We start from the raw sequence: 72089 nt of genomic DNA on the forward strand, positions 1-72089 counted from the left end.
TCCCAAGGCCCAGTTGTCTGAGATGGGATTATCCCGGAGCCCCCTTATCTTACAGCCATTCTAACTACTCCCTAAATCACAAAGGCCTTTCTTTTGTTTAGTTAAGTGACTGAGATATTTAAATATACTCCTTGCCCCTAGGCTTTCAGGAGGCATTTTGATGCAGTGGCTTTGTCTATCTTGGCTTTAACCCTTTCATCAGCAGTGCAACTGAGTAACTTCAGGGGTAACCACAATGGCTAAGTTTAGCCTAGGGAGACTATTCTCCCACTACCAGCACAGAGAAAGACAGATTCCTTTGGGAAGGCAATTCAAAGGAGTTTAATTAATTTTCTGCTCAGACTTGCCCTCTAGAGGAGTCTTTCCCCACTGACTATACAGGGAGCCTAAGAAACCTGGCCAACTGATCTCCTTGGCTCTAGTCTCTGAGGAATTAAGAGAACAAGGATATTATGCAGTAATGAGCAGTGCTATTCCTATGATTTGATCTAAGTTGTCAGCTGTTTTGCTCTTCATGCCTGACAATACAGATTACAATTTCACTCTCCAAATAACACATTATCCTACACTAAGCAAAGACAAATCTCTGTAAAGAAAGTAACTGCTGCTGCTTAAAACATTAACTTACCAGTAAGATGCAGGTGTTGGCACTGAGCCTTTTGCCAAACAGAGAGCTTTCCTGGGTCCTTCACCTCACAGTAACAGTAACATAACAGTACTTCTTCTACCTTGTTGCCCATAACATGACAAATTAGAACAGATAGAAAGAGGATTTTAGACTTGGCAGCACAAAAAAAAAAAAATGTTTTTAGCATTAACCCCTCAAAAAGCAGCCAATTTTCTCCAAGGAGATGTGAAAAAACTTGGTGGAGCTAGCACATCTGTGTTTCATTTAGTTCCAAGAGAGAAATATACAGTAAAGTTAGGACATCTCCCACGTTTGTAGTTCTTTGGAAACCTGACAAAATAAATTAACCTGTGCTATACAGTACATCTCTGTCAGTAGCTTACAGCATATTGTGATCAGTTTTCTTTTAACACACTAGACACAAGAACTCCTGTTTTCTGGACACATTAGTGTCTCATTAAAAGCTAAATTTGAAAAATTTTATCCTAAGAATCCAGTTACTTGCATTATCTAAACAAAGAAACACAAATTGTTCAAATGGATAGTTTTTGGATGCATTCTGAGCAGCACAAGCTAGACTTCCTCATGTGCAGTTAGGTTCTGCATCTACTTATTCATATCTGAGTTGTTAACATACCTGCAAGGGAGGAGAAAATGAATCTATGAAGAGCATGATCTACTTATTCCTACTCCCTTCTGTTGCTGGCTGTTTATAGAGATGAGGTGTTGAGTAACATTAGCACAGGTCTGCTTTGACACTGCAGGAAAAATACAGTTTGGGGGGGGTTATCCTATAAAGTCCCCATTTTTTGCCATTGATTATACCAATGTAAAATGGAAGCAAATGCTTCTGTATCAGCACAGCAGTAATGCTTTGTGCAGGTGTAAGCAGCTGTGAAAGGTGCACAAAATTGGGAATGAGTTCAAGGAAACTGGATGAATCGTAGAGGGGATCTAAACCAGTTGAGTAAAGGAAGATCAAAAGCTAAGGTCTTTTCTGTACCTCAAAGTTTCATTTGTCTAAATTTCATTTTTAAAAAAGAGAAATTTGAACTTGTGCTAGATGATGCAAGGTGTGAGCCAGATGCAAATAGCAAGTAACTTTTTCTAATTGTCAAGGGATTTTCTTACCTTGTCAGATCATCAAAGATAATGTGGGTTGTGTCTGGGAGCCTACCAGAAACCTTGGGATGTCACCAGACATCAGGAAGGTATCCCAGGGGTGGGGCCCACAGAGTGCAATTCATGCACACAGTGGGCAAAATATAAGCCTTCAAAAGAGACCAGGCATAAGTGAAAATAAATAAAACTTTTTTATTTAATGGAAAATTCACTAAATTTGTGTCTATTCTTTCCCTCATCTTAGAAATCATCCGTTCTTCGTACTATAGAGAAACAGGTAGAATAGCGCTATTTCCCAAAGAGTCGTGGGAAGTCACGAATAGAAAAGGCAGTAGCTTTTCCTATTGCTCTTTTACCCCGGAAGAAGATTGAGATGAACAGGAAGTAGGGAGGGGGCAAGTGGAGGAAAATATTCTGATGCCTGTTGTATGGTCTTTACATAGTGGTCTTCCTTTTCTTCTCCTACTGTGGGTATAGCGTTCCTGCTTTTTCCTCTTTCACATGCAGATTTCTTGCAGGGGCAGTGCTAGTATGTCGCGGCGGCGGCGGCACAGCGATGAGAGCGATGGTAAGCATGGATGGGGTGAGTGAGTTAGTTCCAGGGTCTGGACTCCACATGCCCTGCGCTTGGGGCTGTGTCATCCTTAGGGCCGGGGGAGGGGCAGGTCTCAGCTGAGGTGACTCCCCACGGCGCTGCCTCGCCTTTGGCTCGGGGTGGTGGCGGCTCACCCTGGTCCTCTGTCAGGACTTTTAGGGCGCTCTGGTGCAAGGAATCGGCTTATGTAACTGGGGCTAAAGACTGTCCTGAGCCGTTGCTTCGATCTGCTTCAAATACAGGGAGCGCCCTGGGTGAAAGTAAACTGGTCAGAGCACTCAGCTCTGCGTATGTGTAGTCATCTTGTAGAGGCTTAATGGAAAACGTTCAGAAAACATTGAGAGTGGAGAACGACCGACTTCAGAAACTGAAGCAAATGCTATTTCTCTTAATAACGCAAATCTGTGTGAGCAGAGTTGGACAGTTTTGCAACTAGCTTTTTCAGCTTTTGATTGCAAAGATAAACTGGTTTTTAATCACACTTTTATTTTTTTTTAATTGCTTTGATGTGCAGTTTTTTCTAAGCTTATAAAAACCCTAAAAATATAAGCAAGGATTCTTAACATCTTTTTTTTTTATTTATGCTAAAGAAGGTGTTATAAAGCACTAACAAAATACACAGTAACTGGTAACTCTGTAAAGTATGTTTAGTTTATCTCACATATACTGTCTCATACTGTAGCAGAAATTCAGAATTATTTCTGAATAAAATTTGAGACGGCTACAATGTTAACTGTTTCCACTTCACAGATTAAGTCATCAGTAATATGGCTATACTTTTGTTTTTCTTGTTTATTGGGTCAATTTTGAATGCTTTGTCAGGACTTTTTTTCTTAGAAGTATGTTGCTGGAATGGTAAAAGTATCTAGACGGTTCTTTTAGAATAAGCAAGTGTACTGGGTCTGGCTGGGATGGAATTAACTTTCTTCATAGCAGCCCATATGGTGTTGTACTTTGAATTTGTGACCAAAACAGTGTTGATAACGCACCAATGTTTTAGCTATTGCTGAGCAGTGCTTGCACAGTGTCAGGGCCTTTTCTTTTTCCCACTTTGCCCCTCTAGTGAGTAGGCTGGGAGTGGACGAGATGTTGGGAGGGGACACAGCTGAGACAGTTGACCCCAACTGACCAAAGGGATATTCCAGACCATATAACGTCATGCTCAGCAATAAAACTGGGGGGTAGTCTTTCCAAGGTGGTTGTCGCTCAGAGACTGGATAGGCATTGGTCTGCTGGTGGGAGATGGTGACTGCCTTTGCATCACTTGTTTCCCTCCTGCCCCCCTTCTTCACTTATTAAACTGTCTTTTATCTCAATCCATGAGTTTTCTTGCTGTTGCTCTTCCTATTATCTCCCCCATCATGCTGGGGGTGGGGGGAGTGAGCAAGTGGCTGCATGCGTGCTTGGCCGCTGGCCGGGGTCAACCCACCACAGCAGGCAAATAACATATTTAATGTATTGAAACAGGGCAACCTCACAAAAGGAGGAGAACATCTGAGCCATCTGAAATTGAAGAGAGACTTGAATCTTTAATATGCAGAGTGGGAGAGAAGGTATAAATACTATTTCCATATTGTTTTGTGACTTAGGGTCCTTGAACATAAAACATTGTTTTCTTTGTTTTATATGTTTTGATGTGTTAATAGAACATTAGTGGTCAAAATAAAGAAAATCCATTGGAAACTTCCTAGCTGGAAAATTGTTGGCCTCTGCAAAACTGGGTTTTTAAAAAGAAAATTCTTAAATGCTAACCCTGTGATACAATGCTGAAGTATAACTAGTGAAGAGGTATCATTCCAACTCTGGACTTTATTACTGCTTCCATTTTTTTCAAGGAGTAGAGGGAAACTAATGAGATGTGTATCAAAAATACCCAAACAAACAAACAACAAAAGACCCCACCAATGTTACAACTGATCTTGGGACTTGGCTGGGTTTGGTGCTTGTAACAAGCGTAGAAAAAAGGGTGACAACAAATATGATGGGTCTTATACGTTAATTTAAGCCACATACAAGCTATGTAGTTGTTTCACTTCCCCTGATGTCGTTAATATAATGTTTAATTCAGTTACTGAGACCTCTGAAGCTATGTTAACTCTTACTTCCTAGGTAAACCCTAGAGCTCCTTGCTGTGGAGAAGTCACAATTGAAGCTCCTCTTAGTCATTTTTGCTTCTTATTTCTAGCAAATGAGAGAATTTCTAATGGAATCATTACTTCTAACAGGAAGAAAATGCAAAGTAATATTTTGTTTTATCCTATTTGCTTGTCTTCTGCTTGTTACTGTGGGGATAGTTGATATACCTGATTGATGAGAAGACACTCTTTTCTTTCTTAGAGTACTTCCTCTCTGGAGAGCAACTTGGAGGGTCTAGCTGGTGTCTTGGAAGCTGATCTACCAAACTATAAAAGCAAGATATTAAGAATTCTTTGTACTGTGTATGTATGCAGAAGATTTGGGAGGTGCTCTGTTATCTATGCTAAATAGAAAAGTTTAAGTATTTGAAGTACTTCACTGCTGTGAACAGCTTTTAGTTCTTGAACACTGTTATTGCTTAGGATTTGTCTTACTCCAGGCAAAAGAAATCTGAGGAGAAGCTTAGTCTAATGACTTAGGCATATATCAAGGAAAATATCCATATACAGTACTCTCATTTGAAATGTGTGAGCAAGGTCATAAGCAGAGTAGATCCCAGAGGTGCTTTCTCGTTGCCATGTGGAATATGCTGGGTAGTATCTTGTTTCTGAATTGAATGGTCACTAAAGAATACAAAAATCTGTTGGGTGCCAATTCTTATCTGTGTATTCCTACTTTTCCTATTCCCCTTTTTAGGGGCTGAGGTGCTCCTCTCTCCATGAACCTACCCTCTAGTAGTGGAGAGATGAAGGGACCAGAGGTAGGCTCCCCCCTTGGCTAGCAGCACTCCTTCCTCTCCCTAGCAAAGCACTGGAACAGAGTTGCTTTGTCTGTTGGGCCACTGGGGATGTGTCCCAGGAGGGGATTGCATGGGGTCTGCAATAGTATACCACATTTTGGGGGAGGTGGGAGGGTGTTTCAGTGCCAGCTTGTGCTATAGCTGTAAGGAAACTTTAAATCAATTTTGTAGCACTGTTCACAAACATAAGTCAAACAGTACATCTGTTTCCCACAACAGCTGAATGCCTTTGAAGGCATGGAGTTAGCTTATGCATTTACAAAATATTTGAAGAAAATAAGTAGTTACAATAGGACCTAACCTGTCTAAGACCTTATATTGAAAATTGCTTACTTAAGTTTGAGATACTTACACTCAAATTTAACTTTTAAGTGATGTAAAATGTTTACATCTCTTGTGTAATCTTGCTGTTCTAGTATAATAGAATGGCTAAATTATGCTACACTGAACAAGTTCATAGAATCATAGAATGGTTTGGGTTGGAAGGGACCCTAAAGATCATCTGGTTCCAACCCCCCTGCCATGGCAGGGACACCTTTCACTAGACCAGGTTGCTCAAAGCTCCATCCAACCTGGCCTTGAACATTTCCACGGAGGGGGCATCCACAACTTCTCTAGGCAACCTGTTCCAGTGCCTCACCACCCTCATGGTGAAGAATTTCTTCCTTATATCCAATCTAAATCTACCCTCTTTCAGTTTGTATCCATTACCCCTTGTCCTATCACTATGTGCCCTTGTAAAAAGTCCCTCTCCAGCTTTCTTGTAGGCCCCCTTCAGGTACTGGAAAGCTGCAATAAGGTCTCCCTGGAGCCTTTTCTTCTCCAGGCTGAACAACCCCAGCTCTTTCAGCCTGTCCTCATAGGAGAGGTGCTCCATCCCTCTGATCATCTTCGTGGCCCTCCTCTGGACCCTCTCCAACAGGTCCATGTCCTTCTTGTACCGAGGACCCCAGAGCTGGACGCAGTGCTCCATGTGGGGTCTCACCAGAGCAGAGTAGAGGGGCAGAATCCCCTCCCTCAACCTGCTGGCCACGCTGCTTTTGATGCAGCCCAGGATACGGTTGGCTTTCTGGGCTGCAAGCGCACATTGCCGGGTCATGTTGAGTTTCTCATCAACCAACACCCCCAAGTCCTTCTTCTTAGGGCTGCTCTCAATCAGGCAGTTGTCTTAAATGGTATTATTTGGCCATATTCCCATAGAGTATATAAAACACTGGAAAATGAGGCAGAAGTCAGAATGGTTTCTAATATATACATATTTAATTAACAGATTTTTTTTTTAAATGACTGATACTTTCAAAACTTTCTGTTAAATGATATATTTTGGCAGTACTTAAAATTATATTACTAGAAGCTTTTGTCAAATGTCATTCCAGTCTGATACCTTATGCCCTTTGCTTCAATAACAGCTTTTGTCCAGATTGAAAGTTTTGCTGTGTTAGAGACTGCAGCTGAAAATGTCTTAAAGTGTAGTTGCTATAGGTTTTAGAACCTACTATAATCCTAAATGCTTGCGAGTTAAAAATAATTAAAGAGAAAATATATTGAAATGTAGTTAAAAGTAGCGTATATATTCCTAAAGGATTATAGTCCTAAAAAGGATGTTCTGTAATCTTTTTTCTACAGGACATATAACTAATGTCAGGTTAGCAGTTTACCTTGCTTAAACACAAGAGAAGCGTAACCTATACAAAGCAGGTTCAAAGATGCTATGTAAATGCAGTGGTTGGCATGTGATAAATGAACATCTAACAAAATGTTTGTTTTTCTTCATTTAAATCAGCGCACGTCTATTACCAGAAAAGCTTACCATTTACACAACATTAGTTGGGCTGCTGAATGCCAGGAACTACAACTTTGGTGGGGAATTTGTAGAAGCCATGATTCGTCAGCTCAAAGAATGTTTGAAAGTCAACATGTATAATGAAGCTGAGTACTTAGTAAGTGGAATCTTTCACATCTCTTTTCCCTCTAGTCTTCCTCTCTCTATCCCCACCCAATATTACTTACTCTTCCTTTTGACATCTAGAGGGGCTGGAGGTTTTCTGTATACGACATGGTCTTTTCTGGCATCCCCATGTAGCGCTCCATAGACATACCAGTAGAAAGTGTGTGGTATTCCTTCCTAAGGAGATGAAAAATTAGGTTATGATTGCAGAACTGACCTCCAAACTATGTGTGAAATTTCCCACAGCCAAATTAACTCTCAGGAAATCAAAGGTTTTCTCCCCCCCCAGTTTGTTCTACAGGAGAATCTAGAAGGTGAATGAAAGCTATTAATTTCTACTGTGCTCAGAGACAAATACTGTTCCTGTTGGGTCCCTTTATTTATTTATTTTAAAGGCAGCTTATTCCCAAGTGGATAGGTTATATTGGATGGCTGTAATCAGTCCTGTTTGCTTGTCCTGCTTGTGAGTAATGAAGACCAAGTGGGTAATTTTCAGTGCTGTCTCCTTTTGAAACCACTTCCATTTGATTAGCAGCATACTATTAGTTTGGTGCCTTGTTAAAACCTGACAGTATCAGTGGTTTTAAAGGTCTGTCTGTATGAAACTAGTTCAAGTTATGGATAAGTGACCATAAAAATGTATTTTGTATGAAAGTCATGTATGAGCAGCATACTGATTTAACACTGATGTATACTGTTATTCTTCTGGATACATGCAGAAAGTGAATTTCCATCTTCAGTCTTGCATACTGTGTGTATGTTACTCTGTCTCTTACCCCCCAACAGCTCCCCTGCCCCACCCCTTGCCCACTCCCCATGTCTCTCTCTCTCTGACTCTCGCCCCTGCCCCATGTCACGCTCTCTTGCTCGCAGGACCCTTCCCTGTGTCTCACTTGCTGGCTGTTTCTTTCTCTGGCTTGTGCCCTGTGTCTCTCTCTCGCTTGTTCTTTCTCCAGCTACCACCCTGTAATGCACTCTGGCTCATGCCTCGTGTCTTACTCATTCTTAGGCTTGCGCCCTCTGGCTCGCTCTCTTGCTCCTGCTTTCTCCAGTTCCCTCCCTGTGATGTGCTCTGTCATGCACTGGATTGCATTCTCTGTGTCTCACTTGTTCTTTCTTCAGCTGTCAACTGTTGGTGCCCTCTGGCTCATTCTTTCTCAAGCTCCCACCCTGTCATGCACTCTAGCTCATGCGTTTTGGCTTGCGCATTCTTGCTGCTGCTTCTCATGCTCCCACCCTGTGACACATTCTGGCTTGTGCCCTGTGTCTCCCTCTCACTTCTTTCTCCAGATGTCACTGTGTCCCCCATCCATTTCCCCCCCTGCTCTGTTGTGCCCTCTTCCCCCCTCCCCCTGTGTGTCCATCCCTTTCCCCCCCACCTCCTTTGAAGTTGAATTAATGCTTATTTCTTTTTGTGTAGTTGAATGCAAGAGTATCCATTTAAAAATTAATAAAATAACATTTTTTGTTGTTGTTCAATAGGTTCGTTTTCTATCTGATCTTGTGAATTGTCACGTAATAGCTGCACCTTCAATGGTAGCCATGTTTGAGAACTTTGTGAGTGTGACACAGGAGGAAGATATACCGCAAGTAAGCATAGTAGCTGCCATCTCGTGTGTTGTGCTGTTTTTACACAATTTCACTTTATCATGAATAAAACATTCACTTAGCATGAATAAAAGGATCCTGTGAGTTAGACAATACATGCATACAGTGAAATAATTGTCTTCTATAGTGAGGTAACTCAAGTAAACTTCTTTTCCTTTGCTTCTGGCAAGTATATAATACTCAGTGAGTTTTGCCAAGTTTATTGAACAGTTGTAATATATAGTTAGTTTGCAGAAAGATTCTAAAAGTAATATTTGTTCTCTTATGTGTGCATGTCATGTTCCAAATAAAATATAACATCTTTCAGGTAAGAATATATTTTTTCCTTGGCTGCCAATCCAGCTAATGCACCATGGACTATGGGAATTGGGTTTAGCTCTTTCTTTGCTGATGAGTGCATTGCAATAGCCTAAAGAATTCATAGATCACGTTAAGGTCACTGTAACAGTGATGCACCTTATGAGTTGCATGTGCCTACTTTATGGAAGGGTCAATTATTAAATCATTCTGCTGATAGCTTAGTTCAAGTTCAATTTCTTTTTTTTTTCTTTATTAAGAGTTTTAACAGAAATTCTTCAGGAAACTTGGCATTGATAACTTTGAATGATTTAAGTAAAGAGGTTCTGTTAAGGGTTTTTGTGTGGGTCTCCAAATATACTGTATGTCTAAATGTCTGCCTCCTGGATTATCCATTCCTGTTTTCAAACAGCCTCTTGACACATCTTCAGGAACTTGAACTGACACACAGTTGTAATCCCAAGTATTGATTGCTGATTTAACTGGAGTTGATCTCTACATCCCCTTAAATACTCCTGGGTTTGCTACTCTTTGCATTGAGACAAATTCAATAAGTTTGTCAAAGAAATCCCTTTTTAATTTATTTCTTGTAGGTACGATGTGATTGGTATGTGTTTGCATTTCTGTCATCTTTGCCTTGGGTTGGAAAGGAGTTGTATGAGAAGAAAGATGCTGAAATAGATCGCCTCTTGTCCCACACAGAAAGCTATCTGAAGTAAGCTATAACCAGTAAAAATATACTCTTTCTGGTACCTATTCAAGTATGGATCAATAGCTTTGATTATTGTTAATTTAGAAATACTCTAAATTCTTAGACCCAAACAACTGTGAGGAAAAGATCCTGAAAAATAAAATAGATGGAGAGGTTTATGAATCTAAACAACTTAAGTATTACTCTCAACTTCTGTGTGTGTTGAAGGTAATATTTTCTTGATGCATATATGTCTGCATTGTTATGACTAAGCTGCTGGTCACCTGTGTCTGTGTGTCTGTCTGTCTGTTTGTGTGTGTGTCTTTTTCTCTAAGTGATTTGAGTTAACACTGCCATTGAGACTAGGTGTTAGTGATAATTTAAATGTTCACAAATCTGTTTTTATACTACTGCAGACCTCATCAGCTGAATAGACCAAATAGTAGTACACTCACAATAAGAAAACATTGCTTTCTTAGATCAGCTTTTTAAGTGTTAGGTTTTCTTTCCTGCATAAACAGGCGTCGCCAGAAGATTCATGTACCCATGTTACAAGTTTGGACTGCTGATAAACCACATCCACAAGAAGAGGCAAGTAGGCTTTATTTTGTACTGTTTAAAAGATACTTTAAAAGAATTATTTGGCTGAAGTGTTCTTCGGAAATTTAAAATTAAAGGTGCTTTAAGAAGAAATTTAATTCTTTTGAATTGCCCTTCCATGTGTCTTTACTCCAAATGGATTCTAGGTAAGAAGTTCTCTTCTAAGTCTTGGGCTAAAACTTAGAGCTGCATTGGGTGAGTGGGAGAGCATTTTGTTGTTTGATGACAGTCCCCTTTAGGAAATGCTGCTAAATGAGGAATAGTCACTGAACATAATATTCTTGGGAAATGGGGTTACAAGGCTCTGTACTGAAAGTACCATTTGGAGAAGGAAGATGTAATTTACCCATTAAAATGTTTCCCTTCTGCAAAAAGAAAACCTTTAGAGTGTTCTTCCTGCAGTGGCTTTGCTTTTTACAGCTCTAGAAAGTGCTAAACAGATACATGCAAATATTATGCAGCACTAATTGCACCCTCTTTCATAATTAACCCAAAAGTATTAGAGGGGAGAGGTGGCTGATATGGGATGGTTTTTCTTTTTATTGAACTTTTACTTTTTCTTCCACTGGATTCACTCCAGTATATATCAATGTCTGCCTTGTACTGAGGAGCCCAATACTGGACACAGCACTTCAGATGTGGCCTTACAAGTACTGAACAGAGGGGAAGGATCACTTCCCTCGACCTGCTGGTTACGATCTTGTTGATAAAGCCCAGAATGTGATTGGCTTTCTTTGCTGCAAGGGCACACTGCTGGCTCAAGTTTAATTTGTTCACCAGGAGCCCCCCCCCAAGGTCCTTTTCTGCTCTCCTTATATTAACTGCTCTCCTTATATTAACTGCTCCCCCCAATTTGGTATCTCTTAGACTGTATTTAAATCTTTAATTGTAATATTGAAATAATGTGGGTCTTTTTGCAGGTGGAATGAATGTTGACTGAATTAATATTGATGCAGTGAATTTGTGTGTCACACGTGGACTCCTGCACTGCGATCTGGTGTTTATTTTACTAGTAAAATGGCAGATGCCTTTAATGTGTGAAATTAGGAGCAAGATTGCTGTTCAGAGTTGTGAAGTTGTCTCTTGGTTTACTGAATCACTAGATGGCTTCTAATAAGCAATTTAAGTAGCTTGTTTTTTTTTCTGAATGCAATAAGGAATTTACCTAAATGTTTGATAGCCCATACATCACAGGGAGCTACAAGTTCATTTATAAAATCCAGCATATCTGATATTTTTTATCTTTTCCTTCAGTACTTGGACTGCCTTTGGGCCCAGATTCAGAAGTTGAAAAAAGACCGTTGGCAAGAAAGACACATTCTGAGGCCTTACCTTGCCTTTGACAGTATTCTTTGTGAAGCATTGCAGCATAACCTGCCTCCATTCACTCCTCCGCCTCACACTGAAGATTCAGTGTACCCAATGCCAAGGGTTATTTTTCGGATGTTTGACTACACAGATGACCCAGAGGTATGTATTTGCTGGGGTAGAACTGAATGTGCAATGGGGGGTTGCAAGGCAGTGCCGGTCAAGATGCAGTATCGCCTCTCCCAGAATGTTTATCAGTGTGAAAGTCAGCAGTAATTACATTTTGATACTGCTGGGGAGATTAACTAGATGACAGAGTTAATGCTGACAGGTAGATTACTGAATTTTAAAATTTAATAAGTGATTTTCAGATCTTTTCATTAAGGATATGTCTTGAATGGATTCTCTGATGTCTAATAATATAACTGTATTTGGGTAACAGCCTCTCATTCTGTGAGGATGGTGGCTTGGGTTTCCTCAGCCTAGATGCTTGTAGGATCTTTATACATTGAAGACTATCCTCTACCCATCTGTTCAAATTGGTTGATATAGATCATGGAACATAGTGGTTGACCTGGGTTAGATCAAAAGTCCATCTAGCCTGGTTTCTGTCTCCATCAGTGGCCAAGAGCAGATGATTTGACAAGAGAATTTAGGCATAGGGAAAGAAAAGAAAATGCTTTCCCCAAGCACTTTTCCACTCATTAGCTTCATTTGATGGCCCCCAGTTCTTGCATTGGAAGAGACAACAAACATTTGTTCTCTCCAACCTCTCTAGGCAATTCATCATTTATAAAATCTCTAGCATATCCTGTCTCAACTGTGTCTTTTCTAGGTTGAATGATAGTAGCCTGTCTAATTGTTCCTTATACAGAAGCTGTTCTATACCCTAAGTCACCACCATCACCTTTTTCTGAAACTTTGCCAGTTCTTCTATACTGCTATATCCTGTTGGGGAGGGGACAGTGGCGAGTATGACTAGAACTGCATACGGAATGGAAGATGTGGATGCACCATGAACCTATACAGTGGCATAATGTTCAGTGTTGTTCCCTATTCCTTTTCTGATAAGTCCAGTCTGTTATTGAATACTGAGATAAGGTTTGTATAGAACTATGTCACAACCAAGTTTGCATTCCTGAACAACAGAGGGCAGTTCAGTGCTCACCACTTTATATGTGAAGCTGGTCTATTTTTCCCATCTGTAGGCAAAAGTCAACCAGTCATTTTATGGTTATCTTTTGCTTTAACACACAGACACCAGGTTTCTCAAGGTTTTTTTTTATCTGCAATTTTTCATGGATGGCCTTTGTTGTTACCAAGTTATTTAAAAGTAGCGTCTGCAAGCTTTTTCATATCCAATGCCTGCTCCCTTTCCAGATAATTTATGGATCTGCTGAACAGCACAGGTCCCTGGATAGATTCCTGTGGGATTCTGCTGGTGACCCTCCTTTCCTGTGAGAACTGATCACTTACTTATCTTTTAACCAGTTATTTATCTGTGTAAGGACTTCCTCTCTTATACTGTGGTTGCTTAGTTTACATGAAAGCCTTCTGAAGATCCAGCTAGGCTGTCAGCCATGTTTCTCATATCTACACACAATTGACTTCGTCAGAGAGCTCCAATAAGTTTGAGAGGCCTGACTTTACAAAAGCTGTGCTGCCTCTTCCCCAAACAGCATTTATGCTTATGCCTCCTAATGCTATTATTTTTTTAATAGTTTTCAATAATTTGCACAATATGGAAGTCAGCCTTGCTGGTTTGCAATTTCCTGGAAGACCTTTACAATTGATATCATCTTAGTTGATTAGATATCAGGTTGATTTTGAATGAGAGGATATGCACCCCAATTAATACGTCAGCTATTTCATTTCAAGTTCCTAGAACTCTTCGGTGGGTAATCACTTGTTGGCATGTCTTCATCTAGACACAACTTCAGCTTTCAGGATTCCTTTTGCTAACCTCTCTTGTACTACTGTTTAGCACATCTGATTTCCTTTTTGCCTCTTTGCAAGTCTCTCTCAGTAAATAGTATGCATTTGCTGCATGGTAACTTTAAATAGGCTCTGTGCCACCCTCAAAAATGGAACATTTTAGCTGCCCCTTTTAGCTTCTATTCATAACACCCTTTTTGAAGCTAAGTATGTAAAATGAAAAAAAATGCAGTAGTGTATTTTTTACTCAGCATGTTTTTACTCAGCCTGTGTTGCTGTCACAGTCAGTCATGTAGTCAAATACTGTCTTTTCCCTGTTTAGGCCTGGAATTTCAATCCATCAGGGTTCTGTTACTTATTTACATGTTTAGCTTGTTGATCTGATTTGCATCTGTGCTCCCTTTAGCATGCAACACCACTCTTCTACCAGTATGGCCTATACTTGCTCCTGCATGCTTTATACCTTGATGGTTCTTCAGTTTTACAGCGAGATTGCCCTTGCCTAGTCAAAATTTCCACCTTTCTGTGAACAGAGCTGTTATCATAGCCACAATGGGAAGAGCAAATAGATACAGTAATCTCAGTGCCATTTAGTTGTATTTTCTGGAACATTGATACATCACTGTGAGCACATTACAAAGAATTAACAATATGCTTATGAAATCATTCTGTCCTACTTTTTAGGATGTTTCTGGGACTATTTTTTTGTGGTTTTGGAAGATAATTCTCAGAGCCAATGAAATAGTTATCTTTTGCAAGTATTGCACTTGCTATAAATGTAGGTTTGTGATGCTTTGGGTCTAGTTTTGCAAGGCTGTAAAGGATAATAGGGTACTGGTATGCAATCGAGTTCTTGCAGCTTGAGTTCTTGCATCAGCTGATGCATAGTAACAGACAGTGAATATACAACTAAGCCACACTGTGGACTAATTATGAAGTAAAGCATGTAAAGCTACTAATTATGAAGTAAAGAAGTAAAGCTATTAAACTATGCTTTTATAACCAACATAAAGACAGAACATTGAGATGATTAAAGCTGCAATGTTTTCACTTTGCAACTAGAGCAGGCTGCATTGTCAGTTCCCAGATCACTCTGATCTTCTGTGCTGTAACTGGAAAAGATGAAGTGTGTATTAATACACTCTCAATAATTTTGTGTAACTTGAAGAAACAAAAGGTGCAAAATTTCAATTGTTTAGCATGGTCCCAGCTGCCTAAATATAGAAGTACTTAAATCTTGTACGTGAAATTAACAAACTATAAACATCACCAAAACTGTTTCATTGTAAATATGGGTGCAGTTGAAATCATAGCTGGCTATTTGTTTATAAAATTTTTTACATGATTCATGTACAAATCTGGTACAAAAATCCAAAATCTTTTCTTATGATAATGTTGTATTTGGTAACTTTGTACTGAAATTTGAAGCCTGTCTTTTAGCTGTTGACTCTAAAACTTGCTGATGTTAAATCTCCATGAGTGCCTAATTCAATCTGTCAAGTTTTATTTTTATTTATATGTGTGTGTGTGCGCACATATTAAAAATTGTGTTTCTCTACAGTGGTCTTTCATAATTCTTGATTCCATTTTAATAGGGCCCTGTCATGCCTGGCAGTCATTCTGTTGAAAGATTTGTAATAGAAGAAAACCTCCACTGCGTCATCAAATCCCACTGGAAAGAGAGAAAGACTTGGTAAGATGCTGCTTATTGTTATGGGTTCCCAGCACTGTTTATGTACAATCATGGCTTCCCCTAACATCAGGGACCTTCAAAGCCCAACAACATTTAAGTAAAAGTTTGAAATTCAGCATTTCCTGAAGTGTTCAGTGAACTATGGTTGACGCTGTTATCTGGAATAATGTGAGGCTGGAGTATCCTGATCATGGATTGTTCATGTAATTCAGTAGGGCTGAGGTACCCTGATGATTGCATCCTGGATTATCCAGGATTTCTCTACAGAGGATGGCACAGACCCACTCTTTGCAGTGCTGCAGAGACTCTCAATGTGTTTGTACCGTGCTTTCCAACACAAGCATGACGAGTGTTGAACTGGCTCTGTCTGGAAGTTTCCTGTTGCTCCTGCTTCTTCTTTATCCCATTATTTTTTCCTCTTTTTGTAATTTTATAGAAGAGGCAATTGAGCTAGGTCTGCATGGGAGCCAGTACAGTGTCAACAAAGTTTATTATTTAAAGTTCTATGCAGCTGTAGGAAGTGATGTTGCAACAACGTAGCAAATCTCAACAAGGGACCTTATGGGGAGGGAAGATGATAGTTTAATTTTGAAATAAAACTGAAGTAAAGCTCATTCACACTCGCCCTCTCAGGCATTAAAACATGAGTGAGTCCCAAGTGGTCTGTCCAGCAGTCAGGCACCAAGATGGTTGTATCTGGGTAATCTGTTCAAGATTCCTTGAATTGACAAGGACAAGGGATTCCCACCAGCTACTGAGTCCTCCTCATGTCTCCTGGGTTGTTCTTCATTTGGCAACTGTGTCCTGGTTTGGGGCCTTTTTGTATGCTTAAGGAGCTGACAAGTGGTTGCAATCTTTTGTCTTTCCATCCTGTGTCGGACACCTCTGAGAGTCAGTAGGATTTGCTCACTGTTTCTGTTCTGTATTTCCTTATCTGGGCATCTTATGGCTCCTACCCTCTTCTGTCTTCCCACCATTATCTCTTAATGGCTTGAATCTTTTAGTCTGGATGTGGGCTATCACTTCTTTTAGGCTGCCCTTCCTTTCCCCAAGTTGGATATCCTGATAAGCTGCAGGTAGAAGTGTGCTAGGGTCTTGATGACCTGTAAATCTAGGTGACATTAACACATGCTCTGTCAGGGAGCCACAAGGGTAGTGTGTCCTGCAAGGAAAGGGTAGCCGAGAGTGACAGGCAGGGTCAAGCACAGTCCAGTGATTTCCAGGCGAGTCTGTAGTGATGAGGCAGGGCTGAGGTCGAGTCAGTGGGTCAGAATCGGGGAGGTAAAAGCTCAGGTGTAGGCATAGCCGCAACACAACTGCAGTGTAGCTCATGCAGGGCCAGGTGCAAGACCCTCAGCTTAAAAGCAGCTCCCAAGGAAAAAGGGTTGGGGGGAGCCTCTGCTGAGCATTCCATTATTTTAAGGCCACGTAATGGGTCTGGCTGGGATGGAGTTAATTTTCTTCATAGCAGTCCGTATGGTGCTGTGCTTTGGATTTGTGACCAAAATAGTGTTGATAACACACTGATATTGCTGAGCAGTGCTTGCACAGCATCAAGGCCTTCTCTGTTACTTACTGCCCCCTGCAGCGAGTAGGCTGGGGGTAGGCAAGAGGCTGGGAGGGGATACAGCCAGGACAGCTGACCCCAACCCACCAAAGGAATAATTCGTATCATATGACATTGTGCTCAGCAATAAAAGTTTGGGAAAAGGAGGAGGAAGGGGGAGACGTTCATGATTATGGTGTTTGTTTTCCCAAGCAGCCATTACATATGCTTAGGCCCCACTTTCCAGGAAGCAGCTGGACATACTCCTGCCAATGGGAAGTAGTGAATGAAATCCTTATTTTACTTTGCTTGCATGCACAGCTTTTGCTCTCCCTATTAAACTGTCATTATCTTGGTCCACAAGTCTTTTCATCTTCCTTTGGTTTTCTCCCCATCTCGAGGGAGAGGGGAGTGAGTGAGTAGCTGGGGGTGGGGGGTGTGTGGTGTTGGCTGTTAGCCAAGGCTAACCCACCACAGTCCAGCAGCAAAACCTTGGGTGGGGGGATGTACTCAGGGCCTTCCTTCCCTCTCTTCTTTCTGGTCTTTTCACACCCAGACATTCCTATTAATTTTCCATTGAGGCCAGTCTCTTGCCACTCAGCCACTTCTCTTGCAATTCTTTTTGCTGCCAGGCAACAGTCCAGTTAGATTTCTTAATTTCTGCTGAAATAATATCTGATATGGGTAATTGGTAACCCAGATAATTTACCACAGATATTTAGCTCTATTGTGCTCCCAAGTAAGAGCCAGCAAACTTGGTATACTGTGCAAAAAATAGGCAGGAATAGTGTTTTTGGTGCGGATATGTGTTGTAGATTTTTGGTTACAGCTTTTTGACTTGGCAGAGACTAGAAATCCAGTGCTGTTGAAGTTAATGGAGGGGACTTCTTTATTTCCCCAAAGAAAGTAAGACTAGAGGGAGGTTATAAGAAGTGCTAGAGAACTAAAATTTGAAAAATAGCATTTTTTTTGCTTTTTATAAATAATCTTTTAATCAATTCATTTGTAACACTAATATGTCTTCTGTAGCCCATTAGTTTGATGGGTTGAGAATGACTGGAAAGCAAATCTATTGTTTGGATATTTTTTTTTTAATTTTTCCTGATATACCAATGTAGTTTGTCCTTTAGTGGACAAATGACAGCCTCACAGGTCACCATGAGGGTTTATGTAAAACTGCGTTTTGTTTAGCAGTCTGTGTTCAAGCATTGGAGATGAAATGTGTCTCTCCGAACCATGGTTCAGGTACTGCTGTTAAGAGCTTGTGCCAGGCTTTTTGTATGTGTTCTGTGGATAGACAATTTCAGTCTTTGAGGTCTACTTATTTTACCTGCTTCATAAGGCTAAGCTCTTGCAAAAAATTAAGTATTTCATGTCTGTTTAGTATCTATCTATCTACATCATTTTTGCTGTGTTTCAGTTTAAACTAAATGCATCTGTTAATTTGCAGTGCTGCACAGTTGTTGAGCTATCCAGGAAATAATAAGATCCCCTTGAACTACCACATAGTAGAGGTATGTGTTTTACAGATAAACTCTTTATTTCCAAAGTAACAAACCCCAATTAACTCCATGATGGATCTATTAAATTACAGTATGATTTAGGAGTCTGCAGTCTTATCCTGTTGACTTAAAGTGCAACGGCTTTGAACAGGTTAGATAATAATAATAAATTCAACTATTATTATTATTACTATTGTTATTAATTTATTTATGTGATGTTTAGGAGCCTTGTTCAGGAATCAGGATCTTATGGTGCAACAGCATTCCAAGTTGTGGTATTTCTCAAGCTGTTCTTGAATGTTTCTCTGTGTTAATCACTCTGATGTGCTAGACTGTCTTGGAGATGACTGCACTTAAGTAACTTTTATTTGCAAGGTCTTTTAAGTTAGTCTTTTTATAGTGATCTTCTAAATCACTTGGATGAATTGTATACCAATGCCCCTGAAAGGCATTTGTTGTTGTCCTGGTTTCAGCTGGGATAGAGTTAATTTTCTTCTTGGTAGCGGGTATGGGGCTGTGTTTTGGGTTTAGGATGAGAACAATGTCGATGATGATACACTGATATTCTGGTTCTTGCTAAGTAGTGCTAAGTAGTTGCTAAGTGGTGCTCACACTGGTCAAGGACTTTTCAGCTTCCCATGCTCTGCCGGGTGCACAAGAAGCTGGGAGGGGGCACAGCCAGGACAGCTGGCCCAGACTGGCCAAGGGGCTATGCTATACCGTATGGCGTCATGCTAGCTGGGGTTAAACCACAACAGTTGTGAAATAGTGGTATATTTTCTCCTTCAAGTTGGAGGATATTAAATAACCATAAATATATATTGGAATAGGAATGTAGTTTTCCTCTTGCTGCCTCCTTTCAGTGGACTGCTAACAAGATGCAGAGCTGTATAAAACTTGCTTCAAAAACTCCTATCTAAAGTTAAAAGATAAAAAGTGATTGCAGTAATAACAGCAAATTGTCATGTGAAAAACTTAAAAAGAGGTAACTAGAAACGAAATTCAGAGCTAATTGCAAGAAGTCATAAGATTGTGGAATGCTTACCTTAATCAGGATGGGATTAACAATTCAACTTTGCACCAAAACCCCAAATATTCTGAATGCCCTGAAACTTAGTTTTAGTCAGCTTGAGACACTTTCTGTACTCCGAGTTCAGTCAAGAGAAATCTCAGAATTAGTAAAGTTTTTCTGCCGTTAACATCTAGAGTTCTTTCAGGGACCTTAACACCTCAGGTGTTTGCACAACTGTTTTACAGAATATTACTTTATGCTCAGTTACACATTACTTCCAAAAACAGTTATCGCAGATCATGATTAAACAGACTACTTAAAGGCCTTGAAAAATTATTTGATTCAGAAACTCATCAAATCTGCAAATAACCAAAGTTTGTATAGATGAAATTCTTATATTAATAGAATGGTTTGAGTTGGAAGGCACCTTTAAAGGTCATCTAGTCCAACCCCCCTGCAATGGGCAGGCACATCTTTCAATTGATCAGGTTGCTCAAAGCCCTGTCCAACCTGACCTTGAACATTTCCAGTGATGGGGCATCCACAACTTCTCTGGGCAACCTGTTCCAGTGTCTCACCACCCTCATCGTAAAGAATTTCTTCCCAATAACTAATCTAAACCTAACATCTTTCAGTTTAAACCATTGCCCCTTGCCCTGTCGATGCAGGCCTTGGTAAAAACTCTCTCCATCTTTCTTATAAGCCCCCTTTATCTATTGAAAGGCTGCAATAAGGACTCCCCGGAGCCTTCTCCAGGCTGAACAATCTGCCTTTCAGGTTGTTCAGCCTTTCTTCATAGGAGAGGTGTTCCAGCCCTCTGATCATTTTTGTGGCCCTCCTCTGGACCCGCTCTAACGGGTTCATGCCTTTCTTGTTCTGGGGACCCCAGAGCTGGATGCAGTACTCCAGGTGGGGTCTCACCAGAGCAGAGTAAAGGGGGAGAATCACCTCCCTTGACCTGCTGGCCACGTTTCTTTTTATGCAACCCAGGATACGATTGGGTTTCTGGGCTGCAAGCACACGCTGCCAGCTTGTGTCCAATTTTTTGTCCAACCAATGTCCCCAAGTCGTCCTCTGCAGGTCTGCTCTCAATCCATTCATCACCCAGTCTGTGCTGATATTGGGGACTGCCCCGACCCAGGTGCAGGACCTTGCACTTGGCCTTGTGGAACTTCATGAGGGTCGCACGGGCCCGCTTCTCCAGCCTGTCAAGGTCCCTCTGGATGGCATCCCTTCCCTCTAGAGTATCAACTGCACCACTCAGCTTGGTGTCATCTGCAAACTTGCTGAGGGTGCACTCAATCCCACTATCTATGTCATTAATGAAGATATTAAGCAGTATCGGTCCCAGTACGGACCCTTGAGGGACACCACTCGTTACTGGTTTCCACTTGGACAGTGAGCCATTGACTGTAACTCTTTGGATGCGGCCATCCGGCCAATTCCTTATCCATCTAACAGTCCATCCATCAAATCCATATGTCTCCAATTCAGCAGTAAGAATGTTGTGGGGGACCGTGTCAAAGGCCTTACAGAAGTCCAGGTAGAGGGCATCAGTTGCTCTTCCCTTGTCCACTGATGCAGTCACTCCATCGTAGAAGGCCACTAGAGTAGTCAGGCATGATTTGCCCTTGCTGAAGCCCTGTTGGCTTTCGCAAATCACCTCACTGTCATCCATATGCTTCGACATAGCTTCCAGGAGGATCTGCTCCATGATCATACCGGGCACAGAGGTGAGGCTGACTGGTCAGTTGTTCCCAGGGTCCGCCTTTTAAAAAATGGGTGTGATATTCCCTTTTCTCCAGTCACTGGGGACTTCGCTTGACTGCCATGGCTTTTCAAATATGATGGACAGTGGCTTAGCAACTATGTCTGCCAGTTCCCTCAGGACCCTGGGATGCATCTCGTCATGTCCCATGGACTTGTGTATGTTCAGGTTCCTCAGGTGGTCTCGAACCTGATCTTCTCCTACGATGGGAGGGACTTTGTTCCTCCAGTCCCTGCCTTGAGGTTCAGGGACTTGAGAGATGCGGGAGGAGTGATTGCCAGTGAAAACAGAGGCAAAAAAAATCATTGAGTACCTCAGCCTTCTCCATGTCGGTTGTCGATAGTTCTCCTGTCTTATTTATTGGGGGAGGAGGTGGTGGGGGGTGGTGTACGTTTTCTTTAGTCTGCCTTTTCTGACCAACGCACCTGTAGAAGCCCTTCTTATGAATCTTCGCATCCCTTGCCAAATTCAGTTCCAGCTGTGTCTTTGCTTTCCTGATCCCATCCCTACACACCCGGGCAGCATCCCTATATTCTTCCCAGGATGCGTGTCCCTGCTTCCACTGCCTATGCATTTCCTTCTTGTGCATCAGCTCGACCAGAAGGTCCTTACTCAGCCATGCTGCTCTCCTGCCTTCCTTGCCCGATTTCTTATGCATGGGAATCGAGAGCTCTTGTGCTCTAAGTAAAACATCCTTAAAGAGCTGCCAGCTCCCTTCTACTTTTTCTGCACAGTGGCTTCCAACTCCTCCTGTTTGTTACCCGTGCTGCATGCGTTGGGATAGAGGCACTTCAGTTGGGCTGTCGACCGTGTCACCTTTTTGGAGGATCAAGCCCCAATTCCTTTGCGGCATTTCTCGGGCGTTCCCCTGTTGGTTCCTAACGCATCAGCAGCCCCTGGCTCTTCTCTGTTGCTCAGAACTCCATCCCCTTCCCCCGCTGAGTCTAGTTTAAAGCCCTCCTTGTAAGTCTGGCCAGCTTGTTGGCGAAGACCCTCTTGCTCCGCTTGGTCAGGTGAATCCCATCAGCTCCCAAGAGACCCGGCTTCTCAAAGGTAGATCCATGATCATAGAAGCCAAAACCTTGAGTACCAGCTTCAATGCATCAAGGCAATATGTAACTCTAAAAATACTCTGCCAGAGAACAATTCCAATTACAAATCCGTACACATACTGGCTTACAGAGTGTGATACAATACTTTTAAAAAAAGCAACAGAATCACTGTTCCTTGTTCTTACTACGATAAACTTCTTTATATAGGTCTTCAGTGCTTCAGCATAGGCTTTTAAATTTAGTATGTGGATATTCTTTGAAAAGCAGCCCAGAAAGACTGTATTAGGCCATCATCTGTCTTCAGACTCCTGGTACGTGATTGGAACAAATCTTTTTATGAAGGAGCACACAATATATTTGAACTATATTTTTAAATTATCAAGATCAACTTTAAATATCAAGCTGAAAGTGTCACCTCTACAAAGTGGTCTGCAGACACTTAAGGTAATTTAGGAAGAGAATACTAAAAATGCTTTCACAAGTATTCCAGCAACATTCAGCATGGCTTAAGGAACATGAGAACGTCTTAATCTTTTTTCCTACTCTTCCAATAGCTCACTGCCCTGATTTGAAAAAAATTATCTCTTTTCAGATCAGCACTTTCACCATCCAGAAACTCTATTATTTACTGACCAAGATATTTTGGGAATGTATGTTACTAGGCTCTGTAAAATATTGCTCCTGCATGTTTTACTATTAATGACAGCACGGAGCAACAATCAGTCACATTCAGGCAAATTTCCTTTTACAAAGCTCAGTCTAGCAAGAGCTGAAATGATTCCCTTGTACGAGCAACAGGGACTCCTTACTGCTTTATAAAATACCTTTAAAACTAACATTTTTCACACTAGGTCTCAGCCCAGAAAATAAATCCTCAGTGGCTGTTTTGAACTGCTACAAGATTAATATTTTTCACATCAGATATTTTACAGACCCTTTTTACACACCAATAACTTTCAACTGTCTACAATTTTAAGCTGTGTTCTTGGCCTGGAATTCTTACCTTTGATCACATGATCTGAAAACAATTACAGTGAAAGCTAGCTATAAATAACACAGAATCACAGAATCAAGGAACAGTTGAGGTTGGAAGGGACCTCTGGAGGTCATCTTGTCCACCCCCCTTGCTCAAGCAGGGTCAGCTAGGGCCGGTTGCCCAGGACTATGTCCAGATGCCTTTTGATTATCTCCATGGAGGGAGACTCCACAACCTCTTTGGGCAACTTGTTCCAGTGCTCGGTCACCCTCACTGTACAAAAGTGTTTCCTGATGTTCAGACTGAACCTTCTGTGTTTCAGTTTGTGCCCATTGCTTCTTGTCCTGTCACTGGACACCAATGGAAAGAGCCTGGCTCCCTCTTCTTTACACCCTCCTTTCAGATATTTGTATACATTGATGAGATCCCTCCTGAGCCTTCTTTTCTCTAGGCCAAACAGTCCCAGCTCTCTCAGACTTTCCTCATAGGAGAGATGCTCCAGTCCCTTCATCATCTACATGGCCCTTTGCTGGAGTCTCTCCAGCATGTCTATGTCTCTCCTGTACTGGGGAGCCCAGAACTGGACACAGGACTCCAGGTGTGGCCTCACCAGTGCTGAGAGAAGGGAAAGGCTCACCTCCCTTGACCTGCTGGCTACACTCCTCCTAATGCAGCCCAGGATACCATTAGCCTTCTTTGCGGCAAGGGCACAGTGCTGGCTCATGTTCAACTCAGTGTCCACCAGGAGCCCCCCCAAGGTCCTTTTCTGCAAAGCTGCTTTCCAGCTGGGTCGCCCTCAGCATATACTGGTGCACAGGGTTGTTCCTCCCCAGGTGAAGAGCTTGGCATTTCCCTTTGTTGAACTTCATGAGGTTCCTCTCTGCCCTGTTCTCCAGCCTTTCCAGGTGCCTCCGAATGGCAGTGCAGCCATCTGTTGAACCAGCCACTCCTCCCAGTTTGACATCATCTGCAAACTTACTGAGGGTACACTCTGCCCCATCATCCAGAACATTAATGAAAATGTTAAAGAGTATTGACCCCTGGAGTACACTACTAGTGCTTGACCTGCCGCTGATAACAATCCTCTAAGCCCATCCGTTCGGCCAGTTTTCAATCCACCTCACTTTCCACTTATCTTTTCTATACTTCATCAGCTTGTCTATGAGGATGTTATAGGAAACAGTGTCAAAAGTCTTACTAAAGTAGAGATAAACAACATTCACTGCTCTCCCCTCATCCCCCCAAGCTAGTTACCTCATTGCAGGCTATAAGGCTGATTTCCCCTTTCACCTTTGTAAATCCATGTTGACTACTCCTGATGACTTTCTTGTCTTTCATGTGCCTGGAAATGGTTTCCAAGATTAGCTGCTCCACCACCTTCCCAAGGATTGAGGTGAGGCTGACCAACCTGTAGTTCCCTGGGTCCTCCTTCTTGCCCTTCCTGAAGATAGGAGTGACGTTTGCTTTCCTCCAGTCCTCAGGCACCTCTCCCAATCACCTTTCAAAGATTATATCGAGAGTGGCCTCGCAATGACATCTGTCAGCTCCCTCAGCGCTCATGGGTGCATCCCGTCGGGCCCTATGGATTTATGTATATCCAGCTTGTTTAAGTGTTCCCTGGTCCTCCTCCACTGAGGTTAAGTCTTCCTTGCTCCAGAATTTCTGTATGGTCTCAGGGTCCTGGGATTCACAAAGGTCATTCTTAACAATGAAGACTGAGTACCTCAGCCTTTTCCTTGTCCTTTGTGACCAGGGCTCCTGCCCCATTCAGCAGCAGGCCCACATTTTCCCTAGCCTTCCTTTTGTTGTTGATGTACTTGTAGAATCCTTTCTTGTTGCTCTTCACATCTCTTGCCAGATTCAACTCCAGGTGGGCTTTGGCTTTCCTAACATCATCCCTGCATGATCACACAGTATCTCTATATTCCCCCTTGGTCACCTGCCCCTGCTTCCACCTCTTGTACACTTCCTTTTTATGTCTGAGTTTAGTCAGGAGCTTCTTGTTTATTCATGAAGGCCTCCTGTTGCCTTTGCTTGATTTCCAGCTCATCGGGATGGACTATTATTGAGCTTGGAGGAAGTGATTCTTGAATATCAACCAGCTCTCCTGCACCCCTCTTATCTCCAAGGCCATATCCCATGGGATTCTTCCCATGCACCGGGTCTGGCCGGGATGGAGTTAATTTTCTTCATAGCAGCCCACGAGATACTGTGCTTTGAATTTGTGACCAAAACAGTGTTGATGATAACACACCAATGCTTTGGCTATTGCTGAACAGTGCTTGCACAGCGTCAAGGCCTTTTCTTTCTTTGTTTCTCACTCGGTCCCCTGCAGTGAGTAGGCTGGGGGTGGGCAAGAGGCTGGGAGGGGACACAGCCAGGACAGCTGACCCAAACTGACCAAAGGGATATTCCATGCCCTATAACATCATGATCAGCAATAAAACTGGAGGGGTAGTCTTTCCAAGGTGGCTGTCGCTCAGAGACTGCCTGGGCATCAGTCTGCTGGTGGGAGGTGGTGAGTGACTGCCTTTGCATCACTGTCCGAGTACTCCAGGAACTATCTCATGGAGAGGATTAACAATTACGCTTTTTTCCTCTTCTCCTCTTCGAGACAATTTGTGGGGGAAATGAAGAATGGCACCTGCGCCACCTTCTCCTCCAGGATAGATGTCTGCTGTCTTGTTACAATGGCCCTTCATTTTCTCGAACATCCTTACATAATCTGAATGTTCATATTGGTGTGTGCCGTGAGTCTGATTTTGGCTATTTGTAAGGTTAACCATCTGTTTGGGAATGCCACGCAGGGATGTGCCTTGAGGCAGTCTGGTCATGGGGGCAAGGTGCGTGGGAGAATTTGGGCAGGTGCCTAGAGTGATTTTCACCTCTGCTGGTCTGGGACATCACACATGAACATGTGCAGAATCCTCTTGAAGTGGCAGAACACTTGAAGAAAGGATGCCTTGTCTTTACCAAAGAGACACAAATTCTAGCAATGTGCTGGGGCCCGGCCGACATTTACTGAGCTTCTGTTCAGCACCCTCAAGGGAGCAAGAGGGTTTCTGGATCCGAGGACATACAAACAGACACTAATTGTCACCCATAACCTCTCAACCTGTTCATTGCTGTCTTTCAAAGACAGCTCTGTGCAATCAATCCATTTTTTTTACACTGATGGCAAGCCCCCCACCTGTCCTTCCTTGCCTGTCTCTTTACTGAGAAGAAATGGAAAGCTGATATACAAACCGTTTGAGCATAACTGCTAATTTCCTTAATTTCCCTCCCAAGTATTTGAATTTATTTTGGAATACTAACCTTATTTCCTGTGTACAAATGTTTTCAACACAGCTCCAGTGTTTTAAACTTTAGTGTGAATTCTACAGCCTTGTATTCCATTTGCTTATTGCTATTTCCTTGTAAGGCTTGTCAAGTTGATAATACATTGCCTTCAACTACAATGCAATAAACACCTCTAAGAGATTTCCCTTGCTTTTCAAGGATAGAGCAATAGATGTAATTTAGCCTAACTGATATTTTCTAAATGCTAAAACAACACTTTTCCTTATTTGCAAAGCAGAAGTAAATATAAACTGAAAGCACTCGATATCCCTTTTCAAATAAACCCACTTGTAGTGGTGACTGAAAGGATTAATCACCTGTGGGACCTCGTGTCTTTAAAGTTCATAAGGCCAAGCCCAGGATTCTCCATACTACTCTGTAGTCTGTGTGAAACGCTCTGAAGTGTGGCCCCTTTTCCTTAATAGCTCCACATAGATGTATGTGTTGGTATTACTGGTGTCTGTCAAACCAAAGTGTCAAAACAACATAAGAACTTAGAACTTAACTTAGAACTTAAGCTTTACAGAGTCTGGGTATGTCATCAGTGCCCTGATCTTCCAGGTAGCCAAGTGATTTCCTCCCCCCCCAAGTATGATATGCCAGTTTGAAACTTGTATCTGAACATTTGATAATGAACACTTGATGAATTTCAAAAACATGGTCCTATGTAATGTCTCAAGTAGATCAGTCCTTATCTTTTTTTTTTTTTTCCTGTTTTGTATCCTGAGGATAGGAGCAGTTTTTTGCCTAACAGACATGCAAATACCCTTATATAACTTTTTAGGTGGGAGTAAAGTAAATGCAGTGCTATAAGAAAGGTACAGATGTCACTTTCATGCAACTGTTTTTTCATGTTAAATGCTTATCTTTCATTTAATACTTTCCTAGGTCAGGAGCAGATGAATTCAGCTAGCTTGCTTCCTTCCTTCCTTCCTCAGATTCTGCTATAATATTGCATTAGCTCATGCTATAACTCAGTGCACATTTCTACACTGTTCGTTGTATTTACTAGACATAACAGAATTGTTGCATAATGCTAGTCTTATGCATGGCATTAATCTAAAATGATAGGGATAATTAGGGAGGCTTATATTAGTATGGTAAAGAGTTTACACTATCTTGTGAAGCTCCTCTCTTACTCCCAGAACGTGAGTTTGACAGAATAAAATGGGCCTTGTTTTGGTGTATAATTGCTGAATGTGTGCATTGCTGTTCTGAAGTTCAGGATTGTGCAGGCTGAGTCTGACTGTGCTCTGATTCTGTGCTTTCCTCCCACATAGGTAATATTTGCAGAATTGTTTCAGCTTCCATCTCCACCACATATTGAGGTTATGTACACAGCACTCCTCATTGAACTGTGCAAACTCCAGCCTGGCTCTTTACCACAAGTTGTATCCTTTTCATGCTGCTAAAGAGCCTTTTTAAAATGGAGTATTTTTTCTTTTGTTCTGTACAAGATGGAATAGCAATAAATGTCAGCAGTAATAAATTTTCCTTCTTTCCATATTTATCTGTATGAAACTTTGTCAATAACACTGCTCACATGAAGGAATAACACAGCTCAACAGTCATAAGTAAAGCCTGCATTCACATCTAAGCCTGTTCTTTAGCTTGCAGACCAGGTAAACTGAGAGACCTTGTTCCGATTCTTCCTTAGATCTTTTTGAGGAGACCTCTTGTAGCCAAGGGATGTAATAAATAACTTGCATGATTCTGAGCCTTGTTTTTACATCAGGCCAGCTTGTGACATGGTTATAGTCACATTAAAACCTGGAAAAGGAAAGGAAATTATTAATTTCTTAAATCTTTTGTTGTAACAGCGGTATGAGTGTTCCTAGTCCATTTCACTGCAAAGTGTCATAGATAATTTAAATTAACCTGTTTGAGTTTGCACTGAAATGGACTAGGAGTATTCATAAAGTCAATAATAATCTCTCAGGTCAGAGAGTAGCTAATGGTGAGGAAGGAAGTATCAGCTCCTAGCTAATTCTGAGTATTGCATTGGCCCCTTTTCATTGTACTTTTAGGTTGTGGCTAATGAGCTACAGTCACTGAGAATGGAGGACTAACAGACATACCTACTGGTAATTCCATTCCCAAATTTTTATTCTACTACTTGAAATCACACAGTGTTTGTAACCACATAGCCTAAACTCTCACTGAGACTATCCCTAAAATTGTGGGGACCTGCTTGCAGTAAGTATCAATAGGAATACAGCAACAAAGAATCAGGGTTGGCTGGCCATGGTCTTTAGGTCAGGCCAGTGTGGATGTACTTTCTTGAGCTGTTAATGATGAGCAAAGATGGTCTGTTGATTAGGCAGCATTCATATCATTAGTGTGCAGTTTTTGTTGTCTCATGGTGGGGATTTTGGCTTCCAGTAAAAGCAGCTAATGGTCTCACTGTAATTAATGGAAGAAAAACGGACTTGGATTAGAGAATAGATGTTACTTATTGGAGAAAACTGCATGCTTCATTATTTATTTATTCCTGTGGCCTTTTCAAAATGGGATAAGTCATGATAGAGACAGGGAGCTGTCAGTACAGAGTTGATTAAATCATCTCTGAAAAATGGAACGAGTAACTTATGATTTCAGATGCTTCTCTGTTAACTTTAATAAGAAACTTTCAGCTTGCACAAGCCACAGAAATGCTTTACATGCGCTTGGATACAATGAATACTACATGTATAGACAGGTAAGTATGTATTTTGGGGACAACAGAAAATATTTCTCATTTTTCTTGTGCATTGGATATTGATGCATTTTTGAAAAAGATCATCTGAAATCCTTGATAAACAGTTTGGTTCTGTACAAAATGTTTTTGGGGCTCTAGACTTGAGCCATCTGAAGAGAAGATAAGGGACAGGCTGACCACTTGCCTCTCTTCCCCCAGAAACTCTTTCCTTCAAGTCACTAGTCTGATTAGCTATACAGTGCAGCTATAAAAACTATGACAACTCTTCCACATCCATACCCCCTTCTGTTATGTACTACTTTCTCCTCCCTATTGGCCCGAGGAAAGAAAGGGTTGGAAGTGGGTTTATGGGAAGGTTGGCTAGCTGGAAAAGAGCAATGGTGTTTCTGTGGTTTGAGCGGTCTGCATTATGTAGAACTAAAATTACTGTGCAAAAATGTGAAAACCTTGCACTAAGTTTTTTTCACTGCTTATTTTAGTAAGTCATTAGTCTTGTATATGCACCAGAACAAGAGAGACTGCACATTCATCCATAAAGGCTGGCTTTTGACTCTCAATTCAGTCTTTTTGTATGAGTCAACATCGATGTCTATTTAATGCATTAATGACTACAGATTGGAGAGTTTGGGCTTGTCTTTGAGATTTTCTTATGGATGTATTCTACTTGTCAATTAGAAGGTTTGTGGGGATTTTTTTTGTTTGTTGTTTTTCTTTGCAGTTCTGGTATTTAATAGAGCTTTCTTCTTTTAAAAAAGGTTTATTAACTGGTTTTCCCACCACTTGAGTAACTTTCAGTTCCGTTGGAGCTGGGAAGATTGGTAAGTCAGTCTCTGTCTCCCTTCAGAACTTAAACCTTCAAACTTATCCAGCAAATGTCACAACATAGTGGTTCTGTTAGCTGCTTTCCACTAACACTTTTTGACCCCTCCTCCCCACCCGTTTACTACTATTCTTTGGTAGACAAAGTTGGTAACCTTTAGTCACTATAAAAACAATCCCAGTTTTCTGTAATGAATATCCAAGCAGTACTGTGTTCTGTAAACAGTGGAAACCTGATTTGCTTGTAGATTTTTGTCCTTATCACCTCAGTCAGTTGTTTGCAAGCTTTTCAGAAGGGTTCTCCTACTTATTAGTAATTTGCCTTGACTCTCCTTCCCTTTGGCTCCCTGCATTCATATGTGTAACCTCACTCTCTGAGTGCCATCCTAACATGACACCCCCCACCCTCTCCCTGAATCTTGATCTTTTGGCTTCTAGCAGGAGCTCCCTGCACCCCTTCAGTGCCTAACCATAGCTTTCCCAAAGCCTTGTATTCCAGGTACCATGCCTTCTGCTTACTCCCATCCTGTCCTGCTCCCACATATAAAGAAAGATTATTTGGGGGCTTAGTCCTCCCTACAGTCTAACTTCTGAAGCCTGCTACCATACCTGCATCCCATAGCCAATGTGCCTAGGTGTCCCTGGGAAAAAGGGTGCAGCCCTGTATATGATGCATTACTTCAGATTTATTTATGTATGTTCCCTGTGTTGTGCCAATTGGGAGTTGTGCATTTGCTGCTTATCATCAAGTTTGTTCATATTGACTGACCAAGTGGGAGCCTCCAAATAAATAGCTGTTTTTTCATTGCCTGCATTCCCCTTGTTGGGAACACTGATGTGGATATCTCTCTACCAAGCTGCCAGTTTTCACAAAACTTTTAAGAATATAACTGTCTTTGAGACTTCTCTTTCTCTGAAATGTATTTAATATCAGCTAAGAACCCAAAAATTATTTGGAGGGAGGAACATACTTTGTCCTGTTTCCACAGTGTCTCACCACCCATTTCTTGACCAGGCAATCTAATGTCCTCCTTCCACCCTGCATCTTCCTGTGATAGCAACCTCCATTGCCAGGAGGAACCACACTGTTGAAGTAGAAAAAAAATCAGCTCTTCACAGCTCGTGACAGTGGCCCTGTGCACAGAAAAGTTTTTCAGTCCACTGCAGTTAATATCATGTTTCCAGCCTGATATGATCCCATCACAGTGTGCTTCTAACCTAGAGGTGTTGCAGAGTGGATGCATCCTGCTAGCATCTCTGCAAAGAAATGGTGTTCCAGCTAGATTATGTCCCATGCTTCAGAGTATTGAAAAGCTCCAAGATAAGGGTATTCTGGGCTGCTGGTTTGGTAGAAGGCTGAGAACTGTTGCCATCTGTAAAATGCTGAGCTGCAAGAAGGAGGGGTTAAAGTTCTCACTCAGGTGCCCTACTTACCCTTCTCCTTTAACCCCCATGTTTTCCACTCTTTGCTTCCACTGCATTTCATGGTTAGAAAAAAGAGCCATAGGAATATCAAAAAGTCCTGCACTGCTGATAAAAAAATATTAGAAAAAAACAGGGCTCAGTGTTGGGGCTGGTCCTGTTCAATATCTTTATCAATGATCTGGATGAGGAGATTGAGTGCACCCTCAGTAAGTTTGCAGATGACACCAAGCTGGGTGGAAGTGTCGATCTGCTGGAGGGTAGGAAGGCCCTACAGAGAGACCTGGACAGGCTGGATCGTTGGGCCGGGGCCAACTGCATGAGATTCAACAAGGCTCAGTGCCGGGTCCTGCACTTGGGTCACAACAACCCCAGGCAACGCCACAGGCTGGGGGAGGAGTGGCTGGAGAGCTGCCTGGTGGAAAAGGACCTGGGGGTGTTGGTTGACAGCCGCCTGAACATGAGCCAGCAGTGTGCCCAGGTGGCCAAGAGGGCCAATGGCATCCTGGCTTGTATCAGGAATAGTGTGGCCAGCAGGACCAGGGAGGTGACAGTGCCCCTGTACTCGGCATTGGTGAGGCCGCACCTCAAGTCCTGTGTTCGGTTTTGGGCCCCTCACTACAAGAAGGACATTGAGGTGCTGGAGCGTGGCCAGAGGAGGGCAATGAAGCTGGTGAAGGGTCTAGAGCACAAGTGTTATGAGGGGCGGCTGAGGGAACTGGGGCTGTTTAGTCTGGAGAAGAGGAGGCTGAGGGGAGACCTTATTGCTCTCTACAACTGCCTGAAAGGAGGCTGTAGTGAGGTGGGGGTCGGTCTCTTCTCCCCAGTAACAAGTGATAGGACGAGAGGAAACGGCCTCAAGTTGCGCCAGGGGAAGTTTAGGTTGGATATTAGGAAAAACTTCTTCACTGAAAGGGTAGTCAGGCACTGGCACAGGCTGCCCAGGGAAGTGGTTGAGTCCCCATCCCTGGAGGTATTTAAAAGAAGGGTAGACGTGGTGCTCGAGGACATGGTTTAGTGGTGGGCTTGGCAATGTTAGGTTAACGGTTGGACTCGATGATCTTAAGGGTCTTTTCCAACCTTAATGATTTTATGATTCTATAGTGAAATCACACAAGCTTTGTTTCCTCGGGAAAGCAGTCTAACCAACAGAGCAAACACTGCTTTAATTTTTTGGAGAAGCCATTCAAAAAGTTACCTTATGAAGATGGGATTCCTAAGATTGCTAATGGCCAATGAGGAAATAGTGATAGACTGGCTCCTCATCTTCAAATTGTGTACACTGTAAAACATGAAAGTCTAAAACAGTCTGCTGACTAGGGAGTAATCTGCTGGTCAGCTGCTGTGGGTGATGCCTGTTTAGCTGGTAAGCAGAAATGCAGCTCCCAGAGTATGGAAAATAGAGGCAGTTAGCAGGGCAGTCAGCACACCAGGGAGCTCCAGACAGCATGGGGCTGTACAGCAATGGTGGTGATGTGCCACAGGGCTCTGTCCCCAGCACTGGTTGGAAACAACACCTCTGGTAAATTAAAAGCCTTGTTCCAGATGGAGCTTTAGAGGAAGAATGTTGCTGTTGAGGTCTGAGGTTGCAGGAATTGTCTGAAGCAGGAGGTAGTGGTGGTTTTGCTTGTGGGAGGTGTGCTCTGGTCAAAGAGCAGAGTCGCCAGGTAAAGGAGCTATATAAGGAGGTGAGCAGGCTGTTGTAGCATTAGGGAAGGCAAATGGATCAACAGGGTCTGCAGAGACCTTGCAAAGACCAGAGCCTGAGACATATAGTGCAAGAAAGAAGGGACAGCAAGAAGCTACGCTTAAACCAGTGGTGGATGGAGATAGATAGCCAAGATGGGGGAGGCCGGAGACTTGTAACTTCTGGAGCAGGAGAAAGGCTCCTTCTCTGCCCTTAGATCTGAACTTATAGGATCAGTACAGTCCTGTAATAGCTAATGCAGAGGAACAGGCTCTGTAAGGGAGGCTTCAGAGCCAGCTGGGCATGAATTGTGCATTAGCACCAGGAGGAAGCAGTGGATGATAATGGTTGGAGATCCCTTTCTGCAGGGGATGGAGGCACCCATCTGCTGACCAGACATGCTGTCATGGAAGGTTTCTTGCTAAGGGCCCATATCCAGGATGGTTGTGGAGAGACTGTTAAGACTTGTCTGGCCCTTGGACTATTACCTCTTGCTGCTCATCCATGTGGGCACCAATAACACTGCCAGGGGAGACCTGGAATATATCAAGAGTAACTACAGAGCTCTGGGGACAAAGGTGAAGGACATGGGTGATATTCTCAAACCTACATGAGGAGTGGATGCATTCTGTGAGTTAACAGCTGGCTGCATGGCTGGTGTTGCAGGCAGCACTTTGGCTTTTACGACTGTGGGTCCCTCTGAGGAATGAGGATTGCTAGGTAGAGCCAGGATCCATCTGACAAGGTGAGGCAAGAGCATCTTTGCCAACAGGCTTGCCAACCTGGTGAGAATGACTTTCAACTAGGTATGTTGGGTGATGGAGTTCATACCATGAAGTGACATGAGGGAATGGAAAATGAGGTGGAAAGTACATGGGGCGGGGTGATGGGAGCAAGAAAGCACTTGGAAGGATAAAGCAGGACAAAAGGGCCCCCTTCAAGTGCCTGTGCACAAATGCACACAGCCTGGGAAACAAACAAAGTGCTAGAGCTTTGTGTGTAGATGAAGAACTGTGATGAGTAGATGAGCTGTGGTGGAAAAGCTCATATAACCACAGTTCTGTGATGGATGGATTCAGACTCTTCAGAAAAGACAGGCAGGGAAGAAGAGGAGGGGAGTTGCCCTCTGTGTGAAGGACCAGATTGAATACATGGACCTCTTTATGGAATGGGCAACAAGCTGATTGAGAGCTTGTTGGTCAAGATGGGAGGAGAGGCCAGTGAGGATGACATCATGGTGGGAGTTACAAACTACCTGATCAGGATTAGAAAGCGGTCAGTCATCTTTAAACAACTTGAGGAATTCTCTGAATCACAGACCCTGTTCTTTATAGAGGACTTAAACCTCCCTGACATCTGCTGGAAGGGCAACACAGAGGGATGCAAGTAGTCAAGGAGATTTCTGGAGGGTGTCAGGAATAACTTCTTGACACAGGTACTGGATGGGCCAACCAGAAGTGACACACAGCTGAATCTGCTGTTCACTAACAAGAAAGAACTGGTTGAGGATGTGATAACCAATGGCAGCCTTGGCTGTAGCGACCATGAAATAGTGGAGCTCAAGATCCTGAGGGGATTGAGGAAGGAGAGTAGCAGAGTACAGACCCTAGACTTCAGGAGAGCAGATGTGGTCTTATTCAGGGGACTGGTAGGGAAGATCCCATGAGAGACAGCCCTGAAGGGCAAAGGAACTCCAAAGAGCTGCCAGGTCTTTAAGGACACCCTCCTCCAAGTACATGAATGGTCTATCCTGATACTCAGGAAACCAAGTAGGCCAGCTTGGCTAATCAGGGAGATCATAACTGAGGTCCAATGCAAAAGGATGTGCACAGGAGGTGGAAGCAAAGACAGTCTACAAAGGAGGAATTTAGAAACATTGCTTGGGCATGCAGGGATGGTATTAGGAAAGCCAAAGCTCAACTTGAATTGAGATTTGCAAAGGACATAAAGGGCAATGAGAGCTTCTGCTGCTACATTATTAGTAAAAGAATAAACAAGGAAAATGCAGGCCTGCAGCTGAATGGGGCAGGTGATTTAGTGACAGCAGAGGTAGCTAAGGTACTCAATGCCTTTTTTGCCTCAGTCTTCACAAACGTGGTCTCCCGAGTCTCTGTGCTTAGAGATAGTGTTCAAGGAGGAGAAGAATTACCAGTAGTGGAAGAGGATCGAGTTGGGAATCTCTTGAGAAATCTCAACCCATACAAATTCATGGGACCAGATGGGATGCACCTGAGGGTGCTGGGAGAGCTGGCCAGTTTCATTGTGAAGCTGCTCTCTATTGTCTTTGAAAGGCTGTGTAGATCAGGAGAGGTCCCTGATAATTGGAGAAAGGTAAATGTTGCACCCATTTTCAAAAAAGGCCAACAGAACAATTTGTGGACCTATAAGCCCGTCAGTCTCTCTTTGGTCCCTGGGAAAATCATGGAGCGAATCCTCTTGGAACGCATTTCTGAGCACAAGGGATAAGAAGGTGACTGGGAACAGTCAGTATGGGTTTATCAAGGGTAAATCATGCCTGACCAACCTCATTGTCTTGTATAATGAAAGGACTAAATTTGTGGATGAGGGGAGAGCAGTGAATGTCATCCACTTTGACTTTAGAAAAGCTTTTTACGTGGTTTCCTACAGAATCCTTGTAGCCAAATTGGATTGTTATGGTCTAGATGAATGAAAACCTGTCTGGTTTGTCAGGCTCAGAGGGTAGTGGTTAATGGTTTGTGCTCTACCTGGAGCCTGGTTATGAGTACTACAGGGGTCAATCCTGGAACCTGTCCTGTTTAAGATCTTTATCAAAGACCCGGAGGAGACAGAATGCACCCTCATCAAGCTTGCAGACAACATTACATTTGGGGGTGCAGTTGATATGCTTGAGGACAGGGCTGTCATTCAGAGGGACCTATTCAGGCTGGAGAAATGGCCTGAGAGGAACCTCCCAAAATTCTACAAGGACAAATGCAGAGTCCTGTACTTGGAATGAACTAACACCCTGCAATGGTGCAGGCGGGGGACTGACTGGCTGGGGAGCAGCTTTGCTGAAAAGGACTTGGGGATCCTGCTGGACAATAGGCTAAACACAAGCCAGTAGTGTGCCTTGGCAGTGACAAAAGCCAAACAGTATCTAGGGCAGTGTCAGCAGGAGTGCATCCAGTAGATTGAGAGAAGTGATTATTCCCCTTTACTTGGCATTTGTTAGACCTCATCTAGAGTACTGTGTCTAGTTTTGGCCCCCCCCAATACAAGACAGACATTGAGAAACTGGTGGGAGTTAATCAGAGGGCTACCAAGCTGGTCAGGGGGCTGCGGCACATGCTCTATGAGGAGAGGCTGAGGGAACTGTGCTTGTTCAGCCTGAAGAAGAGAAGGCTTCAGGGGGACCTAATAGCAGCCTTCTAATACCTATGAGGAGGTTACTGAGAGGACGGGGCCAGTTTCCTTACTGAGGTGCATGACAGGAGGATGAGAGACAGTGGCCATAAATTCAAACAGGGGAGGTTCCATCTGGATATAAAGCAAAATATTTCATTGCGAGGATAAGCTCTAGAGCAGGGGCCCAGAGAGGTTGTGGCATCTCCATCCTTGGAGGTTTTCAGAACTGATTGGACAAAACCCGGAGTGACCTGGTTTGAATTCATTGTTGACCATGCTTTGAGCAGGAAGTTGGAGTAGGTAGCTTCCTGAGATTCTTTCCAACCTGAATGATTTTATGAATTGTGATTATCCAGTGAATGTTCCCTACCTGTTGTATCAGACCAAACCAGATTAGAACACAAATACATTTGTTAGAAATTATCGTGTAGAGTTTGTTTCTTTTTTTATAGGTCAGACTGTCTTACTCAGGACCTTGAGAAGCCCAAATCCAAATTTGTGAAAGAGGTTTTGGAAAAATGCATGAGGTAAGTAAGATTTCCGAACATCTTGCTTTTGTAGTTACGTTAAATTGAAGTTTGGCTATTGCTTCCAGGTAATGATGCATTCCTTTTAACGTGGCTCTTGTCTTAAGCGTGCATATTTTCTCAGTTAACGTTTTTAGCTAAAGTCTGTTGTTTTGTCTTGCTCAGTTTAGTTCTAGTGTATCTGTTGTAGGGCACTGCTTTTCCTAGTGGACTGGGGGACAAATAGGTGGAGCAAGTGGAAGTGACATCCCACTTGTTCATGCTTCTAGGTACAAATTAAGAAGGCTTTACTTTTTCTGCTTGGGGATAGGTAAAAAGAGTTGATAATAGAGCAGGCAGGGAAGGAAAAAGAGTTCAGGCAATTTGCTAGAAAACAGTGGTTATTCACAGAAATAGGGGGGTTTATTATATCTCTAGTTTAAGATAAATAAGTATCTTGATTGTTCTGGGCATCTCTGATTCTCACGGACCTTAAAAAGAAGCTGCAAAAGCACAACAGCTGTTACGATTGGGCTAATGATTGTGCAAATGGGGGGTATTGGAGAGTGCAAGAGCAAAATGTTCAAAGAACCTATGTAATTCAGTATTTTACATGGAAAAAGCTTACCTGTTTTGCAAGAGTTTAATATACGAAGTGTGAAATTGTTGTGTTGCAAGAAGATTTCATTTTGTCTGTGGGTCCTTTTGATTTTACTGCAAATTTAGTAGAGGAATTCAGTGTTTGTAAGGTAAGAAAGATGGAAGGTAAAATGAAGCCATTTGGTTTAATCTTCCCCCCCCCCGCTTTTAATACCAGTATTTTACCAGTTGTCCCTGTAGCATCTTAGACTTGTGTGAGAATGAAATTCTAGTATTAAGCATCTACTAGAAAGTTTTGATTAAGTTAGCTCTTGCTATCTGTCAGGAACTACCATTGCATTGAGTAAATGTTTTGATTTTTTTTTTTTTTTTTGCACAGTCCAAATTAAAAAAATAGGAAAAATACTTTAAATCAGTGAGTTGAGTCAGCCCTGATGATGATATGCCATTATAATTCTACTGTTGTGAAACTTACTTACTTTTGTAGGCTTTCCTACCATCAGCGAATAATAGACATTGTTCCTCCAAGCTTTTCTGTCCTCAGTCCTGCAAACCCAGTGTGTATTTACAAATATGGAGATGAAAGCAATAGTAAGTATTTAAGTTACTGAAACTTCAATTCCAAGCAAATTGTTTCAAAGCAAGGGAATGTCCTAGCTTGAGTGTCAAGTCACTTAACTTCATGAAGGAGAACTCAGCTGAAATAAATATGCTTGATTTTGATTTAGTGCTATGTCTGGATCTTTCTAATCTAAACCATTTTTTTAAAAAATAAAAAAAAAGTCTAGCTGTATGGAGTTAAATCATGCTGAGGTGACTGCAGTCTAGGTGCTATAGCATTGCTTTAGTTTGCTGGGAGCCTAAAAAAAGAAAATTTCATTTATTTCCATCATTCAGGCAGAATACTGTGCAGAAATGAATGTAGCAAAAGATAATATGGACTTGATTTGAATGAATGGGACACAACAATAAAAGATTTTACTAAACAAATTTGGTTTAATGATGCAAGCAGAGAGGCAGCAAATCATGTGAAAGATCTGTCATTTTCAAAGGCAGAGATAAGTGAGAAAATGCAGGTAAGTATTGCATTTTCAAGAAGCTGATGGAAATTAGAATGGAGTTTCAATCAGGGGAGTTATTCCCCCCTCAACTCTGAAGGTGCTAGAAAAGGGCTTGAATTTGTGAAGGATAGGAAACCCACTGATGAATTTTATGGAATGGTCATGTGGACAGTGGTATTGGGAGCAGCAAGTTTTGGGGGTAGCTGGGAAGTGTACATGCTTCTCTGAGAGACACGCTGATGTAAAAATATTCATTCCATCCTAGACTTGAAAAGGATTATCTGAACTTTCTGTTTTCATTTAGGGTCTCTTCCTGGGTATACTGTAGCACTCTGTTTAACGATTGCAATTAAAAATAAGGCCAGTAATGATGAAATCTTCAACATTTTAAGAGATGTGCCTAATCCAAATAAGGATGACGATAATGGTAAGGACATCTGATATTAGGCATTGCAAGGTTGTCATTAGTTTTGCATCTAAACCATTTTGGTGTCCTGTAGTTATGGTTTCTGCCACTAATTGAACTGTATGCTTTCCTTTCTAATAGTTGGTTTCAGTTTAACAATAAATGGAAGTAACATAGAATTGTCAGTGTTTCTTCTGTTCTTGTCATGTACAGAGACAGGTCTGTTCTAGTTAATAGAAGCAACCTGGCCCTTGATGTGGGTTCTGCTAATTATCCACAGAGGTGGCAGGAAGGATTTTTAATGTTTTCCTTTGCCTTCAGCATTAGAGCTCTTTTCATGGTGTCAGCTTTGTCCCGAAGATCCAGTGCCTTTGCCCTACTTAAGAGCTTGCCTCCTGTTGATATAGTCCCATAGCAGTTAAAGCTAGCACCCTGGCTATCTTAGCTTTCCCTAGATCTAAATGAAACTGGCATTCTCACAATAAGACTTTACTCAAGTTCTTTCCAGCTTTGCTGTTGGTCCAGCCACACCTAATGCTTGATTTCCAAAGACAATGTGCTCTTGGGGTCTGAAAGGCGTGTGAGCTACAGGTTTGAGGAGTGATCTTTAAAACATAGGGACAGTTTGGGTAATACTGAAATACTTGTAAGTGTTCTGTTATGCAGGTACAGAGCAGCAGTGAGCCTTTTTTTGCTTGAGAGCCAGTATTGTTTCCCTTGATTTGCTATAAAGACCACATAGTAATTTATGTTCCTTTTCTTACCCATTGTTGCCAGCAGGTCTGCAGCAGTGTCCAGGGGATTCAGAACCATTCACCTCAAGTGTCCCACATCCCCTATGCACAATTGGTGCCCCCCTTCCCCAACCATTACAAATACCCAACCTCTGTATTATAATCATCTGCAGCTTCCTCTCTTCTCATCCATTCCCCCTTTCCCATGCTCTATGGTCTGCCTTGTCTCCAACCCAATGCAGACTTCTGCAGCATCTTCAGCTGTTGTTCCCTGCTTCTCTCCATCAGTGCTGTTAGATGCCACTAGCATAGCTGTCTCTCTGCTGCTATTTCTCATTAACCTGGAACTATTTCTACATGTTTTCTCCATGACAAATGGAAGTCCCAAGATCTGCACCTTTTAGAAGATATTTACTAACTCCCTGTTCAGCCTTGCAAAATCCAGTTGCTGAAACTTAATTTATTGTTTTAATTCATTTAATAAAAATTATCTTTAAAGATTTTGGAGCAACTTAAAACCTCTACTTGAAGTACTTATTGTTTTAACTTTAAATAACTTTCAGATGAAGGATTCACCTTCAATCCCTTGAAAATAGAAGTTTTTGTACAGACTCTGCTTCATCTAGCTGCGAAGTCTTTCAGCCACTCCTTCAGTGCTCTAGCTAAGTAAGTGTGGTATGTGCATTATATGAGGCTTACAGAACCATTTCATTCTGACAGTGAAGTGCCTGATAAAATAATAACTCATCTACAGGCTTCAGTAACATTTTAGATGCTACACAATGTGATGTGATGGTGTGTTTTGGGCAGAAGCAGTAACAATACTAAAAGGAAGGTAACGTGAAAACTAGGTTGCATAGCTGAATGGAGTTACTAACAAGACCATACACATCTTAAGCATGTTGATTGCATTAGGGTGAGGGTTCTGTCTGCTTTAAGTCTCTTGCAAATATAAAGGTACATATCAATTTGGGGTATTCCTGTTGTCACATCTGGGCATATCTGTGCTCTTCACCTGAGCATGACTCTGAGTACATCCTTGAATGTCTGTGATTCAGTTCCTAATTCTACCAGTAGCCCTGTAGGAGTTCTAAAATAGAGTCTGTTTGGTACTCAGTCACTGCACAGAAGCAATTAGGTCTTTCCTGGAGTTTAATGTTGGCAGAAAGTGCGAGAGAAAATGTACATCTGTGCAGTGGAAAATGTTGTAAATGTCTGTTATTGAAATAAATAAAAAAAACCCCAAAAATCTTTGTAGCTTTCTCAAGTGCAAATGTTACTCCTGAAATTGAGCTGAAATAAATCCCCTTATACCCTTCATTGTAGCCTACAAAGATGTCCTTCAACCCAGCTCTCACCTTGCTTTTGTTACTAACAAAAGGTATTGCGCTATGAGTTAGTTGCCTGCACAAGCATACTGCTGTTGGGTTGTGCTGTTGTGTTTAAATCAATCAATAACATGCAGGTTAGTCAGTTTAGAAAAACAAAACAAAACAAACAAACAGGGAGGAGATCATTTGTGTAGCAGTTCATCAACTCATTAAGTGTGTAGATATTTCTGTATGTGACTCCTAATTATGAAAATTTAATCTACCTAAAATATAAAGCGAGTTAATAGGAAGTCTTAAGTAATCTTTCTAACAAGTGTGGTGTGTTATGATTCTTTCTGCATACTATTGCAAAGTCTTGAGAAACACCCACTGTGTAATGAAAAATATCCTAGCTAGTGTTTGGATTAGCTACTTGCAAATCTATTATGTCCTCTTAATGATAGTTTCTAAATCAAACAAATGAGGCACTCTGTCTATACTTTCCTTTGAAAGAGGAAAGTTATTGCTCAAGCCACACTTTCTCTGTTTTTGGTTTCATTTGCATTACTGAACTTTATTTAGACTTTCAAAGTACATGAGACAAAGAGCTGTTACCTGACTGGAAGAAAAGTTGGATCTGCAAATGGTCACAATGCAGCAGATGACAGCTTATTGCCTGTCCTGGAGGTGCTTGCAAGTGCTTGACTGCTTTGTGATGCTAATGAATTTTATGTTTAGAAGACCCCAAAGAATAATGGGAGAGAAGTATTGCTGCAACTGGCTTTAAAATGTACTTACTGTAGTTTGCCCTGCTTTTTTTCTCTCACATCAAGCCTTAACTATTCTTCCTTAACTGTCCAACAGCACATTACCTTACTAGTATCTGAAGTGCTGGGAAGCCACCATAGAGTGGATCAGGTGGTTTGTTTCTTTGCTGTGTATTCTGTATTCCAAAGACTGATGCATATTTAAATGTGCAAAGCCATATAGCGTATGCATAGGGGGAACCTTTCCTAAACCTCTTTGGCTGGCTCCATCTGTGAGTTCACAAGCATAACGTACTTTGGAGCATCACAGAGAAGGAAAAGCTGGTAGATTAGTTCATTTCAAAATTAATCATTTGCTGAGTGTCCTGAGGAGCAAGCGATATTGCTTCATGTTGAGTGACTGCATACCTCCCATGACAGTATTATGTCTTCTACAGTGTGTTGCAACAAACAGTATGACTCAAAATCAGTTAAATTGGTGGGGTTTTTTAAATAAAAAATAATTTAAAAAAATCAACCCACAACTTGTTAAATATACCTAAGCAATATAAAATTTATTCTAGAATATTTTTGGAGTGCATGCTCTTAAAGGCATGCTTTAACTTCTAGAGGATTGACTGCAACTGTTTAAGCAAAACGAGATGAAAATAACTTATTTTTGACACTGTATACCTGATGCTGTTAAACTGTCTCAGTATGAAAGAGGTGGTCATGTGTCTTACTGGATTATTTTTCTATTTATACAACTTTATATACTTTACAAATGTAAAAGCTTGATTTTTGTCTGCACATGGAAGATTTATGATGACGGTTTATAATAAACAATGGTCACTAGCCTATAGTCAGTAACATAAGGAGCAGGACTCTGTATTCAGAACTATAGTGGTTTCACTGCTGCATATCAACAGTGATATCCATAAGGTCAAAAGGAGCCATTTAAACTATAGCTACATTACATAAACTGGGCTGCAAATACTAACATAGGAGTCAGCTTAACTCTACTGAAGTAGATGCTCAGTGCTTTCCTCAGTAGAGGGGAGATTTAATAATGGTCTATGGTTATGGAAACACCTATCAATAGGCAAAGTCCAAGACACAAAAAGCAGCAAATTTCACTCTGCCTGCATATAGATAAGCACACCTAGCAGCAGAGTTCTCTCCTGCATTTAAAAGCATGAGAACTGTAGCCTAGCTTTGAGGAGTAAGTTTGCCCCTGAGGCAGGGTTACATTGCTTTTAGGAGTTGTCTTGTCTCTGCAACCTTTTAAACTCAGGACAGTTCTATTTGTCAGGGGGCAGCCTTTCCAGGATTGTTGCAGATTGGCCAAAAGAAAATGTTGGGACCATCTAAACCACTTACTATGTGTCTCCTGCTTCATTGCCCTGATCCTAACCCCTCCATTGACTACTTATATTTCTTTAAAGGTTTCACGAAGTCTTCAAAGTACTTGCTGAAAGTGATGAGGGGAAACTCCATATCCTGAGAGTTGTATACGAGGTTTGGAAGAATCATCCGCAGGTAAGAGCATCAATGGCAGATATTTGTTGAAGTTTCCACTCACAGAAAGTCATGTTAAAATATAAAGCATTCCAATTTCCTTTGTTTACTTAAAAATACTGTCTATTGTCTATTTGTATTTAAAAGAATTGAAGTTGTGTTTACTACTGTTAAGTGCTTTAAACTGGACATCAAATTTATTCTCTATCAGTGAGACTTTCACATTAAAAGTTCAGTGTAGAAGACTTTCAGCTTTGTCCTATGTTGACTATTGGGACTTGCTTCTCTGATGCTTTGTCTCAAAATTCAGTTCTTGTATTTTTGCTCTTGGGAATAGCAGAAGTACTCACTTGAATGAAAAGTGAAGTCATCACTCTCATGAGGAGTAAAGACAACTTGTTAAAATGTGAATGCATACTTGGCATGATTGATACAGCTCCCCTAGTTTGAGCATTTTTAGGTTCAACAAATGAGATGTCTGCTTTAAGCAGTACTAGCTTCCTAAAGTGTTTGAAATCACCCATTAGTTTGACTAACGTATTTGCAAAGTCGCATAAAACCAAACTTGACTCTAATAACTTTTCATACAACCCAGCACTGGTTGTAACTTAGCCCACAGTAATTTCACAGACTCCATGTTGCAGCAGGTAAACTTGACCGTTTCTTGTGGTAGGAATGACCATCTTGTCTTTCCCAAAATGTAGATGATTGCTGTTCTTGTTGATAAGATGATTCGAACACAGATTGTTGATTGCGCTGCAGTAGCAAACTGGATCTTCTCTTCAGAACTTGCACATGATTTTACTAGGTAACAAGTGTGGAATTTCTGTTTTCAGTTGCTTTTTATCTGATTTTTTGTTTTAAATGGTTAAAATCCATTTTTTTAACTTAAAATAATTGTAGTTTTTACTTTCATTATTTTACTTTCAACTCTACATAAAATTGTGTTGCTTCTCTAAAACTCAAGCTTTAGTATTTTCCTCTGAGCTGCAGTGTGCATTTCTATGTCCTGCAAAAAGCTATGCTAGCAAGATTCATGCAAGTAGCCTGTAAGTTTGCCAAAGTGGAAGGAGAAGCTCTAGGACCATTTCTGGACAAGAACCATTAACCCTGTTGTATAGCTGCTAGCCTGGTGGAGTTTTGGCTTGCACCTAGGGCATGTATCCTGCATCACCCTCAGATATATTGTTTACCGAGAGTGGTAAAAATGCTTAGACCTGGCAGTGTGATGTTAGTAGTGTTGCAGAATGATTCTGAAATAAAGCGCTGGTTTGGTAATTCAGTGCAAAGTACAGGTAAGAAGTGAGTGATATGCTTTCTTAATATTGAATGTTTGCTCACTCCAGTAGATGTCCTAGGTAATAAGGATGAAATGTAAATTTCCCCCAGATCAGTGTTGTGCGCTTCTCTATTAATTTAACTTGCTCTGTAGCAATAGAAAGTTGCCCTGTTTCTGATGGTTTGAATAAGAAGAGTTGAGAGTTATAGCAGACCTGTGCATTTTCTGTCCTGGAACAGTGTGCATTTTATTGTTTTGGGTTCTGCATCTTTCCTAGGTTCTATGTCTGGGAAATATTACATTCCACAATTCGTAAAATGAACAAGCATGTACTGAAGATTCACAAAGAACTGGAGGATACTAAGGCAAGATTGGCAAGACAACGCAAAAGAGTAATTTGTTTATTTTTTTTATACATATATTTGACACTAAGTAACCTGCAGGCTGTCATGTTTCAGACTGACACGCAATTGGTTCTTGGAGGGACTGAATAAAAATACTGTCAGGAGGCATATTTACACATGTTGCCATCTCTAGTACTAGGACACTAAAGCTGACACATTTTTCGTATGTTTTTCTAAAGGCTGTTAGAGCCTGAGAATTCAGTGAAGTCTTTAAAGTTCACGTGCATTTGCACCATTCAAGGTTTTTCTTGTAAGCTTTTGTTCCAACATGAGCTTTCACTCTATGTTTTGAATCTTGGTTCCTGTTACATTATTGGGTAGCAATAGGAACACTCAAATTCATACTCAAGTTTACTGTAGGTTCTGTTAGTTACTTTCAGATTTTACTAATAAGTAGTCATTTAGGACCTCGTATCTTGTGTGGAGAAGAGCATGGAAACAGCTAGCTGTCATTGAGAAGCAGAGGTAGTTGTCGCTGTTCTTTTAACAAATGCTGCTGGATTCAGACAGTTGCATCTGTCTTTTGCTTCTCTTGGATTTTATTTTTTAATGTCCTTGTATGACCTAGACTACTATTTACAGTGAGATGACTATCAAATATTTTTAGACACATCATTGTGTGGACTCTTAAGTCCTAAGTGATAGTAGAAGCTTGTTATTCCTGGACAAGCAGCTGGGTTACTGGGATTTTGTACTGCACTTGGGAAGAGAAGGTGCTTTCTGTGCCTTCCCCATCCGAGTGTTTTATGGCACCAAATACTTTCAATGTCCCTAGCCAGCCACTCCAGTCTAATTACTCCTTTTTTTAATTCTCTTTTGGCTATTTTGGTGCTTTGGGTCTAAATAATGATGCTGTAAAATACGGTGAGAATGGTATCTCCTGTAGCAGCCCCAGAGGGCAGGACCCAAGACATTTTGGCTGACTACAATATTTAATCCTGATATCGAATGAAGCCAATTTCTAGAAATTATTTTAGTTTCATAGAAATGAGAGTATTTCCTTGTTGATCTATGGTCTTCCAGTACCTGCACAAAACACTAGGCTACTTCTAAATCTTTGGCCTAGGTTAACATCAGAATTTGGCACAACATGGAATGCAGGTAGGATCATGCAAAAAATGTCACCAGCACAAGTCATTTCCTATGAGCATCAGCTGAGAGATCACTAGGACCTCATGGTTTGTTGATGTCAGTTCATCCCAACTCTTGCAGCTCTTTTCCTTGCTCATTCCCAGCAACAGCCATGGTAGTTGCTTACCTCCTCAATCTATGTCCATCAGCAATTAACAAATGTTTGTGAGTATTGAAGAGCTATTCGTTGATTTCACTGTGAGGCAAAGAGATTGTCTATTATCATTCAATGGATATGCCTATGCTTTTGTTTCTGTACTGTCTCCTAGCTGCAGCTCTTGAGTACAGAGTGCTTCAAAGGGCAGTGTTATGCCATTAGATAACTTTTGTAAGTAAATGTATTAGGTCTGGCTGGGATGGAGTTAACTTTCCCCACAGCAGCCCTCATAGTACTGTGCTTTGTATTTGTAGCTAGAACAGTGCTGATAACACACCAATGTTTTGGCTACTGCTGAGCAGTGCTCCCACAGCATGGAGGCTGTCTCTCTAACTCCGCCACCCCCAAAGTCCAGTAGGCTGGGGGTGGGCAAGAAGTTGGGAGGGGACATAGCCAGGACAGCTGACCCAAAGTGACCAAAGAGATATTCCATACCATATGACGTTGTGCTCAGCAATAAAAGCTAAGAGAAAGGAGGAGGAAGGGGGGCATTCGTTATTAAGGCGTTCATTTTCCGAAGCAACTGCTATGCGCACTGAGGCTCTACTTCCCAGGAAGTGGCTGGATATCGCCTGCTGATGGGGAGTAGAGAACAGATTTTTTTGTTTATTTCCTTTGATTCCTCCCATGGCCTTTGCTTTTATTTGTTAAACTGCCTTTATCTCGACCCACAAGTTTTTAATCTTATTTTCTCCCCCTGCCCCACTGTGGAAGGGGAGTGATAGAGTGGCTTGGTGGGCACCTGGCAGCCAGCCAAGGTTAACCCACCACAGTAAAATAGACAAAATATGAGTAGTTCTGGAAGCAGATGCTTTACCAGACTGCAGATCCTCATTGAGGATGTAAAATGTCAAATTTTGATGGCCCCAGTGCTAAGTGGACTGGCATGTTATGGGATGAGGCCAAGGCTTACCTGCCTGCTCCTAGGGGAGTTAACACAGTGTCCACTGGTCCTTGAGCAGTTAGTCGGGGGGGGGGGGGGGGTATGATCCTGTGGTGAAGAAAATGTCAAAATTCTCAATTACTACAAATTCTCAAGTCCTTCTGCTTTAAATATTGCAGTAATTCAGAGTTGTCAGAGTATCTTTCAAGTTACTAGTTTGCATTCAAAAATATAAATTGCAAGTGTGATTTGCATACAGTAGGTGAGTTGGCACATGGCCCTATTTTTGTCTTAAGTTGCACATACTCTTTTTACAAAAAAATGATGTTTATAGCTGTTAATTTATGGATATTATTGCATAGAAACAACATAGTGAGACTGAAGTGATATCTGTAACTGAATGTATTGAATGTGCCTTACTCTACCAGATTCCCCCTTTCTTGCTATACATCATTTAATCACAGAATGACTGAGATTGGAAGGGATCTCTGGAGGTCATCTTGTCCAATCCCCCTGCTCAAGTAGGGCCACCTAGAGCCGGTTGCCCAGGAACATGTCCAGATGGTGTTTGAATATATCCAAGGAGGCAGACTCCACAACCTCTCTGGGCAACCTATTCAAGTGCTCAGTCACCCTCACAGTAAAAAAAGTGTTTCCTTATGTTCAGACAACACCTTCTGTGTTTCAGTTTGTGCCCATTGCCTCTTGTCCTGTCACTAGACACCAATGGAAAGAGCCTGGCTCTGTCTTCTTTGCACCCTCCCTTCAGGTATTTATATATATTGATAAGATCATAGAATCATAGAATGTCCTGAGTTGGAAGGGACCCACAAGGATCATCGAGTCCAACTCCTGTCCCCGCATAGGACAACCCCAAAATTCACACCATATGTCTGAGGGCATTGTCCAAATGCTTCTTGAATGTTGTCAGGCTTGGCACCATGACTGCCTCCCGGGGGAGCCTGTTCCAGTGCTCCACCACCCTCTGGGTGAAGAACCTTTTCCTAATGTCCAGCCTAAACCTCCCCCGGCAGATCTTCCTGCCGTTCCCTTGGGTCCTATCGTTGGTCGTCAGGGAGAAGAGATCAGCGCCTGCCCCTCCTCCTTCCCTTGTGAGGAAGCTGTAGACCGCAACGAGGTCTCCCCTCAGTCCCCTCTTCTCCAGGCTGAACAGACCAAGTGACTTCAGCTGCTCCTCATCCGGCTTCCCCTCTAAACCCTTCACCATCTTCGTGGCTCTCCTCTGGACACTCTCTAGTAGCTTTGTACCCTTTTTGTACTGTGGGGCCCAAAACTGCACACAGAGCTCAAGGTGAGGCCGCACCAGTGCAGAGTAGAGCGGGACAATCCCCTCCCTCGACCGGCTGGCCATACAGTGCTTGATGCACCCCAGGACACGGTTGGCCCTCCTGGCTGCCAGGGCACACTGTTGGCTCATGTTCAACTTGCCGTCGACGAGATGGCAAGATCCCCCCTGAGCCTTCTCTTCTCTAGGCTAAACAGTCCCAGCTGTCTCAGCCTTTCCTCAGGAGAGATGCTCCAGTCTCTTAATCATCCTTGTGGCCCTTTGCTGGACTCTCTCTACTATGTCCATGTCTCTCTTGTACTGAGGAGCCCAGAACTGGATACAGCACTCCAGGTGTGACCTCACCAGTGCTGAATAGAGGGGAAGGATCACTTCCCTCAGCCTGCTGGCAATACTTTGCCTAATGTAGCCCAGGGTACCATTAGCCTTCTTTGTGGCAAGGGCACATTGCTGGCTCATGTTCAACTTGGTGTCCACCAGGACCCCCAAGTTCTTTTCTGCAAAGCTGCTTTCCAACTGGTCAGCTCCTAGCATGTACTGATGCACGGGGTTGTTCCTCCCCAGGGGCAGGACTTTGCATTTCCCCTTGTTGAAATGCATGAGGTTCCTGTCGGCCCATTTCTGCAGCCTGTCAAGGTCCCTCTGGATGGCAGCACAACCCTCTGGTGTATCAGCCATTCCTCCCAGTTTAGTATCATCAGCAAACTTGCTGAAGGTACAGTACACTCTGCCCTATCATCCAGGTCATTAATGAAGATGTTGAACAGGATCGGACCCAGCATTGACCCCCAAGGTACACCGCTAGTTACTGGCCTCCAACTAGACTTCGTGCCCTCTGGGCCCGGCTGTTCAGCCAGTTTTCAATCATCTACCTCACTGTCTGCTTATCCAGCCCATACTTCAACAGCTTCTCTATGAGGATCTTATGGGAGACAGTGTCAAAGGCCTTCCTGAAGGCTAGGTAGACAATATGTGCTGCTATCACCTTGTCTACCAAGCCAGTCGTTTCATCATAGAAGGTTATCAGGTCGGTCAAGCATGACTCCTCCTTGGTGAATCCATGGTGACTACTCTTGATGACTGTCTTGTCCTTCATGCGCCTGGAAGTTGTTCCCAGGATTAGCTGCTCAATCATCTTCGCAGGGTGAGGCTGATGGCCTGTAGTTCCCTAGGTCCTCCTTCTTGCCCTTCTTGAAGAGAGGGGTGATATTTGCTTTCCTCCAGTCTTCAGGCACTTCTCCCAATCACCATCAAAGGTTATTGAGAGTGGCCTTGCAATGACATCTGCCTGCTCCCTCAGTGCTCATGGGTGCATCCCATCAGGGCCCATGCGCTTATGTACATCCTTTTTGCTTAAGTATTCCCTGACCTGATTGTCTTCCACCAAGGGTACATCTTCCTTGCTCCAGACTTTCCCCCTGGTCTCTGGGGCCTGGGATTCCTGAAGGCTGGTCTTGCTAGTAAAGACCGAGGCAAAGGCAGCATTCAGTACCTTAGCCTTTTCCATGTCCTGTGTCACCAGGTCCCCTGTCTCATTCAGCAATGGGTCCACATTTTCCCTAGTCCCTTTTGCCATTTATGTACTTACAGAAGCCCTTTTTGTTGTCCTTGACATCCCGTCTCAGATTCAATTCCAGGTGGGCTTTGGCTGTTCTGACATCATCCCTGTATTCTCAGACAATGTCTCTGTATTCATCCCAGGTTACCTGTCTCTGCTTCTACCTTCCTTTTTGTGTTTGAGTTTGGCCAGGAGTTCATTGTTCATCCATGCAGGCCTCCTGGCATTTTTGCCCAACTTCCTGCTTGTTGGGATGGACCACTCTTGAGCTTGGAGGAGGTGATCCTTGAATATCAACCAGCTTTCTTGGGCCCCTCTTCCCTCCAGGGCCTTATCCCTGAAGAGGCCAAAGTCTGCTCTCAAGTCCAGGGTTGTGAACTTGCTTTTTACCCTTCTCCCTCCTCTTGGGATCCTGAACTCCACCATCTCATGGTCACTGCAGCCAAGGCTGCCTTTGACCTTCGCATCCCTAACAAGCCCCTCCTTGTTGGTTAGTAGGAGGTCCAGCAGAGCACCTCTCCTCGTTGGCTCCTCTATCACTTGGGTGAGGAAGTAGTTGTCGATGCTCTCCAGGAACCTCCTAGATTGCTTATGCCCTGCTGTGTTGCCCCGCCAGCAGATATCGGGGTGGTTGAAGTCCCCCGTGAGGACCAGGTCCTGCGAACGCGAGGCTGCTCCTGTCTGTCTGTAGAGGGCCTCATCTGCTTGTTCTTCCTGGTCGGACGGCCTATAGCAGACACCCACTACAATGCCACCCTTACCTGTCTTCTCTTTAATCCTTACCCATAAGCACTCAGTCAGCTCATCAGCTATCCCCAGGCAGGGCTCCGTGCATTCCAGCTGTTCTCTCACATAAAGAGCAGCTCCCCCTCACAGAGAGTACCCAGCCACAATCTTACTGAAAGTATTACTGCATGGACTTTCAAATGTCTCTGCACATTCTTGCGTATGGCTCCTTTGACCAGATACCCTTAAAGGAGCAGACACTCTCCTTCTACATACCCTTAAAATGAAGTGGTCAAGGAACCTGGGTCAAACTTTATTCTGTGCAGACCATCAGTGAAATGAGTATATTTCTACTAAAAATGTATCAAGGCTCTAGTGTTACAAAAGTTAATGCTAACACCATCGTATAAAAACATGGCAAATACTGTGGATCAGGGTTTATGCTTTAGGCAGTAAGCAGTTTAGCTAGGGTACATATACATGAGATGCAGTCACATAGTTTACTTCAGTGTAGACACACTCCAATTATTAGCAAGTGGAAGAAGCTGTTCACGAGGGTAAGGGACAGTTATCCTTGGAGATACTGAAAATTTCACTGGACGAGGCCCTGAACAACGTGATCTGATTGGACCTGCTTTGAGCAAGAGTCTCCATCAGTGGAGATATTCAAAACCCAATTGGACAATGTCCTGAGCAACCTGCTCTGGTTGACCCTGCTTGAGCAGGGGTGGTGGTGGTGGACTAGATGATCTCAAGAGATTCCTTCCAACCTCAATGATTCTGTGATACTGTGTGATTCTGAGCAGCATATTGGACCAGAGACCTCTAGACATCCCTTCCAACCTACATTATTCTATGATCATTCAGCTCCGCCCATGACTCCTTGAATGACCTCCCCCCAGTGCTGTTTTGTTCTTAAGAAGATCGACTAAAGGGTTCTCTGTGAGTCATCTGTCTTAATCCTCAATTGCTCCAGGCTGTGCTGACAGAACAGAGATCTCTCAGGCACAAACAGCTGCTGCAGAATCTCACCTGGTTGTTCAGGTGGACTGAGAAAGTATTTTCTGATGCTTTGCACCTGACAAAGACAAAGCACTGTATGATCATGCCTCTCTGCTGGCCAGAGGTTTCAGCACCATCTTTGTCCATCACCATCTTGAAACTGTTGTCACTGTGTTATTCTCCAGCTTCAAGGATAGAGACACTGAGCAGTCTCATCAGTAAGAGCCACTGTAAAATGCATTGCTGCCCGAGGTGTTACACTCCTTTTTAGTACCTGACTTTCCTGGCACCATCACCTTGGCACTAGGAAATGGGACCTCAGGGCTCTCCGTATTCCTCGTCAGACTCTCTGTTGGGATAAGGCTGCAGCAAAACCCTTTCTGTCCCTGGCATGCACACCTCCTTGTTGGGCCACTAGAGTCTAAGCCTTCCACTCTGTGATTAGAGGGCTGGTGCCCTCTGCTATTTCACAGCATTAGCTTGAGCAGCCCTTCTCACTTGCATGAATCTTATTGGTCTTTCTGGGACTGGCTGTCCCTAGAGTTTTTGAGGAGGGCCACCAGCTTGTGGTTACATTTTCATGTGGTTGCAGAGGCTTGCAACACCTAGTGGGCGTTTTCCATTATCTAAGCCCATCAAAGGGTTCCTTGCCCATCAGTAGGCCTTGCTGGAGCCAACCTTGGTGATACAAGAAGTCTTCTGTTGCCCTTAGGTGAAGCATGTGGAATGGTACTGTCGGGTTGTATTGGGCAAATTAGCAATTATGTCCGGTAATGGAGATCAGATTGGTATTGTGATTGAACCGTATATTGCAATTGCTATATTTTGCTAAGTGTAGCTCACATTTGTATTGTGATTTCAGTATATTTTGTATCACACTGCTAAATTAGAAATCATGTGTAACATCAACTATCTTCAAATAAGTAAACTTGATATCAAACATTACACCCTCCACACGTAGAATATCTAAAAGAACCTGGTCAGAGAATATTGGACTCTGACATCTGGTCATAGGGGATGTGCAAGAAAGCTGAGCCCCCATTAAAATTGATTCTGTCATGGTTTCCCTGTGTAATGTCATACAAGTCATTTCACTCCTTAATCTTCCACTGATCACAAAAGTAATAACACTGCTCTGCCCTTGCAGGACAGGACTTGGTCATGACAGGAACCTGAACACGTGTACTGGAAGTGCAGGCCTCATAGCTGTGGGGGCTCTGAACTTTGCAATTGCCCAGTCTCTGCAAAACAAACCCTCAGTTGGAACTTCTTCATTCCTGACACTTCACAGATTGTATTTTTTTTTGCCAACTGCCTCTGATTTTCTCCCCACAGCCCCAACCCTTGACCCCACATGCTTTCACACCTCATTTTAATTTTTTGGTGGTGAGTACTCAAATATGTCAAAGCCATTTGACAGGCTTGTTTGCCTGTCTTTCAGCACTTCCTCCTCCACTTTCATATGTTTTCTGTTGTCTTGGATCTTACTTCGCTTCTGGATTTCCTTCAGTGGTATCCTATCCTTCCTCTCCAGTCATGGTACTGGCTTGTGTCTGGTTTTCTGGAATGTCTCTTCCCCAAGAAATTGTGGCAAGGAATTCATAGTTCCAGAGCCTGGTCTCAAGCATAGCAGGACAGGCCCTACAAAGGGAAGTAGGCAGCTGTTTAGCACTCACAGAGGACATTCAAAAACCAGCATTAAACAATGCATTAAAAAATCTGGAGGGGAAAATATTAAAGCACTTGACTGGAAAGATTTCTGGAGTTTATTCACTGTGGGGAATATTTTAGCCATTAAATCATTTTGGTTTGTATCTATAATTTTTATGCATCTCATTTTCCTCCTTGCTTGTTTCTCTAGAAGTTAATGGGCCCGAGAACTAACAGCACCTTACACAAACACTGGACAAATGAAAAAGGGTTCGGGCTGCTCTCCACATGCCAGACTTTGTTAATTTCATTCAGCTACTCCTGCGCTGTCGGTGCTGGCTGGACTCCAGTAGCCAGGGAGTAGATGTCTCCCTGGTATGATTCTGACTGCAAACAAATAGGAAATCCAGAGTCACATCAGACACTAGTTACAGTTAGGTTTGGCACCATGCTTAGGAGCATGGCAGAGGAAGTATTTTTTTTATCTTGATTTGAGATGTGCACCACAAATGTTTACCAGCACTGACACAAAATTTTCTCACCTGCCCTGAGCTTCCCTCCTTCTGATCTAAATCATTGCTTGGAAGAAGATAATTTTGAAGGTCTATTTTAATTCATTTCAGTAAGGCTTTTACAAATCCAGACAACATATTGGGAGATGGGTAATGTGGCCCTTGTTAACACAATGGATACAAAGGATTGGCACAAGCCACAAATCATCAGCCAGTCTGAGATTAATTGGTTCAAGGAATAATGTTTGAGGAACACAGGCTGCGCAGCCTGCTCACTTCTTACCATAACTCTTCCAGTGGGCAGTACAGCTCCTCCAAGACAGCACACCTCCTGCAGAACAGAGGGCCTTCTCTCCTGGTATCAGAAAGAGGCCCCAGGCACTCCCTGCAGCTTGGGACTTAGGTGCTTTTATCATCCGAAGCTCTGTCTGTGTCAAAGCCTCTGCCCTAGCAGGGGCAGCTGTTCCAACAACTGCTGGAGAATCTGCCCTGTGGCATGTTACCAGCATATCCAAGACTGTTACAAATTCAGCTGAGGCACCTTTCTGCACAAACTGCTGCACCTGTTGGCTGCCTTCTAGGCCTGGCTCTTATATTGGCCTTTCCCGAGCACAGGCTAAAAGGGTGCTTGACCCTCCCTAATCAGGAGACAGCGGCAACAAAGGCTCCATGTACCTTGGAGCCTTGTATAGGACTTTCCTTGTGTAGGACTTTTCGTTATCCAATTACTAGATAGCAGATCTGATACAATGTACTCCTTTTTTTAAAGGGGAACTAGCATGGTATTTTTATTGTTATGAGGTTAACTGCCTTTCTGGCCCTTTTTAATTGGAGAGCATCCACTAGGTTTCATATGTAGTCTTCCCACTTGAACACTCTGGGCTCCAGTCCCTTTCTTCTAGCTGTGCTAACCCACCAGATCCATCTGAGTTCTGGCACAAGATATTTGTTTTTGGCAGTCCTGTGACATCAGTGAGGTTCTTGAATGAAATCTGAGTCCTGGAACAGTGTTTAGACAAGTTTTTTAAAAGGTTTGCCATAGATATGTTAATGAGCTGCTATTTGTCTGTTGATGATAGTCAGCCTACTGTCTTTTTGTGGCTCCACTAGAAAATGATCTTGCAAGTCTTTAAACCTGTGTGGTGGGTTGACCCCAGCTAGCAGCCAAGCACCACACAGCCGCTCGCTCACTTTCCCCTGCAGTGAGATGGGGAAGAGAACAGGAAGAGCAAAAGCAAGAAAAACTGGATCAAGATAAAGACAGTTTAATAAGTGAAGGAAAGAGGAAAAAAAGTGATACAAAGGCAGTCACCCACCACCTCCCACCAACAGACCAATGCCCAGGCACTCTCCGAGCAATGGCTACCTTGGAAGACCAAACCTCCATTTTTTTTTTTATTGCTGAGCATGACGTCATATGGCATGGAATATCCCTTTGGTCAGTTTGGGTCAGCTGTCCTGGCTGTGTCCCCTCCCAGCCTCTTGCCCACCCCAGCCTATTCACCGGAGGGGCAAAGTGGGAAAAAGAAAAGGCCTTGATGCTGTGCAAGCACTGTTCAGCAATAGCTGAAACATTAGTGTGTTGTTGTAGTGGGTTGACCTTGGCTGGCAGCCAGATGCCCACCCAGCCACTCTCTCACTCCCCCTCCTCAACAGGACAGGAGGATAAAAGAGATGGAAAATCTCATGGGTCAAGATAAAGACAGGGAGAACACTTACCAATTACCATTATGGGCAAAACAGACTCGACTTGGGGAAAATTAAATTTATTGCCAATTAAAATAGATTTGGGTAGTGAGAAACAAAGACAAAAATAAAACAACACATTCTCCCCAACATTTATCCAAGGCTCAACTTCACCCCTTCATTCCCCACTCCTCTACCTCCTCCCCCTCAGCATTGCAGGAGGGATGGGGAATGGGGGGTTGCAGTCAGTTCATAACAGTTCCTCTCTGCTGCTCCTTCCTCCTCACACTTTTCCTCTACTCCAGCATGGGTCCTCTCCATAGGCTGCAGTCCTTCAGGGAATATCTACCTGCTTCACTGTGATCTCTCCACAGGCTGCAGGGGAATCTTTGCTCTGGTGCCTGGAGCACCTCCTCCCCCTCCTTCTTCTCTGACCTTGGTGTCTGCAGGATTGTTTCTCATACATTTTTTCCCTCGGTTCTCTCTGCTGTGTAGCGTTTTGCCCTTTCTTAAATGTTTCACAGAGGTGCCACCAGCTTCTCTGATGGGCTCAATGTTGTCCAATGGGGGGTCTGTTTTGGAGCTGGCTGGCACCAGCTGTGTCCAGCACAGGGCAGCTCTGGTCTCTTCTCGCAGAGACCACCCCTGCAGCCCCCCCCACTGCCAAAACCTTGCCACATAAACCCAATACAGTTTTCAATGCTGTTTTAGTCACAAATCCAAAACATAGCACCATATGGGCTGCTATGAAGAAAATTAACTCCGCCCGAGCCAGACCAAGTATAACCTGCCATGGTTCTTCTGTTTAGGTTTTTGTTTGCTTGTTTGTTTGTTTCCAGGCCTTTTCCATCCTGGCATTGTCTCAAGTTGATTCAGCTTAAGCTTCTCATTCTCCTTCCTTCCAAATTTCCTTCTTGATTCATATTTATAAAGTAAGCAGCCCTCAACATATAGCACTTGAAAGGCTACAGAGCAGCTTCAGTTGTGCTGCAGACTTTGTGTTTGGCCAATCAAGAGGCCTGTTTATCATTGCAATGGATACTAGCAGAATCCACAGGTAGTCACATCTCCAGTTAGTTGTTTCGTTTTTACTTACAGCGAGAAAGTGATGAAGATGATGACGACGACGATGACCGAAGTAGTGATAGGGAAGATGGACCTCTAGAAGAGCAAATAGAACGCTTGCAGGAGAGAGTAGAATCAGCCCAGAGTGAACAGAAGAATCTCTTCCTTGTAATATTCCAGGTAATGATGCGTGATGTCTTTGCAGCATCATTTGTATCTATCTTAATCATTTTCTTGGGGTGAGTACATGGGAAGGGGTAGATGGGCTTATTCTGGATAAGAATCAAAGAACTGCCTAACTCCCCTAAACAAAAATTGTTTCAGCATCAAGAGCCTGAGAAAACAAGTTCTTTTGATAGCATGCAATTTCCTAAACAAACAAAAGGTATTTTGAATATAAGTAGTTACTCTACTTAGTGTCTCCTAAGTGAAATATTCATTCTGACATTGCTGTTCAAAGCTTCTATCTGTCAAATGTCCTATGGATTATCTCATCTGAAGCTAATAACCTATTTTCATCTAAAAAGATTTGCTGAACCAACATTCTATTTGTTTTCTTCTACAGCGTTTCATTATGTTGTTAACTGAACACTTAGTGCGCTGTGAAACTGGTGGGATTGATGTATTTACACCTTGGTACAAAAGCTGTATAGAGAGGTTGCAGCAAATCTTTCTACAGGTAAGTAAGTTTCACTTCTTGGTTTGGAAGGCTTTGGGCAGCTTCTGGAAAGAAAAGCTTACATGATTTGAGAGCTGAGCTCGGTCACTTATTTTTACCAACTCCAGTAGAACAGACATAGCTGACATCACCAGTCTTTTTCAGGGACTAGTGTGAGTTTTGGCTGTGTCTGTCTCTGGTTTTGACCCCATCTTTGCTACAGACTTGCTAAATGACTGGAGGGTGAACTCCTTAATTTGTTTCTTGCACTGTGAGTATAGTGCAAAACAATATTGAGATGTGGTTGTAAATGTAGCTGAGTTTTTCTTACCACATGTTATAGTAAGGGTAGAGTCTTGAGAGAACAATTATACCAAAATAAGTGCCTAACAAGTGGATGAAAATGTTTTAAATTTATGTATCTGATTATAATGAATAGCTATTTAAAAATATAGTTTGGAACTCTTGGCTCTATATTAAATCTGGCAACAGATGTAAAAAGCCAGTTAAGTAACTGCCTGAAAGCAACAGACAGAGTAATAGAAAATTATTTGTGTTTACATGAACATAAATTGTGTTAGAGGATGGGAAACTGCATGGGATTAATGGCATAATTCCCTCTATGGGTTAGTCTCTACCCTGATCATAAAAATAACTTAATGCTAAAGCAAACGTCCTGAGTCCTGGCATATCTGTGCAGTTGCCTCTACACACTATTCAGAATCAGGATTAGAACTGAGTAGCTACAGGGAACCCAGTACTTCTCAAAACAGGATTTCAATGTATGCTCCATTCTTGCAGTCGACAGTGATTAATGTGTTGTGTAAATTAGATGTGCTTGTTACTTCTGGTGAAAACATTTGATCTGTGACAAAATATGTCTTGACTCTTCTGCCTGTTCTTGTATATGAAGATGAATGAAAACAACAAAGGTTTATCTTTTTATCTGCAGCATCACCAGATAATTCAGCAGTACATGGTGACCCTGGAGAACCTCCTGTTTACAGCTGAACTGGACCATCACATACTGGCTGTATTTCAGCAATTTTGTGCTCTGCAGGCCTGAGGATTTTCATGTGTTGTTTTATCTGCAAGACAAAACCATTTTTCTTTAATGAGAGAAGCTCACCATGGGGAAAGAGGAAACTCTTTAATTCAGAACAGCTTTCATGTGTTCCTATATAAAGCAATACAGTACTCTAACTAATAGTAACTGGTTTAGCATCATAAGTCTTATTATCTATGACTGAGAGAGGATTGGTGTGGAATAATGTATGTACTCTTTTAATTTGTCCTTTAATTTAGTTTGAATCTTTATTTCATGATAGTATTTTTGCTTCTTCCCTCTGTTATTTATATGACAATAACAAATAGGTCAAAAAATTGCAGAATTGGTTACCTCTGACTGTTAAAGTAAATAAATTGCAGAAATGTGAAACAGGATTTGTGGATGTTGCAGAAATGCACCTCTTCAGTGAGCAGTTTGATAAGATCTTGGTAGTATGGCACAAGAAAAATGACTTAACTCTGGGCATGTGAAACACTGAGATTTCAAAATAGTCTAGAGCATGTGGGTTTGTCTATCAAACTGACTAGATTATCACAGTTTGAAAGAACATGATTGACAAACAATTGAAATATGTTTTTTAAATGTATTGTCTGGTGTGTTATTACAGTAGCTGCAAACAGCCAGTAGAGAAATTTCATGAACAATTTTTGAAAACCCTGATTCTTTTCCTAGTGTGTCTGAAAAAACATGAACAGCCCCAACACTGGTCCCAGCTGGTAAATAATTGAGACCAATCAGAGACAATCTGTACTGAATGGGACAGAGTTTCCACTTCAGTATTGCAAAGTACATAAACTTTGGACACCATGCACACACATTACAGAGGGTGTTTATCCTGTTTTTTTGTTTTAGCTTGTAACTCCTTGGGCAGCTGAGCTTGCACTGGATTGGACCTATGGGTGAGCAAGGATACTAACACCTTTTTTGATGTTGATTGTGGATAAACCAAGTGCCCATCTCCTGTGATTCAGTAACAACTGCTCCATGTCAATTGAATCTGCTTGCTTTTTAACCTCTAAAATGTGAAGGCAGTGTCTTGCTCCCACACTTTCAAATAGCATTTCGGAGCTGAATTAGGTGGGACTTTGCAAGAAAGTTAAATTGGGGACATGTACAACCTGGAAATGTAGTAGCCTTATCTTTTGTTTGATAAGTTTGAGTTATGCAAATAACATTACTTACATAAGCACTAAGGTGGTTGGTATCAGGGCAAGCAATGAGAAAGGCAGAGTGGAGGCATTATCTTAGGTGCTCAGTTCTCTGCAGTAATTCTGGTGTATTTACAAGCTGTTTACAGTCTGTCAGATAAGTGTTCATACTCAGTGCTATTCAATACTTGAACTAGAAAATGGTGAGCTTTGAAGGATTTTGTTCTATAGTGGTTCCCCCCCCCCCCCCAATAAGTACCAAGTAACGCATAATCATCACTTTCATTCCTACATTAATCAATTGGCCTGATACTCAAGTGCAGAAGGCAAAAATTAATTGTTTGAGCATAGATGTAAAGCTTTTGTGTGGTCTGCAGCAATTGGGCACATCTTCAGAATCTTGAATCTGCTACTTTTTTCTTTACTTGTTCTGTGTGATTTGACTAATTCCTCCACTCTTCTATAGTCAACCTTAATGTGTTTGTAAATTTGTTTTATACAAGGTGTTTGTCAGTCACGCACAGACACTTGCTTCAGTCAATATCACAGATGCCCCACTCTGACTGAGTGAACAGTACTTTGGTTCAGGCATCACCGACAAGTAGGCCTGAGTGAAATCAGCCCTACTGTGCAAACCTTGAAAATTGTGCTAGGCCATATCTTCTCAGGAACTAAGGAATCTAGGCCACGTCTTATCAGGAGCTAACAGTACCAGCTTGAGCTGGAACTAGACAATGCTATAGCTGCACTCCTGCACATACACCAAAGGGGGGTTTGACTACGAGTCAAACACTTTACGCTATAAATATCTGTAGTCCCCTCGAGCCCACTGAGCATCTGTATGGCTCTGTATGGCATCAGGCTGCACGACAATGATCTCCCCCTTGAGCAGGGACGCCTCTCAAGGTTACTCCTCGAGGTTGAGAGACCCCTTACCCAGCATCTGATATCTATAACGAGGTAAGTGACATTTTACATTAGGCCTAAAGGTATGTTGTATGCTAGCAACATTTATATATCCAGCTATAGCTTAATTATTAGAAGTGTAGTAAGTAATAGAGTGTTTGACGGCCGTCTAATCACCATCTAAATTATTGTTTAAATCATCATTGTCAAATCACTGTTTAATTACCATTCAATTATTGCTTAATCACCATTTGATTACCATTTAATTTTCATTCAATCATCGATCAATTATCATTTGATCATTGTTTAGTCATTAATAAAACCCTGTTAGTTAACCCCACAACGATGACTTCTCTTAATAATTCACCTGCGACAGTCAAATACCCTATTTTTCTTTAGAAGCATTTAATACAGTACAGAGGTGTGAATTGGAATCATAGCTTTTGATTTCCAGTGGGACTGACCAATAAGGGGTTCTCTCACTTTCATTAATGATTGGTTCTGTTTTGGTGCACAGTGGGTCTGTTTTGTCCATTGCCAAGCCATCTGGAACTGGCTGTTACTGACACAGGACAGTCCATGATCTCCTCCTACGCAGATCACCCCTGCAACCACAAACACCCCCAAAACTCCCTGCCAATTACGCCCAATACACATATGAAAGGCCCTTTTGTCTGTTTTCCCCTGTTTAAAAAGTTATTCAAGTGTATTTAAGTGGGTTAGTTGGAGGTTTGGAGGTATGAGGAGAAAGTGTAGAAAGGAATTTTGCAAAATACTTTACTGGAAGCCAGGCACACCTGAAGTCTCTGAAGTAGACAGGGCAAAAGAAACCCAACATACCATTCTAGTATAGTAAAGGCTCTCATTTCTTCCATTAAGCTCTCATCACCTTCATGGCTTCATAAAAAATATTTCTAACTTTTAAAGAATAATCCAAACACTTAAAATATGGAGAGCTCATATTTTGACTATGATGCAACCACTTCCGTTTACCTCAACCCTTCCACATTACAGTGGTCAGAGACAGGAATGGGAACCATCCGTTTCAACAGTCAGCTCTTAATTTGAGTTGTGTCTCATCTGCACTGTAAGCCTCTGAGTCCCTGCAGCCTTCCTACCACAATTATTTTCCACTGACCATGAGGAACTACTTCTCATTCACTTCTGAGTATTCATTCCAAATGGTTCAAAGCTCTTTGTGAAATTTAGGCCAAATCTTGTGAGTTCCTACCCCAGCAGTACCAGTGAAATATCAGTAGGTTCTCAACTGAGCATAGACAGGAGGTTGAGATAGCTGCGTTAGCAGTATCTTCCACACAGGCAGCAAGTACATTATACTTACACAAAATTTTAATCACATCAGAGGTCAAGGGTGCCTACTGGTATCATGGTGGATGGTTATTAAAGTTTGTTGTGTCTACTCCTTTGCCTCTTTCAATAGTTGATTAAAGTTTTTGTGTTGCAAAAGCTATTTGGTTAGAGATAAATTCATACCTATAGGGGTAGGGGTGATGTGGTGGTAGAGGGTAATTAGCTAACAGTACTTGAAAAGTGATAATTGGGGCAGTATAGTTAAAATCACATCCAGATGATAGGGTAGTAAAGTTGCTGATACATAGACAAACACCTCTAGATAAAGTATGGTTATACATAGAGTCAATATATTCAAAAGGGCATGAAGATTGTAAGCATACACAGCCATTCCCGACATACATGAGTATTGTCTCAGCATGTTCATTGGGGTGTACTGAGAAATGACAGACTCCACTAGGGGAATTAAAGCACATATCAGAGGTTCTAAAGGAATTTCCTTCACACACAAACCCCAGAGCTGTCTCAGGGATACAAGCTTCAGTGTCTACTGATTGCCATCTTTTCACTCCCTGCTGGGCCCATTGTCGATGATCCATGGGATAGATCACAGATCCGGCTTGGTGTAAACTCAGAGATATGAGGGGATAGATTAATTCAATACCAACATCTCATATAGTTGATACATAGGCAACAGCTAAGTCTGCATTTGCATCCTAAGTAAAGTTTACCAAGCGTCAACAGGCTTGTAGGTGTTATTCAGTGTCGGTGGCATTATCCTAAACAATCCTAAACAGATGCTCAGTGGGCTCGAGGGGACTACAGATATTTATAGCGTAAAGTGTTTGACTCGTAGTCAAACCCCCCTTTGGTGTATGTGCAGGAGTGCAGCTATAGCATTGTCTAGTTCCAGCTCAAGCTGGTACTGTTAGCTCCTGATAAGACGTGGCCTAGATTCCTTAGTTCCTGAGAAGATATGGCCTAGCACAATTTTCAAGGTTTGCACAGTAGGGCTGATTTCACTCAGGCCTACTTGTCGGTGATGCCTGAACCAAAGTACTGTTCACTCAGTCAGAGTGGGGCATCTGTGATATTGACTGAAGCAAGTGTCTGTGCGTGACTGACAAACACCTTGTATAAAACAAATTTACAAACACATTAAGGTTGACTATAGAAGAGTGGAGGAATTAGTCAAATCACACAGAACAAGTAAAGAAAAAAGTAGCAGATTCAAGATTCTGAAGATGTGCCCAATTGCTGCAGACCACACAAAAGCTTTACATCTATGCTCAAACAATTAATTTTTGCCTTCTGCACTTGAGTATCAGGCCAATTGATTAATGTAGGAATGAAAGTGATGATTATGCGTTACTTGGTACTTATTGGGGGGGGGGGGGGAACCACTATAGAACAAAATCCTTCAAAGCTCACCATTTTCTAGTTCAAGTATTGAATAGCACTGAGTATGAACACTTATCTGACAGACTGTAAACAGCTTGTAAATACACCAGAATTACTGCAGAGAACTGAGCACCTAAGATAATGCCTCCACTCTGCCTTTCTCATTGCTTGCCCTGATACCAACCACCTTAGTGCTTATGTAAGTAATGTTATTTGCATAACTCAAACTTATCAAACAAAAGATAAGGCTACTACATTTCCAGGTTGTACATGTCCCCAATTTAACTTTCTTGCAAAGTCCCACCTAATTCAGCTCCGAAATGCTATTTGAAAGTGTGGGAGCAAGACACTGCCTTCACATTTTAGAGGTTAAAAAGCAAGCAGATTCAATTGACATGGAGCAGTTGTTACTGAATCACAGGAGATGGGCACTTGGTTTATCCACAATCAACATCAAAAAAGGTGTTAGTATCCTTGCTCACCCATAGGTCCAATCCAGTGCAAGCTCAGCTGCCCAAGGAGTTACAAGCTAAAACAAAAAAACAGGATAAACACCCTCTGTAATGTGTGTGCATGGTGTCCAAAGTTTATGTACTTTGCAATACTGAAGTGGAAACTCTGTCCCATTCAGTACAGATTGTCTCTGATTGGTCTCAATTATTTACCAGCTGGGACCAGTGTTGGGGCTGTTCATGTTTTTTCAGACACACTAGGAAAAGAATCAGGGTTTTCAAAAATTGTTCATGAAATTTCTCTACTGGCTGTTTGCAGCTACTGTAATAACACACCAGACAATACATTTAAAAAACATATTTCAATTGTTTGTCAATCATGTTCTTTCAAACTGTGATAATCAAAGCCGTGGTCCCTGACGACCAATGATAGGACCCGAGGGAACGGCAGGAAGATATGTCGGGGGAGGTTTAGGCTGGACATTAGGAAAAGGTTCTTCACCCAGAGGGTGGTGGAGCACTGGAACAGGCTCCCCCGGGAGGCAGTCACGGTGCCAAGCCTGACAACATTCAAGAAGCATTTGGACAATGCCCTCAGACATATGGTGTGAATTTTGGGGTTGTCCTATGCAGGGACAGGAGTTGGACTCGATGATCCTTGTGGGTCCCTTCCAACTCAGGACATTCTATGATTCTATGATCCCACAGTAAGTTTTGAACAATCCCAAAATGCTCTTCCCTGCATCCCATAACCCACCTCAGTCTGAAGGAGGAAACCTTTCCGTTGACTCATACTGATGAGTTTCACACCTAGCTGATGGCTCTCCTGGGAGAGCCCTAGTAGGCGCCTGAAAGGAATGAGACACGGACTCCACATATGAGTTCAGGCAAAGACAAGCGAAGACCCTTTATTTTTACAATCTATTCCTTTTATAATATGATTTAGTGTTCACGAGCAAGCAAAACCCATCTCATTGGCTACTGTCTGTTGTCCACGCGTCTCTTCAGCGTTACTTATTGGTTCTTCAAGCTGGTGCACGCGAATTCCTCTTTCAGGGATGTATCCAATCTCATCCTTATTTTGCTGCCTCTAAGTTTCACAAACTTGTTTGTAACAAGCCTCAAGGGCACAGCTGCATCTCGTCAACGTAAAACACAATCTCACTTATTCCTACAAATCCCCCTTTTTGTTTTTCTACCACAAAAGCTTGTTTAATCATATTCTATAGCATTTTCTATACCCAAGATACTAGACAAGAAACTATCATTATTATAGTGCAAAATATTAGTAACAAGAAAAAACCTATTTTGATTAGAGACATTACCCACCCGCCAATTCCCCAACTTGTAAGTGATTCAGCTTATCAAATCCATCACTGACTTGTAATTTGCTAACTTCAAATCTTTGATTGCTTTATGGATTAATTCGGAGTTATCTGATAAGTCATTCCCCATCAGTCTTCTCGGAGTTCAGTGTCTTCTGCTGTTCGTTCTTGTTATCCGATGCAAGAGCCGGTCTTGCGCACCTTGCAGGTACCCACTTAGGTCCTACATCTGTTGAGACACAAGCATACCCTCGACCCCAAGTTAGTAGCCGATATGGCCCTTCCCAACACCCAGTATTTAAATTTTTCATCATTACCATCGCCTTCTCCTGTGATATATGTGCCATTCCCGACTCCATAGCTTTAAAATGTTTGACTATGGGTGTGACATCTTCATGTTGAAAAGGCAGCGATAAATGGTTTAGTACATATATAGCTTTTCCTAATCTGTTTTGGGGAGATTCCTGAGCTTCCCCCTCTTTTTGTTTTTGCAATAGAGTTTTTAAGGTTCTGTGTGCACGTTCTATAATAGCTTGCCCTGTGGGGGAATGGGGTATCCCTGTCTTATGAGTGATACCCCATGCATGGAAAAATTTTTGTGTCGCAGGGCCGTTATCTGTTTTTATTTCTTTTGGAATACCAAGCGCTGCAAAGGCAGCTCGGAAGTGGCTTTGTACGTGCCGGCTAGTTTCACCTGTCATTGCAGTGGCCCAGATTGCATGGGAGTAGGTATCTATGGAAACGTGAACATATCTCTGCCGACCAAAGTCGGGTACATGAGTCACGTCAGTTTGCCAGAGCTGAAGGGAGGAGAGTCCCCTAGGGTTTGTCGCAAACATGGGCGGGATGGTTGTCGTTGACAGTCTGGACATGTTTGCACAATGAGTTTTGCATCCCCCATAGAGATTGCAAATTGTTTCACAAGAGCTTTGGCAGATTGGTGGAAAAATTGATGCGATAATTGAGCTTGAGAAAGTGTGTTTGGTACTGGGGTATGTAATGCAATGTTCCTTAGGTAATCGGCTCGTGCATTTCCTTCTGTAAAGAACCCGGGTAAGTTTGTATGGCTTCTAATGTGGATTACACAATAGGGATGTTTTCGTTGTTCTATTAAGAATAATAGCTCCTTAAACGTCAAAAACAAGGCTTCTTTCAGTATATGTTTTAGTTGTGCCCTTTCAATGCGTTGCACAATTCCTACAGCGTATAGTGAGTCTGATTGATACAATATTTAGTGGAGTTAGAGGCCATTCTCTAAAAGCCATGGTAATGGCGTGCAACTCGACTAATTGAGGTGAACCCTCAATTTGTTCTATTTTGTGTTGCCATTGACCTTCTTTTTGCCATGTGATGACTGCTTTTCCTGTTTTCCCTGAGCCATCGGTGAACACCGTTTGACCCTTAACTGGTTGCCACTGGTACAGTGGCGCCTCTTCAATTTTCACATTATTGTAAAAGGTGAACATTTGGGGGGGGGGAGGGTGATGAGTATCAATTCTTCCACTAAACCCTGCTAAGGCCATTTGAAGTTCTAGACTATTTTGTAAGCACCAATCTAAGTAGTGCTTTACGACAGGAAGGACAATGAGATGAGGCTCTTCTCCAGCCATTTCTACAATTCGTTCTCTGCCCTTTTTTATCAAGGCGGCGAACATTTCGATACGAGTAGCCAGGGTTTTCGCAGGTTGATGTGGCAAAAACACCCATTCCAACATTATGAGAGGGTCTATTCCTTTGTTCTCCCATTGTCCGATGATTGCTAGAGGCTGTTGGTTTTGGTTGCAGATATATAATTGTATGGGTAAATTTTCAAGTCGTCGGTGACATTGTTGCAGTGAGAGTTTTTCATTTATGATTCTCAGTGTGTTTTTTGCTTCGGTCGTCCATTGGCGTGGTGCGTTAATATTGGTATCTCCTTTAAGTAGCTCAAATAAGGGTGTTAATGTGAAGTTATCGATACCACACTGCGCTCTAATCCAATTTATGTTTCCCAATAGTTTTTGTACATCATTCAAGGTTTTTATGTCTGCTGAAATGATCACATTTTGAGGTTGGATACTTTGTTGTAAGATTTTCCACCCAAGATATTTCCATGGTGCTTCCATTTGAATTTTTCCTGGTGCGATTTGCAGTCCTTTGCTTTGCAATGCATATTTTAAAACAGGTAGTGCTTCACGCACCATGGTGTTCGTGGGGCCTGCTAGCAAAATGTCGTCCATACAGTGATAGATATACATTTCCGGGAATTTTAGTCGTACAGGACGTATGGCTTTAGCCACATATGTTTGACAGATCGTTGGAGAATTCTTCATTCCTTGAGGCAGGACGGTCCAGTGGTATCTATCCATTGGCTCGCCTCGGTTAATTTTTGGTACCGAAAACGCAAAACGCGGTGCATCCGTAGGATGCAGTGGGATAGTAAAGAAGCACTCTTTTAAGTCTACTATGATTATGTCCCAATTTCGGGGTATCATTGTTGGCGAGGGCAAGCCGGGTTGGAGCGCTCCCATTTCTTCCATAGCTTCGTTTATTTGTCTCAAGTCATGTAGCAGTTGCCATTTTCCACTCTTCTTTTTTATAACAAATACAGGAGAATTCCAGGGGCTGGTTGTAGGAGTGATATGTCCTTGTTGAAGTTCTTCTTTGACCAGTTCTTGAAGGGCAGCGACCTTTTCTTTGGGGAGCGGCCATTGATCTATCCAAATGGGTGTTTCTTTTTTCCAAATAAGTTTCATTGTCGGTCGCTCATCAATGGCCGCTACTGAAAATTTTCAGGGCAATTTAAGGTGAAGCCGCAGTGGGACATTACGTCTCGCCCCAACAGGCTCATGGGCAAATTTGTCACATATGGCCGTACAGTAAATGTAGACCCTTCTTGGGTATTGATATTGAGCAGGTGGGTACTTTGAAAGGTTTGAGAAAGGCTGCCGACTCCAATCAAGCCCTTTGTGGGGGTGGCTATTAAATCTTTTGATTGAAGAGACAGAAAATGAGAGATAATAACAGGAATATTATTTTCAGACATATTCAGGTAGTTTAACACATACACGGCTTTACTTAGTCTGTCTGCTGGAGTGGCTCCTGGCATTCCCCCTTTTTGTTTTTGCAGGTTCGATTGTTTGTTGCAAGATTTTCCAGCCCAGATATTTCCAAGGCTCAGTTTTTTGCACTTTTTCAGGGGCTATTTCAAGTCCATATCTGCTTAGAGCTCGTCGTATCTCTTTTTCTTAGTTGTGGGCAATCTCTTTTAAAATGTCCAGTTTTACCACAGGAGAAACATGATTTCTGTACTTTCATTGCGGTGGCAAAAGCTGTAGCTAATGTTTCCATATTATGGGACATTGACCCCACCTTTTGGGTAGCTTCTATCATGTCCATTAAGGAGGGATTTTTTAGAGGCAAAAGCACTTTTTTTACAGTCTGTATTCGCATTTTCAAAGGCTAATTTTAAGAGCAGGACCTCTCTTGCTTCTGCATTTTCGACTTGTTTTTCCAAAGCCTCTTTAAGACGATCTAAGAATGAGATATATCCCTCTCCTCTCCCTTGCTTTATTAATGTAAATGATTTTGTCGCTCTTCCGGCATCCGGCACTTTTAGTAATGCCTGTAAAGCAAGGTCTCTGCTTTGTGCTAATATCTCTGGTCGTAATCGTGCCTGTAACGTTGGGTGATTTAACAGCGGATCCCCCATAAGCTGTGGGAGTCCTGCCCCTTGTAAAGGGTCGCCTTGTTGTCGCTGCATATTGATAATTGTAGCGTTTTGGCAGGCGGTACGCCAGGTGCTTTCAAAGATCACCTTTTGCGCTGGGGTCAATATAAGATTAGTAGGCGTGCATATATCAAATGGTACTATTATTTCATTTGTAAATATTCCCCGTAGCAGGGATTGTGTAAAAGGAGAACCCAGTCCATGCGCGGCAACTGTTTGTCGTAGATCTTTTAAAACATTATAGCCAAAAGGTTCATGCTCATCGGGGACATTTGAGTTGCTGCGTATGACGGGACACGCTATCGCTGAACAAAAAGCTGTATCCCCCGCTTGCAATGCTTGGTGTCTAATCTTTTGCCGCCTTGTAGCAGCGGCTGACACCCCCCATTCCTCGGACGGCAATTGATTATGGGTTTGTGGAGTATCGGTATCAGGAGCGGTAGAGAAAGGCGGTAAGAATGCCGACGCAGCAGGGGCCGGGGGTGGGTGGGGAAGTGGAGGGGTACTGATGGCAGGGATCGGGAGGTCTAGCAGAGGTGTTGAAGCCATAGGAGCAGGTGAAGGAGAAAACGGCGCGGAGGGTAGCGGCGGCGTGGCAGGGGGTGGTCTATTATCTTGTACCCGCACCAGAAACGCGAACCCCGCGGTTTCTCCACCTTTCAGTGCTTCCCTACGGAGCTGCTCCCACCGATCCCGGGGATCGAAGGCTCGCTCAGGCTGTGGTACAGCCTGCGGCGCGGGCGGCTGCATCGGACACAGGGGACAGGATGGAGTGGATTTCATTGGAATGGAACTTGGGGGAGGGTCTGAGTCCTGTTCCCTTGTTTGTTTCACCCAAGTTCTCATTCTTTTCATTTTCCCCCGAGTCTATAAGAGCTTCCTTATCTTGGGGCTTGCTTTCACTCAGTTCATCATTCCTTATCTGCGCCGCTTGAGCGACTGCGTTTTGTACCTTTTTTTCTTTTTCTTTTTCTTTTTTTTTCTTTTTCTTTTTTCTTTTTCTTTTTTCTTTTTTTTCTTTTTCTTTTTTCTTTTTCTTTTTTTTTCTTTTTTTTCTTTTTTTTTTCTTTTTTTTGTTTTTTTCAGCTTGCCATTAGCGCAAGGTCTCAGTCACTAATCGCCAAGTGGTCATGACTTCGGTAGCAGTGGTGTCCCCTCTGGACGCTGCCTCCCAAATCATCTCCCCTGCCTGTTCCCAAGTTTTCGCATCAAATTCTGCAGAGACTGTAGAAGGAGTCCCTTGCTTTTGCAAGAACTTCAGTAATAATTTTATTTTATATGCGTCATACTTCACTCCTCGTTTCATAATAGCTGCATTAAAAGTTTAACTATAGCTGCTTCTTCAGCTGATATGTTAGCTCCCATGATTACTGCCCAGCTGCTCACCTGTTTCTTAAGGTGATGTCCCAGGATTAAAGCCGCGGTCCTGCTGTCAGCTTGAGTCATTCAGCTGGGGTTCCCTCCAGACGCTACTTGCAGCGCTGCCTCCCCCGGATCATGTCGGGGTCACCATTTGAAGGGAATGAGACACGGACTCCACATATGAGTTCAGGCAAAGACAAGCGAAGACCCTTTATTTTTACAATCTATTCCTTTTATAATATGATTTAGTGTTCACGAGCAAGCAAAACCCATCTCATTGGCTACTGTCTTGCGTCCACGCGTCTCTTCAGCGTTACTTATTGGTTCTTCAAGCTGGTGCACGCGAATTCCTCTTTCAGGGATGTATCCAATCTCATCCTTATTTTGCTGCCTCTAAGTTTCACAAACTTGTTTGTAACAAGCCTCAAGGCCACAGCTGCATTCCTGCGAACCTGTTTGTAACAAGCCTCAAGGACACAGCTGCATCTCATCAAAGTAAAACACAATCTCACTTATTCCTACAGGGGCCTGGACAGAGTGTCCATTTATTAGAGTGAGTTATTGTGGGTGCTCTGCTTGTCATTAATTCTCTAGTGCTCCTTCCTGTTTGTGGAGATAAGCCTATAATGGACTGATTGCTCTCCTGTGGTAACCCTGGAAGTAGCTTGGTCAGGGTATTATTTGGGTTCCCCCACTTGCAACTGTTCCTCTGAGCTCCTTTGTATTTGTGAAGATGGGCCTTTTCTCACATAATCGAACACAGTGGATGAATAAAGGTTCTTTAGGATTTCCCCATCCCCCCGCATTACCCAGCAAGTATACCTTGGGCAAAAGGAATCCCAAAGATTTGCCTTTTCCCGAGGAAGGAGTAACCCGCTGTGGTTGGTTGACCTTGGCTGGTTGGGTTATGTTGTTGGGTGCCACAGCCAGCTAGGTTTGGATCACCACTGCATTTGAACCTAGTGTTTGCGGTCAACCACTGTCCCATTCCAACTCAAGTAGTGATGATTGATTGTAAGGAAATGTGAAGGTTTCACAGTGAGGTAGTCATTGCATCTAGCTTATTGGTCAGGACTCCTGCATCAATACTGTTCAGCACTCCCATGCCTGTCCTCAGATAGCCCATATATTGGGTTTGTGTGGCAAGGTTTTGGTAGTGGGGGGGGCTACAGGGGTAGCTTCTGTGAGAAGATGCCAGAAGCTTCCCCTATGTCTGACAGAGACAGTGCCAGCCGGCTCCAAGATGGACCTGCCACAGGCCAAGGCTGAACCCATCAGCGATGGTGGTAGCAGCACTGGGAAAACATATTTAAGAAGGGGGGGGAAAAAAAAAACAAACAAAACCTGTGCAATTGCAGTGAGGAGTGAGAATATGTGAGAGGAACAATGCTGCAGACACTAAGGTCAGTGAAGAAGGAGGGGGAGGAGGTGCTCCAGGCACCGGAGCAGAGATTCCCCTGCAGCCCATGGTGAAGACCATGGTGAGGCAGGCTGTCCCCCTGCAGCCCATGGAGGTCCATGGTGGAGCAGATATCCACCTGCAGCCCGTGGAGGAGCCCATGCCAGAGCAGGTAGATGTGCCTGAAGGAGGCTGTGACCCTGTGGGAAGCCCATGCTGGAGCAGGCTCCTGGCAGGACCTGTGGCCCTGTGGAGAGAGGAGTCCAGGATGGAGCAGGTTTGCTGGCAGGACTTGTGACCCCGCAGGGGACCCAGGCTGGAGCAGTCTGTTCCTGAAGGACTGCACCCCATGGAAGGGACCCACGCTGGAGCAGTTCATGAAGGACTGCAGCCTGTGGGAAGGACTCACGATGGAGAAGTTCATGGAGGACTGTCTCCTGTGGGAGGGACCCCATGCTGGAGCAGGGGCAGAGTGTGAGGAGTCCTCCCCCTGAAGAGGAAGGAGCAGCAGAGACAACGTGTGATGAACTGACCACAACCCCCATTCCCCGTCCCCCTGCGC

At 42.6% G+C, this 72089-nt stretch overlaps 1 protein-coding gene across 1 annotated transcript; it reads left to right on the forward strand.

Annotated features, from left to right (window-relative positions):
* Positions 1–2281: 2281 nt before the first annotated feature.
* Positions 2282–58511, forward strand: LOC309601490 (nuclear cap-binding protein subunit 1-like; the record flags this gene model as incomplete). The annotated part of the gene is made up of 23 exons (XM_082334516.1): positions 2282–2318; positions 3813–3898; positions 4683–4783; positions 7064–7220; positions 8711–8818; positions 9727–9848; positions 10346–10415; positions 11679–11894; positions 15263–15360; positions 18357–18420; positions 27836–27946; positions 29189–29253; positions 30009–30071; positions 37000–37074; positions 38141–38244; positions 39019–39141; positions 40418–40520; positions 43356–43449; positions 44133–44236; positions 44985–45099; positions 56821–56967; positions 57353–57466; positions 58398–58511. The coding sequence occupies 23 exons, from the start codon at positions 2282–2284 to the stop codon at positions 58509–58511; spliced, it is 2391 nt and encodes a 796-aa protein (XP_082190642.1).
* Positions 58512–72089: the final 13578 nt, after the last annotated feature.

The sequence above is a fragment of the Platalea leucorodia genome (genome assembly GCF_965183815.1).
Source record: "Platalea leucorodia genome assembly, chromosome: W".
Taxonomy (NCBI): Eukaryota; Metazoa; Chordata; class Aves; order Pelecaniformes; family Threskiornithidae; genus Platalea; species Platalea leucorodia.